Source organism: Lethenteron reissneri, unplaced genomic scaffold (assembly GCF_015708825.2).
Source record: "Lethenteron reissneri isolate LAM-NWPU_2019-01 unplaced genomic scaffold, ASM1570882v1 scaffold_117, whole genome shotgun sequence".
In the NCBI taxonomy this organism is placed as follows: Eukaryota; Metazoa; Chordata; class Hyperoartia; order Petromyzontiformes; family Petromyzontidae; genus Lethenteron; species Lethenteron reissneri.
The window spans coordinates 118,775-183,908 of NW_026890860.1; the positions used below are offsets into that span (position 1 = coordinate 118,775).

The window sequence follows — 65,134 nt, forward strand, 5'->3', positions numbered from 1 at the left end:
TGTAACGCAGCACAGGACAGAGTAGCGCACCGTGGTTGTGTGTCTCTCTCCCCCCTCCTCCGTTCCGAGCATAGATGGACTCGTCCGTCTGAACAACGCTCGCCGCTTTCCGTGGTGCTAATGTTAAAGAAAACAACCGCCACTTTTTTCGCCATAGAAGTGTAATGTATAATGACTTATTGTTAGTAGCTCAGCTTATTGGAGAGTATATTGAGTACATTGATTATATTGATGTATGTTATATTTAGTTTTTTCACATCGGTTTATTGTATGGTAGTAAGGTATGTGTATTTCTTTAGAAACTCCTTTTTTGTTTTCCACATAATGCACTAGCTTGATACGCGGTGGTTTGGGCTGTTGCAGTTCTTTATTAAAATTTCCCTCCCTTTATTACTGCTAATCCTACATAATACACTAGCATAATATGACTGCGATCCCCCCACCGCCTACACATTCCACAAGGAGTGACTAATCCCATATCTGCATTTGTCATCAATATGCTAAATTCATCTGTTGATATGTAAACTCCTTTGTCAAGGCGCTCTCCTCCTCCCACCCAGCTTAAAATACGCTGCCAAGCTTACCAGCTCTGTTTCTTCACCTGAGGACGGCTGCTTGCGTTGTGGCCGAAACGTCGTGATAATTTCATTGTTTTATTTGTATTCTTTTATTATTTCCTTTCTACGTGACTTTACCGAACAAACCAATAATATGAATCCCTGCAGTAACGAAAGCTTTAAATCGAAATTTTATTTAATTTAGTAAAAATTATCGTCAATAATTAGAATGAATACTTGCCTGATTGTGTGCGTACATGTAACATTGTGTCTATAAGGGTCAAACATTGAATAAGTGATGCTAGGACAAAGTGTGTTTTGGGAGTAACCTGTACAGATAACTCGGGTGAGACACGTTGTTCTTGTGATACAGGTCAAAGGGTATTTTTGTGTTTTCAGGAAGCGTCTGCCTCTGGAGCAACTCATTGTCTTTGAAATAGGGAGCACACTCGGATCATTCATCAGTTACAAGGCATACCACTCAAAGTTACACGTATAGGAGGTACATTTTCTACAACATTAATTCTAATTTTATATTACGTGTTGACATAAATTTTGTCGATCTAGGACTAGAAATGTTCCTTGCTGATTAACGTCTGGATGTTCACGCAAGGCTGACAGCCTGCGGTGCCCCTCACAACCATTTACGGCCTTGGGCCAGGAAAGTCACGAAAAAATTGCACACGAACGACGCATCCACTCAAGCTTCCGATGTTCCGTTTTGAAGTTTGAAAATTAAACAACTGTGAATTGTATTATGTGTTGAATTAGATAATTGTATTTCTTCATATCATTTTACATCTGGAAGACTTCATTGAAAACGACATGTCGTGTGAATTTTCTCTCGTCGTGAAGTAGATGGCCTTGCCAGGGATTCGGTTCGATGCGGACTTTCACCTGGTTGGGATCGCGGAATCGAGATAAGGCGACATAGAGCTGGCCGTGCCAGAAGACCGCCATCTGCAGATCGATTCCAACGTGATCGAACATCTGTCCCTGCGCCTCCATCGTTCATGCAGGGGGCACGTAGGTTTACAGCGCCCCCTGCATAAAAACGACGGAAAGTTCAGCGTTCATCACAGATAGATAAAGTAGTGCGTTATATATAAAGGTAATTTTTTGTCTGTCTGTGTGTTCACGCGCTTGCGAGGGATTTGTCTCTCTAACGGTGGGGTTTACGTAAAAAAAAAATTGCCAGGTACCACGCCGTAAGCCCCGCGGTTGGAAAGCACTATTCCTTTTTCACATCTATCACCTTTAAATTAGTTTAATTAGCGATTTTTTGCAATATTTCGTTATTTATTTATGTAGTTTTGCCACCCGCCACGGGACACAGCACACAACTGCGCACCTAGCAACCCACACACGATCGCTGAAAATTTTCATTCGCATTAACAATGCTTAAAGAATATACACACAACGCTGAGGTTCATTCTTCACAGTCTTATGTCCCGTCCCCCCCCCACTCCAATGCGTGCAGTTACTGCTATAAAGTTCGTAGATAGTAATATTAGAGCCCTTAGCATTATTGCAGCGCGGGTGGGGAGAGCGGCCCAGCCCACAGCCTGGCAATATGTCACCTCCGGCTGGGCAATCTAGGCGAGGCCGCGGGCTCTGCATGGGACTAGGCCTCACCACAGCAATGTGAAGTACAATTTTATTTAATCTTTCGCTAAGAACTATTATGAAACAAATAAGTTGGCAAATATTACAATAATGTTTGTGTGTAGAAAACGAATATTTCATGATTTGGTTACTAATTTTTTTTTTTAGCTTTGTTTTTATGACGCCAAGATGGTGTACTACCAGTCTGTGCTTTTGCCTGCTGCCTGCTCATTAATTAACGTCAGTGCACTGGCACTCTGTTATCTATACTGCTAATTTTGCTTTTGGGCATTGAGTGTATGCCAGTTTATAATCTGTTGCCTGCTTCTTTACATCACTCAGTGTACTGCCAGCCTTTCATGTCGACTGTATCCTGCTTTTTCAGCTGCTGACCGTATTACCAGCTTTTTATGTCGACTGTTGCAATGCTTATGTCATTGAGTCGGCGTACTGGAAATCTATAATCTAGACTGTAGCCTGCTTCTCAATTTACCTGTGCGTACTGCTGCTCTTTAATTTACACTTATTTCAGCTAATTTTTTCAATTAATTTCTATTGTTTCGATTGCGCACATCACGCTATTTACTGATACGTAGTACTGTGATGCTGATTAATATGTTATACTGCTAAATACGTTGGACTTTCTTAGCTACATCCCATTTGCATTTCGTCTATCGTTTTATTACATTCGTGGGAACATCACCCATTTAAATATTGCCGTACCGCACCTTTAATTTCCACCAAAGCGGGTGTGGCATAGTGCGTGAAGCCTACCCCGTGAGCTGGAGAGAATGTGGTCAGACCAGTGTGGGAACGGATTTTGGGAGAGAACAGGCCAACCAGTTCTAAGGCAACATAGGCTATTTATCGACGGACCCCTCTCACGAGATTGGCCCAGGGACCGAACAATGGGCTGCGCAGCCCTATAAAAGGAGAGCCGAATCGGCAGTGTGGGGGCGCGCAACTCGGAAGCAGCAGCAGCGGTAGCGGCGGCAGCAGGAGTGGCTGGGCGAGCTCCCACCCTGAAGGCGCAACACGAGTGAGGACCAGGGGATCGTCTCTGTAAGTAGGAGCTGAGTGCTGTCCCCAACTCGATAGAATAGATATCGGAAACATTAGTTGGCAGTATGATTATTGTTATGTTTCCAGCGGCCGACCTGGGGAGTGAACCAGGGCCGGTGGGACGTCTGAGACCCCCAAGAGGCATGCCAGGAGCGTCAGGCGCAGGGAAGCAAGTGAGTTGCAGCCTGGCACTGGCCGAGAGCGAAGTCGGGTGCCATCGGGTTACCAGGGTGGCCGCTTGGGCTGCCCGTGGACATCTCTCACTGTCCAAGGACGGGAACTCTGTGAAGCAGAGTTGCATAGGGGAGGTGGAAACCCTGGAAGAGGAGTACTCTGCGAAGCAGAGTTGCATAGGGGAGAGGAAAACCCCTGAGGGGGGAACGTGGGAACTCTGAAGCAGAGTTGCGTAGGGGAGGTGGACGACCCCCCCTTTTTCTCCCCACCCCCCCAAAAGCTTCTGTGTGTGTCTCGGGAAAGAGGTAGGGACCGTGGGTGTGTGGGTGATCCTGTGTTGATTCTTATTTGGTTGATTTTCTTTGTGGTAGTCTGCTCCATGGCTGTAACTCCTCTGCCTGGGGTGGTCGGTGTCAGCTTGGGGAGTAATAAAAAGCTGACATCCCTAACAGCCAGGGCTCTGAGTGGTCGAACACCAGCACAGCGCGATACACCCCAACCATCAGTCCTCCTAATTAGGCAACGTGACAGTGGCAGCTGCCGCTGTGTGCCACAGGGTGGCCCTGCACCGGCCTGCACATGGACAGGAGTCTGTCAGTAGGGGGCGATCATTGACGCGCCATCTCCGTTGTGTAGTTTCTGGATAATGTTTGGAATTACCCTAATTTTGACCGTAACAACAACATGCAATGACCTGTGCGTTGTGAATGACAATGCGTGGCGGTGTTCACTGTAGACGCGTGGCGGTGTTCATTCTAGATGCATGGCGATGTTCACTCTGATGCCAGAGCTCAGCGTTGGAGAGGTTTTGCTGCTTTACACAAACAAACAGATGTAATTTCTGCTTCATATTTAAGATAGCAGTTGTACCCGTTCTTCGCACAGATACGTATTGAAACTCAGAGAAGCCCATGGCTTCATTGGCCAGTAGCGAAGCGCCACCTAAAATCTCCCGGCACGCTGTTAACAGCTCTTAAGTATTGCAGAGCGCTTAACTAAGGTGTTGCGGGTTAATGGCACACACTTCATGGTCATTCCCCCCACCCCCGCCCAAATACAGAAGTCTATTTTTATACTTTTTACATTGTGTACAGTATGGAACCTACATGCCAAATTTCAAGTGTGTAGCATGTGGGGAAGTATGCTAAACATTTCGAACAGACACACGTATCCACACATTTCCCTTTTATATGTAGGACTCGTACTGACGCGACGGCTTCTTGTCTTTCTCGGTTCTTTATTAACTCATATAGTTTCACATCTCTGTCAGCATCACTCAATGTCCCTCCGTACACTTCAACTCACAACTCCCCATCAACATCACTCAATCTCCCTCCGCTCGCTCGCTCGCTCCGCTCCGTTGGCTTCGCTCGCTCTTCTTCTGCTCCTCCAGCGACCCTCCTCTCTGCTCTCTCTCTCTCCAGCTCGGTCGCTCTTTGTTAACTCTGTCATCCCACTCTGCCGTAGCTCTCTCCACCAAGGTCCGTTACTCCGCTGCTATCCTACGCTGTACTCGCTCCTTCCATTGCTACTCTATCTGTATTCTCTCTATCCACTGCTATCGTACACTGTATTCTCTTTGTCCACTGCTACCGTACACTGTATTATCTTTTTCCACTGCTACCTTATACTATACCCCCTCTATCCGCTGCTCCGTCTCTCCATCCGTTTGTCACTCGTCCCAGGCACCATCTCCTATTTCTCTCCACGCTCTCCACCTTTATCCCTGAACAAATTCCTCTTAATTAATTGGATCATCCCCCGCTTCGCCACTGGCCCCCAGCCCCCAGTGCCACGTGGCGTTGTTGTAGAAACCGCGGCACCAATTCCAGACACCCATACCTCTCGTCCAATCACCGGCCTGCGTCCTCAATTACCCCCGGCCACCTGCAGCCCCCCTTAACTATCATGCCACCTTAATTGGTACAATAACAACAGTAAGTCGCTCATCGCCCTGTGTCCCCGTTTGCCCTCACTGTTCGCCACGTGTACGCATCTCACCTCAGCGCGTGACGCGTGTTTCTCAAGCCCTACATATATATTAGAGGTAAATACCCGGCATTGCCCGGGCGAAAAAGGCAGACACACATGGACTTACACACAGACATCGACCCACACACATTAAAACACATCGACTTACACACACACATATGGACTCACACAGACATCGACTTTAGACACACACATGTAGTTACACACACATATCGACTCCCATACATACAACAACAACCGCCATTCGCCACTAAGTGACAGTGACGTCACCACAACGCTTGTGGCAGGCTTTGTGCACCTTGAGGCCACGTGAAGTGTCGAACGCCCGCTGGCAGGAGGTCACGGGGCAGAGCGAGATGCCACAGGTCGACTGACTGAGATGACTGGTTAATGCACCACCTGTGCCAACTTGCTGTGCTTTAGCCACCCGGCGCTCTGCTCATTGTGAGCGTCGCTCCTCTGCCCTCCGTTGTTGTTGGAGGGCGACTGCCTCCAACTGCCCAGTAGCGTCCTTCACGAGCCTCCTCCACAGAGGCCGATCTTGACACTGTTGGTACCAGTCATCGGCAAGTCCACTCAGCTCCACGTCCTCCTGTATCACATCACTCCATCTCTTCTCTATCCCATGCTGTGCCTCTTTAGCCCCCTGGATCTGGCCTAACAAAAGCTGTTTAGGCAGTGGCGGCTCCTGCAAAATCTCTCAGGGGGGGCAAATGTCTGGATGATTGATAAGGATAAGGTCCACCCATGCAATGGATAAATTAACAGCTTAAGCATATAAAGGCAACTTCACTTTAATATTAATGAAAAATAAAGTGACTCTTACAATACATCTTGTTTGTTTCTATCTCACTATTATTACAATCCACTTAGTTTATTTTATTAAAGATTCCACTAGGTGGCGACAAATAACATTGTTGACTGAAACGTGCTTACGTATGATGACGTAAGCACGTTAGTGCGAGCCCTCCCGGAAGCCATAGAGAATGCATTGTAGCGCCCGCCTTTCGAAAAAAACCATCTTTGAATAAGTCTATGGGACCACACGGGGCGATTCTCAGCCAGAGTGAAATCGCCCAAAAAGAGGCGGTACTCCACAGAACGTGACATGACGCTGATTGGACTATATCCAGAGGCACAGTAACGGCTGAGATTGGTGGTGCGTCGCCCAATCACCCTAATGAAGAAACCGCCCCTGTGTTTAGGCATGCGGTGGCTGGGCATGCGGGCTACATGACCCAGCCAACGCAGACTTGCCTGCTGGAGGAGCTCACCGATGGGACTTTGTCCACATCTTTCAAGGATTTGTGAGCTCCTCACACAATCCAGCCTGGTTAAACTCGGGATGGATCGTAGGCAGGCCAGCCTAAATGTTTCTAACCGGCGAAGATGTTCCATTAAGAGGGTCCAAGTTTTGCGAGCGTAGTGAAGGGAGGGAATGACCGTGGCCGAGAAGACCTGAAGCTTTGTGCGGAGTGATGGACCAGGTAGCTTCCACACAGCGTTACACGACCGATGAAAAGATAATGGTCCGCTCGACTTATTCGGAGTGAGACCTCTGCTGTTAAACCGGAGCTGGTCATTAGCACACTGGCAATGTATGGGAAACTTTCCACTCTCTCCACAACTGCTCCTTCACCAATTGGGAGTTGTGGGGGTGGAGTGTCCGATGGTACATAGACTGACGCACACATGAACCTACACACACACATATGGACTTACAAAGACACATATCGACTAAGACACACAGGGACTTAAAACAACAACCGCCATTTGCCACTAAGTGGCGCTCCTTCACCAATTGGGAGTTGTGGGGGTGGAGTGTCCGATGGTACATAGACTGACGCACACATGAACCTACACACACACATATGGACTTACAAAGACACATATCGACTAAGACACACAGGGACTTAAAACAACAACCGCCATTTGCCACTAAGTGGCGGTGACGTCACCACGATGCTTGTGCCAAGCCATGTGCACCTTTAGGCCACGTCAAGTGTCGAATGCCCGCTGGCAGGTCACGGGGCAGACCCAGGTGCCACGGGTCGACTGACAGAGATGACTGAGATGACTGGCTGATGCACCACCTGTGCCCCCTACTGTGCCAACTTTCTGTGCTTTAGCCACCCGGTGCTCCGCTTGTTGTTGTGTGCGTCGCTCCTCTGCCCTCTGTTGTTGTTGGAAGGCGACTGCCTCCAACTGCCCAGTAGCGTCCTTCATGAGCTTCCTTCACAGAGGCCGATCTTGACACCGCTGGTACTAGTCATCGGCAAGTCCTCTCAAGTTTCATTTACTTGGTATAGCCCTGTGAGTCATGCGGCTCTTAATTCGGGTGCAACCGCAATAAACAAAATATGAACGGAGAACATCTTCAAGCAACGACGCGCAACAGAAACATCCTGGATAAACCAGCAAATCTAAAAAAAAAGCTGCGTGTAAAAATCCCAGTGTGATGCAAGTCAAACAATAACAACCAACTATTGGACCATAAAAGCACCAAAGTGGGCGGATGGGGGGGGGGGTGTAATCATGGAATAAGATTATTAAAATGTTATTAAAATTTATAATTACATACATTAGCATAATTACATATACTTGCATAACGTAATACAAGTACACCTTCCTAATTAACATGAGTTATTTGCATAATCACACACAGCATAATTTGGGATAATTACACATTTTACAATTTTCATTTAATTATTATTTTGTATACATTTTTCAAGACCCAATATATACACCAGTGGGTATGCTGGTGACTCGGTGGGGTTTTGAGTTATTGGATGAGTATATGGATGAGTGGGAGGTGGGGTGTGGCTGAATGTGTGGGTGTGTGAGTGAGTGAGTGAATGTGTGGGTGGTTGGGTCGGTGGGGGAGTGAGGTAGTGGTTGCGCGGGTGAGTGGGTTGTTGAGCGAGTGGATGGGTTGTTCAGTGTGGCTGAGTTAGTGGGTGGGTGAGTGGATGTGTGGTAGGTTGAGTGTGTGAGTGAGGGATTGTGTGAGTGAACGGGTGAGTTAGGGTGTGGGTGTGTGCGTGAGTGAGTGGGTGTGTCCGTTAGCGATTGGGTGGGTCGATGAGTGGGTGATTAATTGCGTGGGTCGTCGATGATTGGGTGGGAAGTGGGTTCAATGAGAGATCGAGAGGTTGCGTAGATCGTCTGAGTGGATGGTGATTGGGTGGAGAGAGGGTGGGTTCGAGAGTGAGTGAGTGGGTGGGTTGAGTGCGTGGATGGATTTTAAGTGAGTAAGTGAATTGTTGAGTACATGGGGTGAGCAAGTGGGTGAATGGGTGCGTGACTGAGTGGATGGTTGGGTGAGTGAGTTAGTGGGTGTGTGTCATTGAGTTCTTTCGTGTGTGGGTGAGTAGATGAGTGTAGGAGTTTGAGGAGGTGAGTGGATGACTGGGTGGGTTGGTGATTGAGGGAGTGAGTGCGTAGGTGGATGGGTGGGCAGGTTAGAGATTGAGTGGGTGGTTGTGTGATTGAGTGGGTGAGCGTAGGGGTGAGAGATGTTGAGTGGGTGTTTGGATGGGTTATTGAATGGTTGGATGAAAGGGTGGGTTGGTGAGTGGGTGGGTAAGTGTGCTAGTTTAAGTGGGTGAGTGTGTGGATGAGTAAGCGGGTTGGTGAGACTGTGGGTGGGTTGGGTGTGAATTATCGGGGTGAGAGAGTGGGTGGGTGAGTAGGTGGGTTAATGAGTGGGATTTGATTGAGCTGAGTGAGTGGGTGAGTGGTTGCATGTTTTGAGTGAGTGGGTGAGTGATTTAGTCGATGAGTGGGTCGGTGACTGGTGAGTGGGCGGTGATTTGGTGGGTGGGTTGTTAAGTTAGTGGATAGGTTTTTGAGTGAGTGGGCAAGTGTGAGTAGGTGAATGGGTATGTGGCTGAGTGGATGGTTGGGGGAGTGAGTGTTTAACTACCTCAATGTTTAACTGCCTCATTGTAAAACAATAGTTGTGGCTGTCTGCCTGCATCAGCCATACGAGGAAGAAGTATTTTCCCAACCCACTGCTGAATGAAAGCTTCCTCGTGCCATTTGGGTCATAGGGAGGGTTATTGACCACTGGTTCGTGCGAGTTGTTGAGCTGTAATTATTTCCGCTTCGTAAAGAGAGTTATATAACTGAGTGGGCCTTGCCTGGTAAGAGTAAAAAAAGTTGATTAGTTAGAATTGTTTATATCTAGGATCAATGCACCCATGGCATCATTCAGAAGGTGGCTTTAATTATGTGGGGGTCTGTGCCTGGCATTTTCATGTGGGATCCAGAGCAGCGAATGAGCCCTGACAAGGCAATGGCCCAGCCGTGATTCGCTCCATGAAGAACTTTTAGAGGCCTGGGACCATGGCGCCAAGAAGACCAACTACTGGACCATGGAGGCACCAAAGTGGGCGGATGGGGGGGGGTGTAATCATGGAATAAGATTATTAAAATGTTAAAATTTATAATAATGTGATCTTGTAATGGGAATGGGCTGCAAGCAACCATAGACAGGGAGGGGAATACAGTGTGGCAAGAAAATGTGGACTTCACTTGTTCCACGTGCATGGCGTAGAGTGTTGCCTACTGGCACTTGTGGGGTTACTCCGGGAGCTCCGGTTTCCCCCCAACGTAACGCTCGCTATCTGGTCAATAACAACTTAACAATAGGGCCACAGAGCTTGGGCAATCGATGGTGCCAGCTCACATGGCTTCCATCCTGATTATTCGTGGTTCCTCGCACCTCGAGGCCTGCTTGTTCACGTTATAAGTATCAATACTTATTATTGTAGTTATGTTATAAGTAGACATAATGATTGTTGTTATCAAGTTCTTCGTGGAAGTAATTATTGTTATCATTCGCCTATAATAGTTTTTAAATCCTTTATATTAAGTTCGCTTGCTTGCGCGCTTACGACCGTGCAAATCTTTCGGTCGTCTTTTAACCCACTTCCCGTGATCCAATCGAGCTGACATTTTGCACACATACTCGTTGTGCGTGACAATATATTTTCGTGAATTTTTTTTCTCCAAAAATTTACACTTTTTAGGAAAAAAATAAATTAGATTTAATTACCAATTGCTTAATGGTGGCAGGCAATCATCTGACCCATAGGTGGCAGCCATCTCAAGCCAGAGGACGAGAGGACTCTAGCCGCCACGCATATAAAGGATTTATAGTGAAAAACTTTTTTTTACGGGTTACATTTTTTTTGGGTTAGATCGTGTAAATATATAAATGTGTCATTGAAACCTGCTACCACCCGACACAGCCAACTAGTAAGGGTTGTCCCGTAAACAGAACGTGACCAATTCGTCACTAGTACAGCACACTGGTGTGTTGGAGAGCCAAGCCACAACATTTACAAACCGAGTACGACGTTTCGCCAGTAATTACAACTAGCTTCATCAGGCGACTGTCAGATTTGTGGAGAAGTTCACCTATTGGTATTGGCTCACCACGTGGCTTCCTTCCTGCACGTCTGTGGTTCCTCACAACGCCGAGTCGTTCTTGTGCGCGCTATAAAACTTTAAATAATTACTATTATTCGCCAGGCGCTGGTGTTGCAAGCCTGTAATCCAGCAGTGGAAGGCAGCAAGGGTTAGTGGATCACACAGTGAATGTTGTGAAACCTCGTTTAGGGATAATCGCCATCTTTGCCTGTGTAGTAAGTTGATGAGGAGACGATGAGGAAGTTGAGACACACTGTTTATTAACTCCGGGACAGATACAATAGTTGAAGGGGTATCGGCCCCTTCACCCGTACTATGGGAAACCCACCCTAGTACTAAGCCCTCTGTCCTGTCCCCCAGTCCTCATCTACTGGGCTACGGGAGGCTGACTGATCTGGCCCTGGCAAGCACAGATCTCGGCACCAGCTAACCAGCCTTGCCCTGATAAGGGCAGCGGTCTGGAAGCTCTTGGGCCGCGCCACTGGCTTACCCGGCTCGGCCCTTATAAGGACGGCGAGACCGGGGAGTCCCAGGGCCTAATCTCCGAGTCTTGGATCTTCACTGGTCAGCTTCGTGTCGAACTGCCTCGAGCTCTTTGGGTTCCACCTTTTATAGGGATCGCCTCCGAGGGCTGGGGGCGTGGGCAATAACTGATGCGGACGTCGGTGTGACCCCCCGTGTATGTGAGTGCCGACAGCCCTGTGTTTGTTGTCCGCCGTTTCTCCCGTAATAACCCCTACATCACCCCCCCCTGTACAGCTCGCAGCCGTCCCGGCTGCAACAATCCCTCAACCCCCAAGAATAAAGATTAACACCGTCAATACACGTGTGCCTCGTAACAGTAACAATAACAAGAACAAGCGTAACATCAACCGATGGTTCCTTAAAAAAAAAAAAAACCCCCACCCGGAACCGCAACACATATACAGAACGGTATAACAGCACATGCAATCAGCATATCGCGATCACACGCGTACATTGAAGCACAATAGCAAGCAAATCTGCAGGCGACCAACACACCATCAATCCCGTCGTAACTTTTCAACCACAACACAGTTATTCCCTCTCATGCAACGACCGCATCGCACACAGCACCTCGCAGCATAATACAGCCCAAAAAAAACATTTTTTTTTTTCAATTAAGCCCATCGCGCACGGTGACCCACGAGATGGTACAGCACAGGATACCCGACGCTCCCACGTTAATAATTAACTTTACCATCAAGATAACAACTCCACGCAGCAGCGCACACACTCCCTTTGAAACTCAGCAACCACAGCAGACTCTCCGTCCATTCCCAACACACGCACACACTTACATGGACAGCAAGCAACAAGCAGATAGCGTGGTCATCGTTATTACACACACATACAACCATTAAAAAAGCATATATACAATGAGCGGGTTCCGCAGCAACGGAACACGCGCGGAAAGCTAATCATAACAACCGGCGCGTTTTGGCGCGAGTCCGTGCAGCGGGCCCGTCACAAGGGGCCGGCTTGGTAGAGTCGGTGGCAGGTGTCGCATCAGCAGGTGCCTGGTCGTCCGGTTTCCCGGACGTGCCAGCGCCGCCCCCCACGGGGGAGGCTGGCAGCCCAGAGGGCTTCAGTCCTGGGGCTCCTGAAGACGGGACAGTCATTAGTGGATCAGAGGCTGGCATCGATCCCGCCCCCCCGGAGTCAGAGGACTCCCCACATGTTCGGCCATTTACGTGGGAGGAAGCGTGCGGAGCAAAAAATGGCTTTAACCGTGAAGGGTGCACAAACCACCGACGCTTCCCCCACTTAATGCGCACACATTGAGGCCGCACAACCTGCACAATTTCAACGGGGCCCCTCCATGGTCGCAACAACTTAGCCGAGGTGGCCAATGGCACCTGGGGGCAGTGCAACCATGCTCGGTCGCCCGGGTGCCATTCGTGCGTGTGAGTCCGGCGCGACCGCAATCTCTCGTTTTGTTTCTGGCGAGAGTCAGAGTTTTGCATGGCCGCCTGCCGTGCCTCCGCCAAGCGAAGGATGTTAAATTTAACATGGTCGGCGATTTTCGACTTAGCATGAGGCGCGGCAATCGTCAGCTGAGTCGCGACAGGCGGGTCAACCTCGCGACCATACATCAAAAAAAATGGCGAGAACCCGGTCGCCGCGTGAGGAGCCATCCTGTATGCCGCCAGGACTCCCCCGATCCGTAGATCCCAATCGTTTTGGGACTCAGATACCTGGTGGGATAGCATGGACGTAAGAGTCCTATGCAAGCGTTCCACCATCCCATCCGTTTGTGGATGGTAAGGCGAGGTACGAACTTTCTTTGTACCCAGAAGGCCACATACCTCGTGTAAAAGGGTACTAGTGAAATTCTTTCCCTGATCGGTCAACAACCGTTCCGGAGCGCCTTTGTCGAGGACGTAGCCCTGAACAAAAGCCTCCGCAACGGCCGCTGCGGACTGGTTGGCGAGGGGCCAAGCCATAGGCCATCGCGTGAAATATTCCACGCCAACCAGCAGGTACTTATTACCCCTCGGCGTGGAAGGAAACGGTCCCAAAATATCAAGGGCGACCAGCTCGTTAACCCGGGTGACCGAAATGGACTGGAGCGGTGGACTGGCTCCCTTCGCCGGCGGCTTCCGTTGTGCACACTGGGTACAGGACCGCAGCAGATCGTCCACGTCTCTTGCCATGCCCGGCCAAAAGTAATTAAGCTGGAGCATGGCAAGTGTTTTGAGGGTACCCAGGTGCAGGAGCCGTTCATGAGCAGCCCATACAGCCCTACCCCTCAACGTGGAAGGCACCACCAGCCTGTGACGGCGGATCGTCCCGTCCCAATGCATGAGTAAGCCCTGGCACCACCCCCATGAGTCAACGCCCGACTTCCCTTGACCTGATCCTTCCGCGCGACGTCGTAGCGCCAGGGGGGTCGCATCCTCCATTTGGAGGCGACCCCACTCAGTACTTGACAAGCCAAGTAGGGAATCACTCCCACCCTCCGAAATAGGACCAGCGTCCGAAGGAGTATCAACTGCGGCCGCAAGAACCCGATCCCGGCCGTCACTTGCCGATTTGCAACGGCCCGAACCCAAGAAACAAGTGCAATCCGGGGCGATCGGCAGGCGTGATAGGGCATCGGCGTTGGTGTGGCGAATCCCCTTCCGGTAAGTTGTCTCAAAATCGAAATCCTGCATGATCTCGAGCCATCGGGACAACTGCCCCGATGGCTGGTTAATTCGTAGGGCATACTGCAACGCTGCATGATCTGTACGGACGGTGAAATGCCGGCCGTACAGATATGGCCGGTACTGTTGGATAAAGAACACGATAGCCAACAGTTCGCGGCGGGTGACGCAGTACCGCTGCTCGGCCGGGGACAGTACTCTACTACCATAAGCCACAACGCGCTCCACGCCACCCACAATTTGTGACAGCACGCCTCCAATCCCGGTATTGCTTGCGTCCGTGTCGAGCACGAACGGCATGGAAAAATCGGGGTAGCTTAACGGCGGGGCCCCCACCAGGGCATCCCGAAGAGAGACAAAAGCGGTGTTCTCCACCGGCCCCCAATGAAATTTGACCCCTTTTGACGTCAAGGCATGTAGTGGCTTAGCGATGGAAGCAAAGTCCGCAACAAACCGGCGGTAATATGAAGCAAAGCCGATGAAGCTTCTAACCTCCCCCACCGAGGTGGGAATAGGCCAGGAGCTGACACAACGCGTTTTGGCGGGATCGGTTGAGATACCTGACCGGCCGACGATGTGACCCAAATATTTAACAGATTCGCGCAGCAAATGGCACTTTTGTGGCTTGAATTTCAAATTAGCAGCGCGCATTTTGAGGAAGACGGCCCGAAGCCTATCAAGGTGTTCCTCGAACGTCTTACTGAATACGATAACGTCATCCAGGTAAATCAAACACACCTCCCATTGCAAGCCAGCGAGGACCAATTCCATCAGGCGCTGGAACGTCGCGGGAGCAGAGTGTAATCCCATGGGTAAGCGATTGAATTGGAAGAGGCCGTGCGGCGTTCGGAAAGCTGTTTTGGGCCTAGATTCGTCGTCCAAGGGAAGTTGCCAAAATCCTGAGAGCAAATCCAAAGTGGAAAAGAATCGCGATCCCGCGAGGGCATCCAGCGATTCGTCCATTCGAGGAAGCGGATAAGCATCGGCCACCGAGATCTTATTTAATCGCCGGAAATCAACGCAGAACCTTAGGGACCCGTCGTGCTTTTTGACCAACACTATGGGTGCACCCCAAGGGCTGGTCGAGGGAGAAATGATGTCCGATTTCAACATGTCATCTACAGCCGATTTGACATGATCCTTTTCGGCGGGACTTAACCGAAAAGGATTTTGGCGGATAGGAGCGTTGTCACCGGTGTCAATATGGTGGCGTAGCAATTTGGTACATCCGATATCGTATTTGTGTTTACTGAAGACGTCGGAAAATTCTCGCAATAAGGCGCGTAATCTAGCACGTTGTGCGTCAGACAGGTCAGGTGACTCAGCACACAACGCATCCAGCCAACCCTCGTCAGCGTCTGAGGCTAATCGCGTTTGAGAATCGGTGGCCACCTGGCCAATGATCGGCGTTTCCGCAGGTACCGGAACCGCATGTGCGAACACGGTACCTTGCGAAACCACTGCCGTCCGTGTCCCGACATTGAGGACCGCGATAAACGGGTCCCCATCCCCTTTAACAATAGTCTGGGCCGTCACCAGATCTGGCCCACTCACCCCGGCTCTAGATGGTCCCAAAATAACGCCCCGGTCAGAGACTCCTTTATCGAACGGTCGACGCAAGCGCAGGGGTACCAACATCTGTGCCCCCGGGGGTACACGCACCGTCCGAGCAACAAGCGCCTGTACCGTAGCACAGGCAACACGCACGGCAGGGGTGGCAGGTAGGAACGTCATACGTCGGCCCGATGGAAGCTCGATGCATTGCTGGTCAATCAGAATTTTGATGGGCAATTTGGCCAAAAAGTCTGTCCCCAACAGGCACGGAATAGCCAGCGAGGAGGAGACGAACACCGGGCCAGATAGTTTAATGTCCCCTATCGAAATTTGCGCTCGAATTTGACCGATAATACCCAACGAGCCCCCATTCGCAGCGTAAAACGGTATATCGACAGGGAGCAACGGGCGACTCTGAACGGGCAGGATATTATAAATCAAATCTGAAATGATAGTTGCCGAAGCTCCCGTATCGACCAATAGCCGTACCTCCACCCCGTCAATATGCCCCGCGACAACGGACGACCCCGCTGATGCAGCCACAACTCGGTGAGCCAACTCGGACCATTGGCCCGGTTGGAGCGCCCTCCCCGACATGCCGCGACCCGACGCACCAGCACCCAACCCCCGAGAATTGTGTATCGGACCATGTGATAGGAAAGTGGGTGTGTGTGCAGGCCGAACATGTGGGGTGCCATGACTTGCCCGAGGATGTTGCGAAGGCTTGTGAGGAGGGCCGTCCGCAGCTCCAGGTCTCGCACCGCGCTGTCGAGGAGCCCGGCATCCGGACGCCACGTGGCCCCGGAGGCCACAATTATAGCAGACGACGAGCGTTCCAGAGGACTTGGGCTGGTCTCGGTGGCTTGGAACGTCCCGAGCCGGTCGCTCGGCAGATCGCCATCCTGCAGAACGATCCGCAGCGAAGGCTCCCTCCATTCCAGAAGAGGTTGCCGCCACGGTGTGTCGTGCAGCAGCTTTGTTCGCCTTCCTCCGCTGGGAGATGAGATTGGCGTGAATGTGCCTTGCAGCCCGCAGTGATGACATATCCGCATCGTCCTGCGCTAAGATGGTGAAGTCCAGATCGTCAGCCAGCAGCAAAATTTTCTCGGCCACCATCGCATCGATCCCCCCTTCATCCATACGCGGGAAAGCGTCTTTCGCCAATGACAGCAGGGCCGTGCGATAAGCGAGTGGCGATTCCTTATCACCCTTCTGCCGTTCATAGAAGAGCTGGCGACAATCGGAGGGCGGCCCATAAACGGTGGCCAGCAGCTGCAGCGCCGACTGAATGGTGGAGCGTGCCGACTTGGGTGCCGCAGTGAGGGTGCCCAGGGCGTCGCCGTCCAATAACGCCGGGAGAGCACACAGCGCCTCGTTGTCCGACCAGCCTGCCATCTCTTGGTGGGCCAAGAACCGGCGCTGGAACCCCCCCCAATCGCCGTCGCTTGCAACAAATACCTGCAGGGCCGGCAGGCGTTGCTGGAATGTCGGCTCCGTCTCCGATCCTCTTGCAGCGTCTCTTGCAGCATCCGTAGCGCGTCCCCGTACTGTATGGTCGGTGCTGGCGTCCGCTGGTGGTGACGTTTCAACCCCTGATAGGCTGCCACCGCGACCCGCCTCCGCCGATGACGTGGCGGCTGCTGGTTGGGCACCGTCTCCCGCGTGACGAGCTGGGACTCCTCCCTCCGCCCCTACTGTCTTCGTGGCGGGATTTTCGAGTCGCCCCGCTGTTGTAAAGGCGGGAGTTTCTGGCGGGCGTTGTCCATCTTCCCGCCGCGTCGCTCCTCCCGGCCCCAGGCGAGTTATTTGTTCCAGCATAGCGGCCGCTGCATACAAGAGCTCCGCCAGCCGCGAGTGAGCCAACGCCAACTCGTCAGTCGACGTCCCGGCCCTCTCCGACGACCCCACCGATGTCGGAGCCGGCAGCAGTTGTGCAGGTACGTCGGCGGCGATGTCTTGCACTGCCCCTCCCTCGTCGTCATCCTCTCCTGGGTCTTGGGCACGAGTCTTCCGTCTCGTATCCATGCTTGGACCACTTCCAACACCAGATGTAGTAAGTTGATGAGGAGACGATGAGGAAGTTGAGACACACTGTTTATTAACTCCGGGACAGATACAATAGTTGAAGGGGTATCGGCCCCTTCACCCGTACTATGGGAAACCCACCCTAGTACTAAGCCCTCTGTCCTGTCCCCCAGTCCTCCTCTACTGGGCTACGGGAGGCTGACTGATCTGGCCCTGGCAAGCACAGATCTCGGCACCAGCTAACCAGCCTTGCCCTGATAAGGGCAGCGGTCTGGAAGCTCTTGGGCCGCGCCACTGGCTTACCCGGCTCGGCCCTTATAAGGACGGCGAGACCGGGGAGTCCCAGGGCCTAATCTCCGAGTCTTGGATCTTCACTGGTCAGCTTCGTGTCGAACTGCCTCGAGCTCTTTGGGTTCCACCTTTTATAGGGATCGCCTCCGAGGGCTGGGGGCGTGGGCAATAACTGATGCGGACGTCGGTGTGACCCCCCGTGTATGTGAGTGCCGACAGCCCTGTGTTTGTTGTCCGCCGTTTCTCCCGTAATAACCCCTACACCTGTACGGTTTAAAGTGCTGCCCCTCGTATGCGTGGGTTTTCCTCCAGGTGCTCCGGTTTCCACCACTTGTGTAAGCATTCATCATTCATTAGTCCAAAACATAAAATATAACCTCGATTCAGGACCCTACTGTGACTCAGTGTGGATTTCCTGGAGTAAGTCTATTTTATTATCATAAAGAATTACAGGGGCTGTTTGATGATACGACTAGAGAGCTGGCTTGCACTGCAGGGAACTTAATATTCAACTTGAATTCAGCAACCCTCAATGGCCTTTTAAAGTTCAATTTGTGCATGTAAGACTCGCACAAACAACCATACATTCCTACAGACACTCAGACTCACACAGTGGACCCCATAGACTCACACAGAGACCCATAGACATGCACAGAGAGCCATAGCCTCACACAGAGATCCATACACTCAAGAGGCCCAAAAACTCACACAGAAATTCATAGTTGCGCACAGAGGTCGATATAATTTTAATATGAATATTTATTTATACTGGATGAATCTGATGAGCTATAACCATCTGTTTTCACAGACGTCCAATCGGGCGGGTCAGAACATAACAACAGAAATACAATACAAAAACACCATCTAAACCACTAACCCTCTCAACCCCTTTGTAATGGGTTCCGGAGACACTTTTAGAGGTAACTTCTTTATTACAATACAACACTCCAACAGTCCTGATACTCTGTTACAGCCTAGGTACTGTTGTATATGCCGGATTATGAATTTTTGATAAAATTAATAAAAATAAAAAATACGTTATTCGCATGAATTATGTTAATGTATGTAATTATATGTATAAATTATGATAATCACGGAGATAATCGTATTCGTTTATGCGAATGCTTGAGATTATGTTAATGTGTGCAGTTATGATAACTAGGCTTAGTTTCGTTATCCAGAGTTGTATCAATCGGGATAAACGATTATCTTTGATTATACATTTATTGATTATCTTAGTGTGTTTATGTTATGTTAGGTCTCCAAATTCATATCTCAACGCAGGTTACAGTTATTATGAATAAGACAGTTTTGCATGGACTGGGAAAGAAGCACTCGAACACTTGGTGTTAAGCAATTTTAATTCTAAACAAACATATGACACTCTAATATGCAAAGGCAAAAGTATAGGTCAATAGATTCATCGGCAAGATTATGCAATTAACGAAAATAAATAACTAAAACATTTCTTATTCGTGTAACTCGACGGCAGCAACTGTTTTGCACGATCAGTTGATATTGAACGTACCAACTTGAAATTGCAACCCTTTTCAAAACACAATGGAACGTAATGGCGGCACATAATGTTTCCGAGGCGGTTTCCTCTTCGCACAATCATGGCATGACCGGACAAAGTCGTTGACGTCTGCCGTCATGCCGGGCCAAAATAAATCTTTCTGCATTGCGGCCAAAGTCTTCTGCACGCCGAGGTGCATTAATTTGTCAGTGTGCAGAGCGCGAAGCAGGTCATGGCGAAGGGATGTAGGCACGACCAGGCGTGGTCGGTCAGACAATCCATCGGTACACATTAATAGTCCCGCCTGGCCCCGGAACATCCGCCACTTCCATCCCGCCAAATGAGCTCTCGGTTTCCCAATTAATTGCCGCAGCGGAGCCAGAGAGGCATCGGCCTCCTGCTCGCGTAGCCAAACCGAGTGCGGCAGCTGCAGGGTATCATCGGTATCCACTGGCACATCCTGGCCGTCCTCGTTCAACATCGCCCCCATAACCGGACAGGGCGAGGTAAGTGGCGCCCCGCAGCGGTGCATACCCATCAGACAAGTGCACGTGGAAATGGGTGGTAGCCTGGAGAGCGCGTCCGCGTTGGCGTGGCGAGCACCCTTGCGGTACGTTATATCGAAGGAAAATTCCTGTAACGATTACAACCACCGAGTCAATTGGCCTGATGGTTGGTCCAATTTCAACGAGTATTACAAAGCCGCGTGATCAGTGCGAACGAGGAATTTCCTTCCATACAGGTACGGCCGGTACAGGCAAACAAAATGCACGATCGCCAAAAGTTCCCACCTTGTCACGCAATATCGTGTTTCTGCCGGGGACAGAACCCTGCTGCCGTATGCAACCACTCGTTCAACTCCGTCTTTACGTTGCGATAAAACGGCCCCGATGCCGATATCGCTAGCATCCGTGTCAAGGATGAATGGCTGAGAAAAGTATGGGTAGTCGAGCGTAGGCGCCGTGGCGAGGTGATCCCGGAGCGAGTAAAAAGAGCGTTCCTCCTCCGGACCCCATTTAAACCTTTGATTTTTGCCTGTCAGAATATGCAGTGGTTTAGCCAGTGTGGCAAAGTTCTTAACAAACCGGCGATAGTAGGATGCAAACCCAATAAAGCGCCGAACGTCGGCCACCGAAGTGGGTGTAGGCCACTCTCGGACACATCGCGTTTTCTGAGGGTCAGTGGACACGCCGTCCGAACTGACGATATGACCCAAGTAATGGACGGAGTGTTGCAAAAGGTGGAATTTCTTGGGTTTAAACTTTAGGTCAGCCGACCGCATCCTCTGAAAGACAGTCTCCAGGCGTTGGAGGTGTTCTTCGAACGTGCGGCTAAAAACGATAATATCGTCTAAATATATGAGGCATGTCTCCCACTGTAGTCCCGCCAGTACCAGTTCCATCAGGCGCTGGAATGTCGCCGGAGCCGCATTCAAGCCCATGGGTAAGCGGTTAAACTCAAAGAGGCCTTGTGGCGTGCGGAATGCCATCTTGGGTTTCGACGCGTCATCGAGGGGGAGCTGCCAAAAGCCCGAGGACAGATCGAGGGTGGAGAAGAATTTTGCCCCTGACAAAGCGTCCAATGAGTCATCCATCCGTGGTAAAGGGTATGCGTCCGCCACGGATATCTTATTCAACCGGCGGAAATCTACGCAAAATCTCGTCCCACCATCCTTTTTCTTAACCAGAACCACCGGCGCGCCCCACGGACTGTTGGACGGCGAAATAATATCCGCCTCCAACATCTCGTCTACCGTGCCGCGCACGTGTTCTCTTTCTGCAGGGCTCATGCGATGCGGATGCATACAAATCGGAGGTGTCGCACCAGTGTCAATATGGTGCGACAAAAGCGACGTGCGGCCGAGATCCAAATTATTTTTACTGAAAACGTCAGCATACTGTAATAACAACGAATGCAAAGCAGTCCTCTGCGCGTTTGATAAAGATGAATTTTCCCCGCACAAGTCCGCAATCCACCGTTCCTGTGAACGATCGCGTGGCGGTCCATCGGTGGGTGTTTTAATATGTGGCTTTCCGTCAAAAGTGGCGAAATCGGTAGTGGCGTGAGCCAATATTGATCCAGCCGGGACAACGACCCGGTCTGGCCCCCCATTCAACACCTGTATGAACGGGGCCTGACCCGGCCGTACGATCGGTTGGGCCGCCACCAAGGAAAAAGATTTAGACACCGAATTCGACGGGGATAATAACACACCCATCGTACCATCCTTAACCTGAAGGGGTTTACGGTAACGCAGCGGGATAAGCATTTGTGAGCCTGATGGAACTTCTACTGTGGCAGCGACCATGGCGTTGACAGCATTACCTGGTGGCGAACGGGCCAGCAGGGAAGGCAGGAACGACATCCTACGACCCCCCGGCATTTCTAAACAATCCTGGTCGACCAGTATCTTAAGTGGCATGCGGCGCAAGAAATCGGTGCCTAATAGGCATGGGACGGCCAGTGAGCGCGAGATCAACACCGATCCTTTGGCGGTAATATTACCGATAGCAATACGCACATCGATTTGACTGAAAATACCAATGCTACCCCCATTTGCGGCTATACACGCATCATTAACCCGGCAGATTCGCGACGTGGAAATAGACAAAAGATGAAAAATAACCTCAGAAATTATGGTGGCAGACGCACCAGTGTCCACCAAAATACAGACGTCGATGCCCTCGATGGTACCCCGTACCGTCGACGAACCCGACGCCGCAGCCACAACCCTACGAGCCAATTTTTTCCATTGTGTAGTAGAGCGTGGTAATGACCCCGAAGAATCACAATTATCATTGGAAGTGCAACTATGTGTGCGAGTGGATGAATGATGTGACACGACCTGCCGGGTGTCCGATTTGCGCCGACCCGCCCGAGGGTGTCACGGCTCCGCGTCCGGTGGAGGAGATGGAGGCCCACTCGGCGGAAGCGGCGAAGGCAGAGGCCGGCAGCGGCAGTCGCGGGCAAAATGGCCTCGTCGGCCACACTTGAAGCACGTGGCCGTCGTCGGCCGGCGGTCGGTCGACCCGGTCCTCGCACGTGGTCGGCTTGCGTAGTCACCACTCCGGTCGTGCAACCGCCGTCTCGGGATCCAGTGCGGAACAGCAGCCACCACCTCGTCGTCGCCGGAGTCGTCGGAGCAGTGGACGACCCGTCGTGGAGACCACCCTAAAGGTGGGGCGTCGATTTCAGGTTTCCCCGTCCATGCCGCCATCTGATCCCAGCGCTTGATGTTAAATTTAGCGTCCAAGCAGCGCGCCACCCATCGCGATGTAAGCGGTTCGTGGCCGCATAGCGGCAGCGAGATGTTGAGTTCCTGGGACAGCTCCAGCATACGGGAAAGGATGAGAGGATCGAGGTGATCAGCCGTCGCGTCGGGGTAAGCGGCCATGGCCAACGCCACCAGCGCCCCCCGATAAGCCAAAGGCGACTCCTCTGATCCTCGACGACGTGACGTAAATTTTCTCGTGGCTGCCATTGGCGGGTCGTAAAACTCCGCCATTTCTGCGAAAGCATCACGAAGTGTCTTCTTCTTCGACGCCGGGATGGATCGGAAGACCGCCAGGGAAACATCGTCCAGCAGCGTGGGCAGTGCTTCCAGCGCCTCCGTCTCCGTCCATCTTACGGATCTGAAGGCCGACTCAAAGCGCCACGTAAAAGCACTCCAATCGCCCCCGGCGATAAATTCCTTAATCTGTGGAAGCCGATGTCCGCGGTGGCAGGCAGACGCCTCGAGCGTCTCCACTTGCGCTTCCCGCGTTCTGCGCATCTCCAACAAAATGGCGTCCGGCGGCCGCGTGGTGGCAGCCTCGCGCAAGATGGCGTCGAAAGGCTCCGTCGCCGCCACCCCGCCCAAGATGGAGGCCTCCCCCCGCGTGGCAGGAGCAATGGCGGACGTCGTTTCCCACCGAAGATCCTGGTCCTCGGCATTGAGCTGAACCGCAGGCGGCCGACCCAGGCCCGTAGAGGACGTGACCGCCGTCACCAGATTGAGCAGCATCGACTCGATCTGCTCCGCCATCAGCCGCCATCCTTCGTCCGCCCTTGAGGTGGTTGCCTCTTCCTCCCGTGGGCGATGAGCGGCATCGAGGAGAGCGGCAGTCGGAGGCAGAGGAGCCGTAGCTCCTAGCAGATCGTCGTCGTCCATCTCCACAACTTCCTCCGATGGAGGGTCGGGTGGGTTCTTCTTTCTGAGGTGCTTGGACATCTTGAAGATCGTCCAAACGGTCCCAGAAGAACTTCTGACATCAATGTAATAACACGCTGGAGACGGCTTGTGGAATCGGTCCTTTTATTTCACTTCTTGCAGTTCACAAACACTCCCCGTTGCTGGCAGGCAACGGGAAGCGGGCAGACAGCCACCAGAGACACACCGCCACGTGGCACCCGGAGCCCCACTCGCGCGTGGACCCTCTCTCTCTTCTTTCTGTGTCTGACCCCGTGTCTCTCCTCTCTCCCCTTATTTAACGCCTGGGTCACGTGGTACACTCCCGCCCATCCTCAATAGCCTGCGCCGAATGTTCCAGATTCCCCATCAACTCCCGGGACCACGCCCCTGACTTGTCTTCCCATTGGCTGAGGCCAAGACCAGCAAAACCAATCACCTAGCTGACATCCCGTGATCACGCCGAGGCCATGCTCCCAGGCTCTCCCCCCATTGGCTGTAAAGCGGGACCGGCAAAGCCGATCACCACGTGAATCCGACATAGGCTCTTATTACACAAGGAATCATGTCTGCATTAACCACAATACTTGTGGTCAGAATGCAAACAAAAAACATACTCTGATAATATATGCATTGTCTTTGAAACTGATTGGTCCACACCAGACACAGCTTTCTTTTGAGCCTGGTCTCAAAACGGTGTTAGACCAGAGGACGCCAAATGGCGTACAGCACAAAGACAAGGGCTATCAGAATAATGATAGCTCGGGGTGAGCAGCTACATCATGGGACCTCTTTGCTAGTATAGTTTTGGTACTGGCAAAGGAGGCCCCATGATGTAGCTGCTATAACGCAGAATGCACATGTTATAACACGAAAATGCGCCTGTTATGACATGGGACAACCCCATTACAGCGTGGAACGCGCCAGCTATAGCGTGGAACGTGCCCGTTATAACATGTAAGGCTCCCGTTATAACGCGGACCGCACCCAATATAACTCGGAACACGCCCGTTATAATGCAATACGCATCCGTTATAACTCTGAATGCGCCCGTTATAACACGCCACACGTCCTTTATAACATGAAACGTGCCCGTTATAACACGGAATGACCCCGTTATAACGCGGAACACTCCCATATTATAACAGAGCGTTTCCGTTATAACATGGAACATGGCCATATTATAACGCGGAGTGGGCCCGTTATAACACATAATGCACCCATATAACGCGGAGCGCTCCAGTTATAGCACAGAATACGCCTGTTATAACGTGGAATGTGCTCGTTATAACGCAAAACGTGTCCGCTATATCACGGAACATGCCCGTTATAACATGGGACAACCCCGTTAGAATGCATAAAGCACATGTTATAACATGGAACGTGTCTATTGTGACATAGGACAACCCCATTACAACGTGGAACGCACCTTTTATAGTGTGGAACGTGCCCATTATAACGTGGAAGGCTCCCGTTATAACGCGAACCGCACCCAATATAATCCCAAATGCTTCTGTTCTAATGCAGTTGTAGTAGGTTCAATGAGACGTGGACGACGTAGTCGGAGGCACACTTATTTATTATAACGTTTCACTCAGCACAGGCCAATGTATACAACACTCAAAGGGGTAACGGCCCCTTCACCCGTCTAACAGGGAGACCCCACTGTCTCTAGCCCGGCTAGCCTACTCCCAGGTCCTCCACTCGAGAGCTAGGGGAGGCTAGCTGATCCAGCTCTGGCCAAGCTAGGATCACGACACCCTTAGTTACCAGACCGGCTCTTACAAGAGCATCGGCTCTGGGCTCTCCGGGCTTGCCCTGGTCGGTCCTTAGAAGGACAGCGATCCAGGGGAGTCCCAGGGCCTATCTAGCCGGTCTTCACTCTTCACTGGTTTAAGCTGAACACTGAACCCCGAGCCCACCGGCTCACCGCCTTATATAGCAACTCCCCCCTGAGGGGTGGGGCCGTGGGGGATCACAGCGCCGTTACAGCCCCCCAGGGCTAACCGATGCGGACGTGGATGTGAGCATCCTTCCGCGTGCGGGCATAACCACCCCTGGTGTGTTTGTTCGCCCTCCCATAACACCCCTACACAGGAAAGCGCCCATTATAACGTGGAATGTGCCTGCTATAAAACTGCACGGCTGAGCGGTATGATACACGAGGCGGAATGCGGAATGATAACGTGACATGACAGCATACCCTACGTTATTAGACTCTTCATATCACTGTGTGCGTGTATTATATCTTGCAAAACTTTATCGTTACATTATATACGGGGATATTATGTTTGCTTAATGTGCTTTCCCTTAACGCGGCACTTTTCAGGAATGCATCTACCAGGTGAAATGAAGACTTAATGTAATGTAAGAGTGAACTGATCCAGAATAGGGGGAGAACATATAAACTCCACACAGGAGGGCACCCGAGTCAGGAGTCCCCCTTATAGCCTTAACAGACTGTTGGAGCAAATGCTGTTCACGAGCCCCTATGAAGGCCGGCACGGCACACGAAAGGGTGGGTGGCCAACACCACGCCCGGCCGCCTTTGTTTCCCCAGTGGCTATGTTTACACTTCACACCAGGTACTAATTTGAGGCTAAGTCGATGTAGGCTGTGAGCGGGAATCGAACCCGGGTCGCCAGGTTCGTAGTGCAGCGTGCTAACCGCAACACTACCCCTCACTACCACTAACACTACTACTAAGACCACCACTAACACCATCACTAACACCACTAACAGCACCACTAACACCACCACCAATAATACCACCACCACTAACACCACTACTAACACCATCACTAACACCACCAACACCACTAACACCACCAACACCTCGATTTAAAGCTTTCGTGACTGCAGGGATTAATCTTCTTGGTTCTTTTGGTAAAGTCACGTAGAAGGGAAATAATGAAATAATAAAAATAAAACAATAAAATTCTCACGACGTTTCGGCCACAACGCAAGCAGCCGTCCTTAGGTGAAGAACAGGTCTGCCGGGAAGACAGCGTCTGAATGAAACACCACCAGGCTTGGAGCGTATATTTAAGCTGGGTTGGAGGGGGAATTTGCATATCAAGAGGAATTTAGCATATTTATGGGAAATTCAGATATGGGATTAGCACTACTTGTGAAATGCTTAGGAGGTGGGGGTTTCAAAGTCATTATGCCCGTGCATTATGCAGGATTAGCAGCATCAAAGGGAGGGGATGGGGGTAGCATTAACAAAGGGAAGGAATGTTAATAGTATGTAGCTGCAGTTACTAAACAACCACGTAAAAACTAAAGTATGAACTACATAGTATAATCAGCATACTAAATATACTTTCCAATAAGCTGAGCTACTAACAGTAAGTAATACATTACAATTCTATGTCACAAAAAATATAATATGCTTCCAGCTAAACTTTTTTCTGTTGCATCACACGGGTCTACCCCGTACTATATACTACCATAGACAAACCCAACATTAAATTATATACTGTATTACTATACACCACTCTATACTTTCGTCTATAATATTACCCTAAGTATTATTCTACCCACCCTACTATATACCACACTGCTGTATATTCACTATACAATTACGATACTGTATATTATCTTATACATTGTATTAAACATTGTATTAAACATTACAATTTTATACTATTTTATACTATTTATACTATTTTATACTATTTATACAATCTGCTATGTACTATACGGTCAATGGTATAGTGTATAACAGATTGTATAAATAGAATAAAATTGCAATGTTTAATACAATGTATAAGGTAATATACAGTATCGTAATTGTATAGTGAATATACAGCAGTGTGGTATACAGTAGGGTGGGTAGAATAATACTTAGGATAATATTATAGACGAAGGTCTATATAGTAATACAGTATATAATTTAATGTTGGGTGGCATCTGTGCAGGACCGCCCTTTCCTGCAACCGCATTGGGGCTCCGCAAGCCTCTCCTCAGCGTGCCTAGCAAGGCGATGTTGAATAATCCTTGCCAGGACCTTTCCCGGCACACTGAGGAGTGAGATGCCCCTGTAGTTGTTACAGTCTGTGCGGTCTCCCTTCTTAAAGATGGGGACCACCAGGGCTTCCGGCCACTTTACTAACACCATACCACCAACACCACCATCACTAACACCAGTAACACCACCACTATCACCACTACTAACAACCATAATCACTAACACCACCATCACTAAAACAACTAACACCACCACTAACACTACCATTATTAACACCACCACCATCACTAGCACCACCACCACTAATACCACCAACATTAACACCACCACTTTCTCCCCCTGCCAGTATGGGACTCCAAAGACAATATCCCCGTAGAGACTTAACAGGCTGTAGGGGAAAGTGCTGTTAGCCAGCAGTACGAATGAAGGCTGGCACGGCACACGAGGGGGTTGGATTGCCAGCACCACACCCGGTCGCCTTTGTCTCCCTCGTGGCGATCTTTACACACCGCACCAGGTACTCATTCGAGGTTGAGTCGACCTAGGGGAGGCCCAGCACCGGTTCAGATAATCGTCACTGCTGTTGGCCTTGAAAGGGAATCCACCTCGGGGTCGCCGGGTTCATATCGTGGCGCGCTGTCAGCTACACGACCGTTCCACACACACAGAGTCACACAGAGAGTCCCACACACACACACAGACTCATACAGAGAGACTCACACACACAGTCACACAGAGAGTCCCACACACACACACAGACTCACACAGATAGTCTCACACACACAGACTCACACAGAGACTCACACACACTCACTCACAGAGAGATCTAACACAGAGAGACTCACACACAGACACACACAGTCACACAGAGAGAGTCACACACACAGACTCACACAGAGAGACTCACACACAGACTCATACAGAGAGAGTCTCACACACACACACACACAGACTCACTCACAGAGAGACTCACACACAGAGAGTCTCACACACAGACTCACACAGAGAGACTCACGCACAAAGAGACTCACACACAGACTCACACAGAGAGTCTCACACACACAAACTCATACAGAAAGACTCACACACAGAGAGACTCGCACACAGAGAGACTCACACACAGATAATCTCACACACAGACACACACAGACTCACACAGAGAGACTCACGCACAGAGAGACTCACACACAGACTCACACAGAGAGTCTCACACACACACAGACTCATACAGAGATACTCACACACAGACAGACTCACACAGAAAGTCGCACACACACAGACTCACGCAGAGAGACTCACACACACAGACTCACACAGAGAGACTCGCACACAGACTCACACAGACTCACACAGAGGGACTCACGCACAGAGAGACTCACACAGAGAGACTCACACACACACAGACTCACACAGAGAGACTCACACACACAGACTCACACAGAGAGACTCACACACACACAGACTCACACAGAGAGTATCACACACACAAACTCACACAGAGAGACTCACACACAGAATCATACAGAGAAGCTCACACACACACAGACTCACGCACAGAGAGACTCACACACAGACTCACACAGAGAGTCTCACACACACACAGACTCATACAGAGATACTCACACACAGACAGACTCACACAAAGTCGCACACACACAGACTCACACAGAGAGACTCACACACACACAGACTCACACAGAGAGACTCACACACACAGACTCACACAGAGAGACTCACACACACACAGACTCACACAGAGAGTATCACACACACAAACTCACACAGAGAGACTCACACACAGAATCATACAGAGAAGCTCACACACACACAGACTCACGCACAGAGAGACTCACACACAGACTCACACAGAGAGTCTCACACACACACAGACTCAAAGAGAGGCTCTCACACACACACAGTCTGATACAGAGAGACTCACACACACACAGACTCACACAGAGAGACACACACACACACAGACTCACACAGAGAGACTCACGCACAGAGAGGCTCACACAGAGAGACTCACACACACACAGACTCACACAGAGAGACTCACACACACACACAGACTCACACAGAGAGACTCACACACACACAGACTCACACAGAGAGACTCACGCACAGAGAGGCTCACACAGAGAGACTCACACACACAAACTCACACAGAGAGACTCACACACAGAATCATACAGAGAAGCTCACACACACACAGACTCACGCACAGAGAGACTCACACACAGAGAGGCTCACACACAGACACACACAAACTCGCACAGAGAGACTCACACACAGACTCACACAGAGAGTCTCACACACACACAGACTCATACAGAGAGACTAACACACAGAGAGACTCACACACAGACAGCCTCACATACAGACACACAGACTCACACAGACAGACTCATACAGAGAGACTCACACACACACACAGACTCACTCACAGAGAGACTCACACACAGAGAGACTCACACAGACACACACAGACTCACACAGATAGACACACACACAGACTCATACAGAGAGTATCACACACACAGATTCACTCACAGAGAGACTCACACACAGACATACATAGAGAAACTCACACACAGAGAATCTCACACACACACAGACTCACTCACAGAGAGACTCACACACAGAGAAACTCACACACAGAGAGACTCACACACACACAGACTCACTCACAGAGAGATCTAACACAGAGAGCCTCACACACTAAGAGACTCACACACACTCATACAGAGAGTTTCACACACAGACACACACAGAGAGACTCACACCACCACCGCCACCACTCACCCACAGCTCGGTTCCACTCCTCACCTGCTCTGGGGTCTGTCGGCGCCTCTAACGGCCAAACTGCCAGTGGGAAGCACTCGCGACCACCTTCCATGTCCCCCCCCTCACCCCCATGCCCCTCCCCCTCACCCCCCATGCCCCTCCCCCCATGCCCGACCCCCTCACCCCCCATGCCCCTCCCCCTCACCCCCATGCCCCTCCCCTCACCCCCCATGCCCCTCCCCTCACCCCCCATGCCCCTCCCCCCGCTGCTACTTCCGCCGGGGCCGAGTGGAGGCGGCGCGCGCAGTGCATTGTGGGTGGCGAGCGGCAGATTTGGATTCCCGCTCACGGCCACCGTCAGTGGCGAGCGAGCGCTTCTGAAGCGGCGGCTCGCTGGGCCTCCTCTAGGTCGACTCAGCCTGAAGGTGAGAACCTCGCGCGGTGTGTCCCATCAGCAGCGGCGGCGGCGGTGGGAGGAGACAGAGGAGGCGCCTGGCCCACAGCCGTCACGTTCTGCGGAGCTCACGGCGCAGCTTCAAGCAGAGCGCGGCCCTGCTGCTGCTGCTGTTGTGGTTACATTATAGTTGTGGTTACATTATAGTTGTGGTTACATTATAGTTGTGCTTACATTATAGTTGTGGTTACATTATAGTTGTGGTTACATTATAGTTGTGGTTACATTATAGTTGTGGTTACATTATAGTTGTGGTTACGTTTTAGTTGTGGTTACGTTATAGTTGTGCTTACGTTATAGTTGTGGTTACGTTATAGTTGTGGTTACGTTATAGTTGTGGTTACGTTATAGTTGTGGTTACGTTATAGTTGTGGTTACGTTATAGTTGTGGTTACGTTATAGTTGTGGTTATGTTATAGTTGTGGTTACGTTATAGTTGTGGTTACGTTATAGTTGTGGTTACGTTATAGTTGTGGTCGTGGTTACTGTTGTGATTATAATTGTGTGGTTACTGTGGTGGTTGTTGCAGGTGGTGGCACACGAGTCAACCCATAGCACCAGGGTCTAGCCCTCCTCTTGTACCGAGCCAGGCAGAGCAGTCAACCCATGGTACCTGAGTCTGGCCCGTGACCTCCTCCTGCACTTAGCCTGGCACAGCCGTCAAACCATGGCACCTGAGTTATTGTGGGGACGTGACCGCCATGTAGTAGTAAATGGCGACTGTTGATGTGTGTGGTCTTGTGTGTGGGCTTGTGTGTATGATGGTGAGTGTGATGGTGAGTGTATCATGGTTAGTGAGTAATACGGAGTGTGAGTTTGACTAATTCTCCCCCCTCTCCCTTTCGCTGTCTCTGCTTTCCCCCCCAACTACCTCGCCTGGTATACAGGAGTTTGTGGGTTCGATCCCGACCCTGATGCCTGCTGTATATTTGGAGTTTGCGTGTTTCTGTCTCTCTCCGTGATCGCGTGGATTTTTCTCTGGGTCCCCAGGTTTTCCCCTCCACATTAAGAAACTTTCGTTTAAAGTTTTGACGACTGAAGGAATTCATATTCTTGGTTCTTTCGATAAAGTCACTTCTATAGAAAACAAAAAAATAGATATATTTTTGATAAAATAAAAATAAGATCAATTGAAAATAATAAAAGCAATTTATTGGATTTATTATATTTTTATTAATATTATTTGTTTTGTTTTCTATTTATGTGACTTTACCGAAAGAACCAAGAATATGAATATTCATTTAAAGTATTTGGCTGCTATAATTTACACGTTATGATGAGCCACTTCGTTGAGCTATCATTGGTGCCAAGTCGCTTCTGAAAAAGAGATGTTTAGCTCGGTGGATCTTACCTGGTAAAATGAAAATCGTTGAGATTTTTGTCGAGTTTTCTCTGTCCTTCCCGAGCACAACAAACAGGAGCAGGGGGAGGAGCATTCTCCACTAAGTGGTGGTGACGACACCACGGCGCTTGTGGCAGGATATGTACACCACAGATATCCATCACATAGAGACCCATAGAGTCATCACACATAGACCTATACAGTCACCACGCACAGACCCTCAGACTTGCACAGAGAACCATAGACTCACCACAGAGAACCATAGACTCACCACAGAGACCCATAGACTCATCAAACAGAGAACCACAGACTCAAACAGATCCACAGAGTCCTGTAGACTCACCAAACAGAGACATAGACTCACCACAGGGAGACACAGACTCGCCACACAGAGACCCATATAATCACCACAGAGACCCATAGACTTACACAAAGGCACATAGACTCATCACACAGAACCACAGACTTAAACATACCCACAGACTCGCACAGAGGTCTATAGACTCACCACACAAACACATAGACTCACCACGGAGACGCATAGACTCACCCCACAGACCCATAGACTCGCAGAGAGATCCATGCACTCGCATAGATACGTATAGACTCACAGAGATACCCATAGACATACAAAACGCATCGACCTAATCACACAGAGAACCACCGACTCAAACAGACTCGCACAGAGCCCTATAAACTCACCTCACAGAGACACAGACTCCCCTCACAGAGACCCACGGACTCTCACAGAGACCCATAGACTCACCACAGAGATTAATCGACTCACAGAGAGACCCAAGGGCTCGCATGTGAATGTGTGATGATTTAGTTGAAGGTGGAGGGGGGGTTACCAGGCCCTGGCACCCATCCAGAACTCCTTGTGGCCACTGTGGTGGCTGCGAGGCGACGTGAGGTTCACAGCTGGTCAGGGTTGGCACCCCCCCCCCCCCCCCAAATGGTTCTCACAACCACCGCTGCAATATCAACCGTCACCATTCGCCAATAAGTCAGTGACATCACCACGGCGCCTGTGCCAGGCCAGGTGCACTTTGAAGCCACGTGAAGTGTCGAAGGCTCGCTGACCGGAGGTCCTGGAACAGACCCAGGTGCCATGGGTTGGCTGACTGAGATGGCTGGCAGATGCACCACCTGTACCCCGTACTGTGCCAAATTGTTGCATATTTATCATCCGGTGTTCCGCTCGTTGTTGTGAGCGTCACTCTTCCGTTGTTGTTGGAGGGCGACTGTCTCCAACTGCCCAGTAGAAGCGTCCTACACGAGCCTCCCCCGCAGAGGCTGATCCCAACACCGCTGGTACCAGTCGTGGGCAAAGCCCACTCGGCTCCATATCCTCCCGTACCGCATCAGTCCACCTCCACTCCAGCCCATGCCGTGCCCGCCCAGCCCCCTCCATCCACCCACATACTCACCTATCGGCTTACTGACGCACTCACCCACTGATATCTGCTCACGCACCCACGCATTAAATTTTAAATGCAGGCTACGCAAAGCATCGTGATCAAATTTCGATTTAAAGCTTTCGTGACTGCAGGGATTCATCTTCTTGGTTCTTTCGGTAAAATCACGTAGAATGGAAATAATAAAATAATAAAAATAAAACATAATAAAATATTTCTCACGACGTTTCGGCCACAACGCAAGCAGCCGTCCTCAGGTGAAGAACAGGTCTGTCAGAAAGACAGCGTCTGAATGAACACCACCAGGCTTGGCAGCGTATATTTAAGAGAGACTCGATTAGCTGAGCCTTCTTATCCCGGAGCTTGTTGAAAGATCTTAAATTTTTGTGGAATCCCACCCCGTAGTGGTGGTTAAATTTCGATTTAAAGCTTTCGTGACTGCAGGGATTCATCTTCTTGGTTCTTTCGGTAAAGTCACGTAGAATGGAAATAATAAAATAATAAAAATAGAACATAATAAAATACAATTCTCACGACGTTTCGGCCACAATTTACACCAAAATCTACTCTCAACCACTTAAACCACATTGGTGAACGATGCGCACCCTAATCAGCCACTACGGTTGTGTGCAGGGTGTTGTGATGTCACGTAGTACGACGTTTCTCCTACTCCCCACCCCCCCCCCCCCCCCCGTTATAACGCGGCGTCTATTTTTGGCCTCGTCGCATTGGCCTTAATGGACCGCGTGGTGATGGTGAAAGATGATTCAGCGGTGGACACGAATTACCGGGGCCCCATTTAACATTCAGGTGACACGGGGCACAGTCCATGAAGAACCTCTTATCTGTCCTGTAAGCAGACTCCTCTGCATGGGATATTTAACACCTCTTAATGCACAGACAACAGCCAACGCAGCCTCGCCTGCCGGAGGAGCTCGCTGGTGATCGGATAGTTTCCAGATCTCTCCAGGATCTGTGAGCTGCTCGCACACAAAGATCCCCCATGTAGCCTTTAACAGACTGTTGGGGTAAGTGCTTTATAAAATAATCAAAGGGGCTCCGCAATACGATGCAATCAAAATCACTGATCAGAGATTTTCCCATATACTGTATGGTCTCTGTTTATCGTGAATGGAGACTAATTGTATTGATTCCACTCAGTCGATCCAACAGCAAGCTCAAAATGACCGATATCTGAAATATTCTGCGTTTCACAGATCATACAAAGCAACGGTATTGATGCCCGATTCGTATGTATTTTTATCTAAAAATTTACGTAGTCTATCAGACTTTTTTTTATTAAATCGCTCTGCAAAAAGTCATTTTGTATAATTATAAATCAATGTTATGCTAATGCAAAAATTCATCTTGGCCGCAATTCAGTTTACTCCGATGTGTTATGTCACCTTTAACTCGATCCTTTGAATATACAATTTTATATTAAACTTAATTTATACTCTTTGGTTTTTTTCGGTAAAGTCACGTAGGTGAAAACAACTAAATTAAATAACGACGTTTCGGAAGCAACACAAGCCTCCGGCATCGGGTGTAACTGCTCCAGCAAAATTACTGTAGCGTATAGAGCAAGCTATTTAGAGACACGTTATATAGGGTACTCGGGGTGGAGGAGCCAAGGAGTCGTGGGGGGGGGGGGAGCATGCGGCAGGCCGTGTGGCGTCGCGGGCGGTTATGCAGGGGATTAGCTGAGTTAAGCCGATAGATAAACATCTTTTTCTTTTCGATTTAAAGCTTTCGTGACTGCAGGGATTCATCTTCTTGGTTCTTTCGGTAAAGTCACATAGAAGGGAAGTAATAAAATAATAAAAATTCAACATAATAAAATAATTCTCACGACGTTTCGGCCACAACACAAGCAGCCGTCCTCAGGTGAAGACCAGGTCTGTCGAGGCGACAGCGTCTAAATGAAACACCACCACGTGCTTGGAGCGTCTATTTAAGCTGGGTCGGAAGGGGGGAAAAAATGCGCCTTGACAAAAGAATCTGCATATCAAGAGGAATTTAGCATATTTATGAAAAATGCAAGAATGCGACCAGTGCTACTTGTGAAATGCGCAGGAGGTGGGCGGGGGGTTTTCAAAGTCATATTATGCCCATGCATTGGTGGACAGCGAGTCGACTCTGGTTTTCGCCTCCCTCCACTCAGAGCCTACATGGACGACATTACAACATTGACCACCACTGTCCCATGCACCAGGAGACTGCTCAGAAAACTCGAGGAGAACATCAGCTGGGCCCGTATGAAGATTAAACCATCCAAGTCACGCAGCATCTCGATTGTGAAGGGAGTACTCTGTGACCTGAAATTCTTCATCGGAGATGACCAAATCCCAACAGTGTCTGAGCAGCCGGTAAAAAGCCTTGGAAGGTGGTATGATGCAAGCCTGAAGGACAAAGACCAGGTGCAACAGCTGCGCAAAGACATCAGTAGTAGCCTACAGTCCATCGACAACACCCAGCTACCTGGAAAGTTAAAGGCCTGGTGTCTGCAGTTTGGTCTCCTACCCTGGGTGTTGTGGCCCCTAGCAGTGTATGAGGTTCCAATCTCAACAGTGGAGAAGATGGAAAGAGGAGCCACGAGCTACTTAAAGAAGTGGCTCGGAGTTCCACGATGCCTTACCACCATAGGCCTCTATGGAGATGGTGTCCTCAAGCTGCCCCTCACCAGGGATTCATCTTCTTGGTTCTTTCGGTAAAGTCACGTAGAAGGGAAGTAATAAAATAATACAAATTCAACATAATAAAATAATTCTCACGACGTTTCGGCCACAACACAAACAGCCGTCCTCAGGTGAAGACCAGGTCTGTCGAGGCGACAGCGTCTAAATGAAACACCACCACGTGCTTGGAGCGTCTATTTAAGCTGGGTCGGAAGGGGGGAAAAAATGCGCCTTGACAAAAGAATCTGCATATCAAGAGGAATTTAGCATATTTATGAAAAATGCAAGAATGCGACCAGTGCTACTTGTGAAATGCGCAGGAGGTGGGCGGGGGGTTTTCAAAGTCATATTATGCCCATGCATTATGCAGGACCAGCAGCATCAAAGGGAGGAGTAGCATTAACAAAGGGAAGGAATGTTAATAGTATGTAGCTGCAGTAACTAAACAACCACGTAAAAAGCTAAAGTATAAACTACATAGTATCATCAGTATGCTAAATATACTCTCAATAAGCTGAGCTACTAACCGTAAGTAATACATTACAATTCTAGGTCGCAAAAAGTATAATATGCTTCCAGCTAAACTTTTTAAACTTTTTCCTTACATCACACGGGTCTATCTCGTACTATATGTTGCCATAGACAAACCCAACATTAAATTGTATACTGTATTACTATACACTACCCTATGTCTTAGAATAATACATAGTGTAATATTACACTATGTATTATTCTACCCACCCAACTGTATATCACACTGCTGTATATTTAATATACAATTACGATACTATTTATTACCTTATACACTGCATTAAACATTACACTTTAATACTATTTATTATTATTATACAATATGCCATACACTACACTGGGGGAGGGTGAGTAGAGTGCCCATACAACGGATGGGGGGGGGGGGAGATTGGCATGGGGGGGACAATTTTTGCGCTATTGAATCACTGTTGTACATCAACATTTCTTAGTGATGGTGGTGTATAAAGCTGGGAGTAAAAGACTGGGAAGCAGAGTATCTGATAGAAAACGGGCTAGTTTGTAGGTAGGCGAGTTGATCGTGGACACGATGGGCCGTAGTGGGGTACCTTCTTTATGGCTCTTTGGGACATTCTGTCTGCAGGAAGGCCACCCACACAGATTCTTATCTGAAGCCACTCACTCAGCTACTTACTTGCTCACTCATCCATTCACTCAGTCAACCACTCATTCAAGCACTCAACCCCTCACCCAACCCCTCACCCAACCACTCGCTCAACGACTCGCTCAACCACTCACTTAACCACTCACTCAACCACTCACTCACTTAATTAATTACTCAACCACTCAACCAATTACTCTCTCGCTCACTCTTTCACTCAGCCACTCATTCAGCCACACCCACTCAATTACTCACTCACTCAACCACTCAGCAGCACACTCACTGCGCTACTCACTCAACCACTCACTTACTCAACCACTCGCTCAACCATTCAACCACTCAGTCACTCCCTTCACTGCTCACTGAACGACTAACTTACTCAGCCACTCGCTCAACCACTCAATTATTGACTCAACCACTCACTCACTCAACCATTTACACACTCAGCCATTAACTCAACTAATCACTCACTCAATTATTAGCACAACCACTAACTCACTCAACGACCTACCCACTCGCTCACCTACCCACTCGCTGACCTTTCCATTAACCTACCCACTCGCTGACCTACCCATTCACCTACCCACTGACTAATCTACCCCCTTGCCTATCCACTTACCTACTCACTCGACTTTTTTAATTTGACCACGTAAGGCCCACGGAGCTCTATAGCTCGTTTTCAGAAGTGACCTGGCCACAAATGATAGCCCAATGAAGTCTCTTATCATGTGGAAATGTAAAGCAGCCAAATACTCTCAATGCATATTTCTAAATATGGAGGGAAAAACCGAAGGATCCGAAAAAAATGCACACGACTAAGAGGAGAGAGCGAGACATACAAACTCCAAATATGCAGGCATCAGAGTCAGGAGTGAACCCACAACCTCCTGTATACTGGGTGAGGTGGTTAACATCTCGCCACCTGGGTTTCCGTATCCATCCCCGTGTCTCTTCTTCAGCGTGTGTGCTACAGGTGGGTGTCTCGGATTGCCAGCGCCATGTGACGGAGCTCCAGGGCGTGCTGCGTGCCCGCCAGGAGGGGCTTGGTGAGATGCTCTCACCCTGACTGAGCGCGGGAACACAGTGGGGCGGCACCAGCGGGACTCCCTGGACAACGCAGCCAAGGTGCACGCCAGCCACTCGCTCACTAATTCAGCCACTCACTCACTCACTCAACCACTAACTTAAACCATTTGCTCAGCTACTCACTGACTCAACCACTCGCTCAACCACTCGCTTAACCACTCGCTCGCTCATTGAACCAATCGCTCGCTCACTGAACCAATCGCTCCATCAACCACTTCCTCACTCAACCACTCATTCAGCCACTCACTCACTCACTCAACCATTCACTCACTCACTCAACCAATCAGTCACTCAATCATTAATTCAACCACTCACTCACTCAACCACTCACACACAGGCTCTTTTTTTAGAAGTGACCTGGCCACAAATTATAGGTCAACAACGTGCCTTATGAGGAAATGTATAGCAGCAAACTACTCTAAATGCCTGTTTTTAAATGTATAGGGAAAATCCAGGGGACCAGAAGAAAAATACACTTGACCATGGAGAGAACATGCAAACTCCAAATATACAGGTGTCAGGGTTGGAATCTTACCGACAACCTCCTGTATACCAGACGAGGTAGTTAACGTCTGTACCCAGGCAAGCTGTACATCGAGCTGGAGTGGACCGTGCGGCCCATTCCTATCATGCGAGTGGCTCCTGTTGTTATTGTGTTCATATCAGTTCAATTCAGATCATTTATTAGGTATAGCCCTGTGCGCCATTCGACTCTTGACTCGGGTGCAACCGCAACAAACAAAAACATGAGCAAGAAACATCTTAAAGTGACTACGCGCAACAGAAAAATCCAGGTAAAAACAGCAAAGTCTTCCAGAAAAAGCACCGTATATCAATGCTGTGTGCAAAAATCCCAGTGGGATGCAAGTCAAACAATAACAACCATAAGACAATTTAGATTAAAGTTATCAGTCCTACTCTGTACAACAACAAACAAATATGGCTAATTCAAAACGTTTTCGAAATCACCAAAACAAGGCTATAAAAATAACGTAACAGTGATCATAAGAACTGTGATTCAAATTTAACAATAAACGATATACATAACATGTACGACCAAACTTTGCAGCCATAGCTGGCAGCATGAGTTGCTCCATAACAGAATGAGTAGCAGTAGGAGCATCAAAAATTTTCAATGCACCTTTTAAAGATCAGTACACTATAAACAAAACTCAAGATCATACTTTGCAGTGATCATCCGGAGCAATACATTTGATTTCAGGCCACTGAATAGCAGTGGTAGCTCGGTGTACAACTCCTCTAGAGCAGTTGAGTGGAGACCTCAAAGATAGTGATCCAAGTTGCAGTTTATTGGCGATAGCATTCCAGACCCTGGGGGCATCAATAGAAAAGGCCCTTCCACCAGTATTTGTACGGCAATAAGGAATGTGAAGCTGGTAAATGAGCAAAGACCTTGGGTCACATTTGTTCTTCGAAACAGTAAGGAGATCCAGCAGGTAGTCTGCTGATTTTTTGTAAGTACATCGTGAATAAATAAGATTTGATGTACAAGCCGTCGATCATGAAGAGAAGTTACGTTTGACCCAATGTAAGATCGCAGAGGTGCATCCGATATGGGCAGTTCAATGCAAATCTTAAGGCTAAGTATTGTATATGCCGGGTCTTGAAACATTTATACAAATAATAATTTAATGGAAATGAAAAAATAAATAAATATCTGAAATCATGCTAACGTATGTAATTATGCTAATGTATGCAGTTATTATAATTAGGCTTAGCTTCATTGTCTAGGGTCGTGTTATCAATCTGGATAATACAATGAATTGTATGAAGTTATGCAAGTGTGATGTAATTATGCTGAATTAAGCTTGGCTTCGTTGTCTAGGGTTGTATTATCAATCGGAATAATGCAATTATTCTTGCTTTAATATTTACTGATTATGTCTTAGTGTGTATGTCAGGTCTCCAAATTCAAATCTCACCGCAGGATACAGTTCTTATAATTAAGATTATTATGCATGAACTTAGGAAGGCACCACTCATACACTTCTGTGTTAAGCAACTTTAATCTCCTAAACAAAAACATAACACTCTAATATGCGAACTCTTATGCTTGGAATTGTCAACACAGTACTCCTGGAGATGTTCTCCTCATTGATCCGTACAATTAACCCTCAATGATTACGTTGTTAAACTGGGTAACAGAACAATTGCTTAATTCCTCAGAGTAACACGAGCATATACGGCGATAGGAAAAAGTCCTTAAACATGCATGCGACGATATTCATACGAACGGAAATAAAGAAACATATCCCAAAGGCAAAAGTATACGTCAATGAATTCATCGGTCAGATTATGCATTTAACGAAACCTCTTGGAACAATGGTGTGCGGCAGTGTGCCTGCTTCAGCAGATGCTTATCAATTGGCTAATGCTTTAATTAATTCGCTGGCAAGATTCTGTGATCAAAAGAAAGATTTTAACACAATAGTCTCCCTGTGAGCGTGTAGGTTCATAACGTAGGTTTCAAACGTTTAGTTTACATCAATGAATTCATTGGTAATATTTATGCAATTAAAAAGAAAAATAACGACTAATATAATTCTTAACGACCGTATCTACGTAACTCAATGGGCAGCAATTTTCTTCGTTATCAGCTAATAGTTGACGCACTCTTATCATTAGTCTTCTTAATTTAGTCGGGGTATGTGTTTTATGTGTGTGGTGGTTTTAATTCCTTGATCAATTCTTTGCGTCAAGCAGACGCCGGGCGATGTGTTGTAGTGTGGGCGTGTCATACGAACAGCTTCCTCGCTCTCTCTCTTGAGGCAGCAGCAGTTTTTGTCCACTGCTGGATGAAGGGAGTCTGCACAATGCTCGTCGTCGGTGGTGCGCGATGATTCCGTCAGATGGCGCCCGCAGCTCGTTCCCTGCTTGCCGTTCCTCACTTTTGTCTTGGTTCCCAGCTGGTGCTGGTCGGTGTGTGTGGGTGGAACCCACGTCGCTCTCCTCCTCACGGGCGGCTGGTCATGCTCTTTCCCTTGCTGGATAAGCGGAGTCGGCACAACGCTTGTCGCTTGTCCGCTGGCAGCTGACACCCTTGCTCGGTGACACTCTGTGGCGCTGCTGCGTGCTCTCTCTCCTGCTCCGTGCTGTCTGGCGGTGCACGATTGCGCGTGCAGCTGGTTCTCAGCGATGCTGGCTTGGACGATGCTTGGCGCTTTCCGTCCTTTCTCGAGGTTGATTGCTTGTCGTTGCTCTCCTTGATCGTGCAGCTGTTGGGTGGGAGCTGACACTCAGTGTAGAGTAACTTTGAGCGACACTTCTTCTGTCAGCGCTGAACTCTGACTCCGTGACCCGTCGCTACTCGACAAGCCTCGCCATCCTTGGTTGATTGCAGAACCTACCCCTGAGCTTGCCGCTTGCCCAACTCTTCTGTATTGTGTAGTCTTCTGTCCCTTGCAGTAGTCTCGTGGCTTCTGCTGATGCAGCTCGTTGACGGTGTGCCAGTCACGGGGGCAGGTTTCCGGAGCCTGCTGATCGCAGCACTATATTGTGTGTGTCGTGTCTCTGTTTTTACGTGAAATTTTCTCCCCTCGGCTCACCTTCTCACAAAACTTCCTTTGATTTCGCTCTCAGCCTGTGGGAACAGCTGTTTGTCCGGCCTGTGTGTGTTCTAATTTTATTGAAGTAATATAAGTTTCATCAAGGCCTGGTTCCTGTCGTCTTCCTCAAGCCATCCCGCCATCAATGGAAACAGCTGCTCCAGATTGCCCCCAAGTGCGTCCTTCCAGTCCTCCAACCCTCTGCAATAATTCATCTGGAAGGAGGGGGGAGATTCCCCCTGTCCGGTTGCATTCTCTGCTCTTCCCTCTCCCCTCTCCCTTATTGATTTTATTGCTTCCACATGCTTCTAGAAGACAAAGGCGGCTGGGAGGCTTTCTCTATTAAATACATTTTATCTTGGTCACGCGTGATTGACCGATTTAGCCTTTTTTATTCTTCTTGATGACCCTTGGTCTGATACTTCATAATTATTATTTGGTTTATGTCTATCTTAGATTTTTTATTTAGCTTTGTTATTACCACGTATTTCCTAGGGTTTTATTAACCTTCCTTTGTTGTCTGTCTGTATCCAGGGATTTGTGCTGTTTTAATCGAGTCCTATTTTGATGTCCTGAGGTTAGAGATCTAACTAAGTTTTTACTTAAGCTTTCTTGACTGCTGGAATTCATATTCCTTGTTTTTTTTGGTAAAGTCACGTATATAGCAAGATACAACAAGAAACAATGTGAGGTGAATGTGTAAAATAAGGTAATTCATAACTCGAGGCCACCAATGTGACTGCAGCCTGGGTGAATGTGTTGACAGTCTATGATGCCCACTTATTCTGGTCGCTAATTTTTGGACTTCGTTAACTAAAATAACCTACAAAAAAAACTTGTCTGTTCGGTTTTCGCCGCCCGGGAAGCTGGCGACGCCTGTTTTTTTTGTACGTGCTTTGTGGCGGTCTTTGAAGCCGTGTAGACATTTCTCCAGAATCTCATTAGCAATCTCCCCCCCCCCTCTTTTTTTAAATTACCTTTTATGGCTTATCTCTGGCTGCCTGGTCGGTGTGAAGGGCAGCTGCTGTGTGGGAGCGGGGTGTGCCTCACCCTTTCATGTCCCATGCTCGCCCCGATCAATTATTAAAAAAAATTGGCAGAACTATTCTTAATATTATTTTTTGGATAAAGACCTATATATACAACACGAATGATAAATTAAGTCACGCTTCTTCAGTAAAGTACTGGGGGCTGATTTATATACGATGTCACAGTAATCAAGTAGAGGCAGTATGGTAGCTTTTATCAATTCCAAGCGGAACATAGGGGGGACGCAGTGCTTGTGTCGATACAGAAAACCTATTTTTAAATCCTTTATATTAAGTTCGCTTGCTTGCTTGCTTACGTCCGTGCAAATCTTTCGGTCGTTTTTTAACCCACTTCCCGTGATCCAATCGAGCTGACATTTTCCACACAGACTCGTTGTGACAGACAATTAATGTTCGTGAAAAAAAATTCCCAAAATTTTACACTTTTTAGGCAAAAAAAAAATATTTTACATATATTCAAAAGAACTCATTCTTGGCTTTGGCTGAACGTCACAGTATAAGAGCCCAGAGCGTAACCCCTCCACAGGCCGTGGCGGAGTAGCGCAGTTGGTAGCGCCCTCGCTTCCCATGCCAATGGTCGCGGGATCGATCCCCGCATCCTCCACAGGCGAATATATTTTTAAATCCTTTATATTAAGTTCGCTGCCACGCATATAAAGGATTTATAGTGAAAAACTTTGTTTTTACGGGTTATACTTATTAAATCCTTTATATTAAGTTCACTCGCTTGCTTACGACCGTGCAAATCTTTCGGTCGTTTTTTAACCCACTTCCCGTGATCCAATCGAGCTGACGTTTTCCACACAGACTCGTTGTGCGTGACAATGTATTTTCGTGAAAAAAAATTCCAAAATTTTACACTTTAGGAAAAAAAAAATTGTATGACTGTGTGTGTGGGGGGGGGGGTCTGTTTTGTATGTATGTGCGTGCAAGTCTTCATCCTGGTTCTGGTTGTATGTGCTTGCGTGTGTGAGTGCGTGAGACGAGGTGGCCGAGTGGTTAAGGCGATGGACTGCTAATCCATTGTGCTCTGCACGCGTGGGTTCGAATCCCACCTTCGTCGGGATTTTTTAAAAATCCTTTATATTAAGTTCGCTTGATTGCGCGCTTACGACCGTGCAAATCTTTCGGTCGTTTTTTAATCCCTTCCGTGATCCAATCAAGCTGACATTTTCCACACAGACTCGTTGTGCGTGACAATTAATTTTCGTGAAAATTTTTTTCCAAAATTTTACACTCTTTAGGAATTTTGTTTATTTAATTACCAATTGCTTAATGGTGGCAGGCAATCATCTGACCCATAGGTGGCCACACATATAAAGGATTTATAGTGAAAAACTTTGTTTATACGGGTACATTTTTTATTTTTGTCTTTTTACCAATATAATCAATGTGATCTTGAAAATTCAGTTTTGAATCAAAGATGACCCCAATATACTTATAGATCTTGACTTGCTCTATTTTATTATTTAAGGAATATAATTGGAAAATAACTTCCTGCTTTAGTCCTGGTGAGAAGCATAGCATCTTGGTTTTGGAGGTATTCAGGACCAGTTTAAGAGCAACTAGCTGATGTTGTAGTTTGTTGAAATCACCCTGGAGCTTGGCAATCACTTCATCCGGAGAGCGGCCAGCACTAATCGGTATCGTGTCATCTTAACACTGTTTGACCTTCAACCGTCTGTGAATACAGTTTGGATGCGAGAAGAAAGGTAATTTTTTAACCATTCTACTGCGTGTTTGGAGAAATGGAGGCAACTTAGTTTACTAAGCAGGGTGTTGTGGTCCACTGTGTCAAAGGCTTTGGACAAGTCAAGAAAAAGACTGGCGCAGAACTGCTTATTATCAAGGCTACTGTAAATGTGATTCAGAGAGTCTAATGCAGCAGATGTGATGCTGTATTTTTTTCGGAACCCAGATTATTTTTTTATGTAATAAATTGTTGTCGGACAGGAAACTGCTAAATTGGTAGTTCAATAATTTTTCAAAAAATTGCATCAACGGGGACAAAATTGAGATAGGTCGGTAGTTATTTGGATCATCTTTAGTGCTCCCTTTTGTGAAGTGGACAAACATAGGAATGTTTCCATTCTATAGGTACTGATGCTTCTTTGATGGACAGGTTGAAAATATGGACTAAAGGTTTGTACAGTGAGGGGAAGAAAGTTTTTGATCCCCTGCTGATTTTGTACGTTTGCCCACTGACAAAGAAATAAGCAGTCTATAATTTTAATGGTAGGTTTATTTGAACAATGAGAGACAGAATAACAACAACAAAATCCAGAAAAACGCATGTCAAAAATGTTATAAATTGATTTGCATTTTAATGAGGGAAATAAGTATTTGACCCCTCTGCAAAACATGACTTAGTATTTGGTGGCAAACCCCTTGTTGGCAATCACAGAGGTCAGACGTTTCTTGTAGTTGGTCACCAGGTTTGCACACATCTCAGGAGGGATTTTGTCCCACTCTTCTTTGCAGATCTTCTCCAAGTCATTAAGGTTTCGAGGCTGAAGTTTGGCAACTCGAACCTTCAGCTCCCTCCACAGATATTCTATGGGATTAAGGTCTGGAGACTGGCGAGGCCACTCTAGGACGTTAATGTACTTCTTCTTGAGCCACTCCTTTGTTGCCTTGGCCGTGTGTTTTGGGTCATTGTCATGCTGGAATACCCATCCACGACCCATTTTCAATGCCCTGGCTGATGGAAGGAGGTTCTCACCCAAGATTTGATGGAACATGGCCCCGTCCATCGTCCCTTTTGATGCGGCGAAGTTGTCCTGTCCCCTTAGCAGAAAAACACCCCCAAAACATAATGTTTCCACCTCCATGTTTGGTGGTGGGGATGGTGTTCTTGGGGTCATAGGCAGCATTCCTCCTCCTCCTCCAAACACGGCGAGTTGAGTTGATGCCATAGAGCTCCATTTTGTTCTCATCTGACCACAACACTTTCACCCTGTTGTCCTCTGAATCATTCAGATGTTCATTGGCAAACTTCAGACGGGCATGCTTTCTTGAGCAGGGGGACCTTGCGGGTGCTGCAGGATATCAGTCCTTCACGGCGTAGTGTGTTACCAACTGTTTTCTTGGTGACTATGGTCCCAGCTGCCTTGAGATCATTGACAATATCCTCCCGTGTAGTTCTGGGCTGATTCCTCACCGTTCTCATGATCATTGCAACTCCACGAGGTGAGATCTTGCATGGAGCCCCAGGCCGAGGGAGATTGGCAGTTCTTTTGTGTTTCTTCCATTTGCGAATAATCGCACCAACTGTTGTCACCTTCTCACCAAGCTGCTTGGCGATGGTCCTTGTAGCCCTTTCCAGCCTTGTGTAGGTCTACAATCTTGTCCCTGACATCCTTTGAGAGCTCTTTGGTCTTGGCCATGGTGGAGAGTTTGGAATCTGATTGATTGATTCTGTGAACAGGTGTCTTGTATACAGGTGTAGTATTCTTGAATGAGACCGAGACTTCGTAGAGGCCACACGCTTTTATTCCAATAACACTAGTCCTCCGGACTCACTGGGGGAACAGTCCAACCACACAACCTAGGGAGGTACAGCCTCCGGCTCTATTCTCATTACTCTCCTTCCCTAGCCTACAGCTACTCTGTTACTCTCCTTCCCTAGCCTACAGCTACTCAGTTACTCTCTTTCCCTAGCCTACAGCTACTCAGTTACTCTCCTTCCCTAGCCTACAGCTACTCAGTTACTCTCCTTCCCTAGCCTACAGCTACTCAGCCCACTCAGTCCCAGCGGGGCGGCATCCTCGAGGCTTGGGGGTCCAAGATCTCCGGCTGCACCTCCTTCAGCTTCTCGTGAGATCGCCCCTCCGCTCTCCGGGAGCCGTCTTATATCCCCTCTCTCTGAGGGGCGGGGGTGTCTCGGGGCCCTGGCTCTCGCCAGCCCCCTCCCCTCAGAGCGGTTCCAACCACCTCTCGTCCCTGCCGGTCCGGACCGGTCCAGACCGGTACGTACCTCTCCCCTAGCTTGTGTGACCTGTGTGACCTGTGTCAACCTTGGTGTCAACCTTGACCACCACATCACCCCCCCCCCTATACAGCACGCAGCCGTCCCGGCTGCATCACTATCCACATCCCAACCCTAACTCGCGAACCAGGAATTCTGAACACGACAAGAACAATGCGTGAGCCTCAACACAACAATAACAACAACAGAACAACAACAAACACAACTATCCCCGATAATTTACCCCAACCCCCCTGTACACAAGAACACCGCGGACACACCACACCAACGAACAAGGTGACTCGAACACCCAGGCCCCGCGAGGAGGCAGTGTATCTGCGACAGGTCTCAGGAGAACCTGAGACCCTTCGAACGAGTCCGTGTGGCGGGTCCATCGCCAGAAGCCAGCGTTCCTTGCGGAGGGTCAGGAGGGGCCAGATGACGGGCGTCCGGCACGTTTCGAGGCCCCGGGGATAAAGCCCGCGAGCCGTCTTCCTGCTGGACAGGCGGCCGGCTCGCTTCCCGCTCCTCTGGGGAGACCACCCTAGGTGGACTCACACCTGCAGCATCCGAAAGAGTGGCAGGGGGTTTTGGAACAACAAGGGGGTCACGAGGCCCCTCCCCCAACCTGCCGGACACGTCACGCGGCCGGCCCCTGCGAGATGAAGGTGTGTGAGTGCGTGGTGCGACATAGGGCTTCAGGCGCGAGGGGTGCACGTACCAAGAACGCCGTCCGCACGCGACCCTAACACACTGGTCCCGAACGACCCGAACAATGTCGACCGGCCCCCGCCAGGGCCGCAGCAATTTCGATGACGTTGACAGCGGCACCTGCGGGCAGTGCAGCCACGCCTTATCCCCTACCGCCCATTTATACACCGTAACCCGGCGATCATACAGACGCTCATTGGCCCGTTGCCTTGCCCTGGAATTTTCCTGCGCGGCCACCCTCGCCTCGACCAACTTCCGAATATTGAACTGAGCGTGTTCGGACAGTTTCGAGCGAGAAGCCGCAGACTGGACCCGCATGTGCACCTCCATGGGGGGGTCGACATCCCTGCCGTACATTAAGTAGAAGGGCGAATAGCCCGTGGCCGCGTGAGGCGCCAACCTATATGCGGCCAGAACTCCGGGAATCTTCAAGTCCCAATCCAACTGTGTGTCGTCTACCTGATGACACAACATAGAGGTAATGGTCCGGTGTAGACGTTCGACCATACCATCGGTCTGCGGGTGGTAGGGGGAAGTCCGGACCTTCTGTGTGCACAAAAGGTCACAAACCTCCCGCAGAAGATTGGACGAAAAGTTCTTTCCCTGGTCGGTTAGCAGCCGTTCCGGGGCGCCCTTATCCAGGACGTAGCCCTGGAGAAACGCCTCCGCAATGGCTGCCGCCGACTGGTTGGGGAGGGGCCAGGCCATAGGCCAACGGGTGAAATATTCAACCCCAACCAGCAGGTACTTATTTCCCCGAGCGGTGACAGGGAAGGGACCCAGAATGTCAAGAGCCACCAACTCATTAACCCGGGATACCTGAATGGACTGAAGGGGTGGGCAAGCCGCCCTAGCTGGGTGTTTCCGCCGCGCACACTGCGTGCAACTATTCAAAAGGTCGGCGACATCGCGCGCCATTCCCGGCCAAAAAAAATCCAATTGCAGTGTAGCGAGCGTTTTGTGAATACCCAAATGCAGGATGCGTTCGTGCGCCGCCCACACGGCCCTGCCCCGCAGAACGGTGGGGACGACGATTCTGTAACGCCCCGAGCTGGCGTCCCATGACATGAGGAGACCCTCCCGCAACCTGACAGTACCTACCCTTTCCTGACAATCTCCCCCTCTCTCCGCACGACGGCGTAACCTGAGGAGGGAATTGTCTTCCATCTGGAACCGTCCCCATTCGTCCAGAGGCAGATCGAGGAGCGAGTCGCGAGCGACCAACACCTGCGAGTCCCCCTCGGCGACAGGTTCCCTATCGACCACCCCTGCTGCCGCTGCCAAGGGAGAAGCCGGAGCGGTACTCGTGGCCGATTTGCATCTCCCCGAGCCCATAAAACACGCGCACCCATCACCCGGAGGAAGGCGTGACAAGCCATCCGCGTTTAAATGTTGTGTCCCCTTCCGGTACACCACCGTGAACGTGTAGTCCTGTAGGACCTCAAGCCAACGTGACAGCTGGCCGGACGGCTGGTCTATTTTCAACGCATACTGTAGCGCGGCGTGATCGGAACGAACCGGTACGGTCGATATTGTTGAACAAACACGACAATAGCGAGCAGTTCACGGCGGGTGACGCAATAACGTTGTTCTGCCGGAGACAGGACTCTATTGCCGTAGGCAACGACCCGTTCGACCCCGTTGACAACCTGCGAAAGCACCGCGCCGATGCCGGTATTGCTGGCATTGGTGTCCAGGATGAAGGGCAACGTGAAATCGGGATAGCATAAGGGAGGAGCTCGGACAAGGGCATCGCGAAGCGCCCTGAACGCCCTGTCTTCCTCTTCCCCCCAATGGAATTTAGCCCCCTTAGCCGTCAGAGCATGAAGGAGTTTGGCGATCGTCGCAAACCCCTCAACAAACCGGCGGTAATAGGACGCAAAGCCTATAAAGCTGCGGACTTCCCCCACAGACGTGGGCGTGGGCCACGTTCTTACACAGTCAGTTTTAGCAGGATCAGTGGCTATACTCGTAGAACTGACAACGTGGCCGAGGTACCGCACTGATTCACGCAACAGGAAACATTTCTGAGGCTTAAATTTAATGTTAGCTGATCGCACTCTGAGAAATACAGCCCGCAGTCTGTCCAGATGTTCCTCAAACGTACGGCTGAAAATAATCACGTCGTCCAGATATATAAGACAAGAGTCCCACTGCAGGCCAGCGAGGACCAGTTCCATCAATCTCTGGAACGTCGCTGGAGCTGAGTGCAATCCCATGGGCAACCGGTTGAACTGATAAAGGCCCTGTGGTGTACGGAACGCGGTCTTAGGTTTGGAAGCGTCATCCAAGGGCAGTTGCCAAAACCCCGACAAAAGGTCCAAGGTTGAAAAATACCGTGCCCCCGCCAAGGCATCGAGCGACTCGTCCATGCGAGGGAGTGGATACGCGTCCGCCAGCGAAACCTTGTTAAGCTTCCGAAAATCCACACAAAACCTCAAACTGCCATCATGTTTTTTAACAAGCACAATGGGCGCACCCCATGGGCTGTTGGAGGGAGCCACAATGTCTGCGGCAAGCATGTCATTCACTGCCAACCGGACATGTTCCTTCTCTGCCGGACTCAATCGGAACGGATTTTGCCGAATAGGAGCGGAATCCCCCGTATCAATGTGGTGTTTCAATAGATTAGTGCACCCAACATCGAATTTGTGTTTGCTAAAAACATCGGGAAAATCACGAAGCAACATGCGCAGCTTTAATCTTTGTGACTCTGAAAGATTTTCAGCCCCTGAACAGAGATAATCCATCCATGCCTCATCGACACCCACCTGCGTCCCGAACGCCGGCGCCTCACCGACATGAGCTGCGACGGAGTCAGTGTGCAGCGGCAGCGACGCATGTGCAATGACAGCCCCTCGGTGCACGACCTTCGTCCGCAACCCCGCATTCAGCACCTGAATGAAGGGCTGTCCATCTCTAGGCACAAGCGTTTGTGCACCCACCAGGTCCAACCCTCGCTCGGTCGTATTTGAAGGAGACAACAAAACCCCCGACGTAGCGTCTGCCTCCAGTGGTTTGCGTAACTGAAGTGGTATTAGCATCTGCGCACCCGGCGGAATCCGCACGGTTTCAGACGCCATAGCCGGAACAGTCGTGCAAGCTGTGCGCAGCCAGTTTGGTGAGGGCAGAAACGCCATCCGGCGGCCCGAAGGAAGCTCGATGCAGCCTTTGTCAATTAAAATTTTGATGGGCATCCTCCCCAAGAAATCCGTACCCAACAAACAGGGAACGGCCAAGGCATCGGAAACCAAAACGGGACCAGATAATTTAATGTCGCCAATACAAATTTGTGCAGTTATTTGGCCAATAATCCCCAGGGAACCCCCATTTGCCGCAAAGCAAGGGACGGAGAACGGGGTGAGTGCCTGACATCTCTTTGGTAACACGTTGTATATGAGGTCGGAAATTATAGTAGCCGAAGCCCCCGTATCGACCAACAATCTAAATTGAATTCCCTCAATATCCCCGAGAATAACCGACGAGCCCGTCGCCGCGGCCACGACCCTGTGGGCCAACTCGGACCACTGAGCCGTGCGAAGTGGCCTCCGAACATCAGCCCCATTCCGCTCCCCACCCTTCAACGCAACGCGATTTAGTGGCGCGCCGATTCGCGGTGTATGCGGTGTATGAGATGCGGGCAGGGACCGTGTGCGTGAGGTGTCGCGACATGCCTGGGGTTCTTGTGGAGCGGCCGGCGGACGGGCGGACGATGGTGGATGACCCGGAGCCCGGCGCCGGGGTGCTGGGCAACCCGATGCCAGGTGACCCAGCTGGCCACAGTTGTAGCACGTGACGCGAGCCCACGCTCGCGGGGATCCGTGTCTCCCCCGGGTTTCCCCTTGGCGAGGCCGGTCGGCCCCCCTCCAACTGGCGGCCCGCTGCGACGCGAAGGCCTGGGTATCCGGGACCTCGTCAACTCTTGCAGCGGCGCACGCAGCCACCTGCCCATCCCGCTGGAGGAGCAACTCTGTGTGCAGGTAATGTGCCGCCCCCAGCGAGGAAAGGTTAGCTTCATCTTTGACGTGGATGGCAATCCTCAGTTCCCGAGCCAGCAGCAGCAACTTCTCAAGCACAATGGAGTCCAGGCCCACATCGTCCTTCGAGGATAGGCTGCTTGAGCCAACGCCATCAGTGCACTCTGATAGGCAAGAGGTGTCTCGTCCGCCTCCCTCCTCCGACTGGTGAACCGATGTCTTGTTTCGGATGGAGGTCCATACACTAAGGCCATCCGATCGAGGGCCTCCTACAAAGTGGAGCGTGGAATAAGGAGGAACGTGGCCAAGGCCACGTCGTCCAAGGCGGAAGGCAGGGCTCGGAGAGCGATGTCGGCAGACCACCCAGCCGTCTCGGCATTTGCCACGAAACGGCGTGAAAAATCAGCCCAGTCCCCCCCCTTTGCTGTGAAAACCTGCAGCGAAGGCAAGCGCTGTTGCAGTGCCGGGATGAAGTCCCCCCTTGAAGACAGCAGCGTCCCAAGTGCAGTATTTGAAGCATCTTCCGGCGGCAGAATATCAGACCGAATCGGCGGGCACCTACCCGAAAACTCTGCTTCTCCCGATGTAAGGCCGCAGATGGCGGATGTGACGCGGGCCACCTCTGCCCCCTGACCTCCTGGACGGTTGACGTCATTTCCCCCGGAAGCGGTGACCCCCCCCGGCGGAAGTGACGTCATCTCCGGCGGCCGCATTCCCGGCGGAAGTGACGTCTCCCCCTCCGGAGGTGACGTCAAAGTTTTGCGCGGGAATGGCACGTTTCTCGGCGGGAACCCGTCCCATCCTCTGGCCTGGTACTCCACCCGGCGCTCCCGCTCCCCCCAGCGTGAGCTCGTCGAGGATGGAGGCAGCGGCATGGAGGAGATCGGCAAGCCGGGCATGGGCCGACTGGATCGCCCATCCCGACGTCGGCGGACTCCTGGAGGGCCCCGGAGAACCCGAGCCCGCCCCCGCAGACCCGTCCCCCGGAAATGGCGCTCCCGCCTCCGGCTCAGCGTCTCCCTCGACGTCCTTCTCCTGGCCCCTGGTGACCGCTTTCTGTCTTGTCTCCATGTCGGCGAGGTTCTTTGGCCGCTTCTAACACCAGTTGTAGTATTCTTGAATGAGACCGAGACTTCGTAGAGGCCACACGCTTTTATTCCAATAACACTAGTCCTCCGGACTCACTGGGGGAACAGTCCAACCACACAACCTAGGGAGGTACAGCCTCCGGCTCTATTCTCATTACTCTCCTTCCCTAGCCTACAGCTACTCTGTTACTCTCCTTCCCTAGCCTACAGCTACTCAGTTACTCTCTTTCCCTAGCCTACAGCTACTCAGTTACTCTCCTTCCCTAGCCTACAGCTACTCAGTTACTCTCCTTCCCTAGCCTACAGCTACTCAGCCCACTCAGTCCCAGCGGGGCGGCATCCTCGAGGCTTGGGGGTCCAGGATCTCGTGAGATCGCCCCTCCGCTCTCCGGGAGCCGTCTTATATCCCCTCTCTCTGAGGGGCGGGGGTGTCTCGGGGCCCTGGCTCTCGCCAGCCCCCTCCCCTCAGAGCGGTTCCAACCACCTCTCGTCCCTGCCGGTCCAGACCGGTCCAGACCGGTACGTACCTCTCCCCTAGCTTGTGTGACCTGTGTGACCTGTGTCAACCTTGGTGTCAACCTTGACCACCACACAGGTAACAAGCTGAGATTAGGAGCACCCCCTTTAAGAGTGTGCTCCTAATCTCAGCTCATTACCTGTATAAAAGACACCTGGGAGCCAGAAATCTTTCTGATTTGAGAGGGGGTCAAATACTTATTTCCCTCATTAAAATGCAAATCAATTTATAACATTTTTGACATGCGTTTTTCTGGATTTTGTTGTTATTCTGTCTCTCACTGTTCAAATAAACCTACCGTTAAAATTATAGACTGATAATTTCTTTGTCAGTGGGCAATAGTACAAAATCAGTAGGGGATCAAATACTTTTTTCCCTCCCTGTATATTCGGTGACCAACAGTTAGCAGAGCAAAGACAGGAATACTATCTGCTCCGGTAGAGGAGGACCCTTTGAGGTAGGACAGTTGTTTCAGAACATTACTTTCGTGGATTGGCTGGAAACTAAATTTGTTTAATGTTTGGACAGGGGTGTCGGAAATTGCATGAACAGGTGTGACTCCCAATACATTATTAAAAAGGTCACCAGCTTCAGAAAAATGAAGGTTAAAATTGTCGACTATTTCTTGGGGCTCTGAAAAATTGTCCCCATTTTGTTTAAGCGCAATTGGCAGATTATCTGTGTTCAATGCCTTTTCGATACATTTGCTTGTTTTCCAGAAGATGCTTGCATTTCCATGTGATTCCAGGAGAGTGGAGGAAAAGTAAGCATTTTGATTTGAAGCTTTCGTGACATTCCGCTATACACTATACCATTGCCAGTGAGTGGACTGTGGTCTGAAAGTCAACGTAAACGTGAACACAATCAGTTAAGATCCGAAATAGTTTATTACGTCCTTCCAATGATTGCTGAGCCAGAATCTATCTTCTCGGTTGAAATTGTCTCTGTGTTTGTATATGTGGATCGCCTCATGAACGAATCTCTCATGGTAGCCAGATGGCTTGCAGAGAACCTCTGTTTTGGAAAAGTCAATATCATGTGAGCCCACTTAATTGTAACAGTGATCTGCCACAGCTGAGGTGTTTGTCCTACCGTGTTTCAAGTCTGCTTTATGTTCACGGATGCGGTCCGAGACATAGTATAAGATTGTAATGTTTAATACAATGTACAAAGTAATATATAGTATCGTAATTGTATAGTGAATATACAGCAGTGTGATATACAGTAGGGTGGGTAGAATTATACATAGTGTAATATTACAATGTAATACAGTATATAATCTAATGTTGGATTTGTCTATGGCAGTATAAAGTTTAGCTGGAAGCATATTATATTTTTGCGACGTAGAATTGTAATGTATTACTTACTGTTAGTAGCTCAGCTTATTGGAGAGTATATTTAGTATACTGATGATACTATGTAGTTTATACTTTAGTTGTTTACGTGGTGGTTTAGTTACTGCAACGACATACTATTAACATTCCTTCCCTTTATTAATGCTTCCCCCTATCCCCTCCATTTGATGCTGCTAATCCTGCATAATGCACGGGCATACTATGATTTTAACCCCCCCCCCGCCAAACCTCCTACGCATTTCACAATTAGTACTAATCGCATATCTGCATTTCCCATAAATATGCTAAAATTCCTCTTGATATGCAAATTATTTTGTCAAGGCGCCCTTCCCCCTCCATCCCAGCTTAAATAGTCGCTCCAAGCCTGGGTTGTGTCATTCAGACTGTCTTCTCGACAGACCTGTTCTTCACCTGAGGATGGCTGCTTGCGTTGTGGCTGAAACGTCGTGGGAATTATTTTATTATTTTTTTTATTTTTATTTCCCTTCTACGTGACTTTACCGAAAATACCAAGAAGATGAAAAGTAAGCATTTTTTGCATGCCGTATTTTTTGATAAATATATTCCTTAGAATCTTGTATTCTAGCCATTGACCAAATTACTTTTCTGAGCACATGCCCAAGCCTTGTCCCTAGATTTCATGAGCTTAGTAATCAAAGGATCAAATTATGGTGGGCGGTTGCCTTTACTTTTAAATCTAAACAACGGAGCATGTTAAGAATTTGGAGAAACGTGTAACTTAAGGTCTCCCAAGCCGTAGTCAGGTTGGGGATATCACAGACCCTGTCAATATCCGAGTGAAGCACATCATTAGTAAATGCCTGAATGCTGAAGTGTCTCATGGAGTGCTTCTCAACCAATTTAGGGGGGGCTTTGGGTCTGGCTGATGATCTCGCCCCAAATATGAAAGGGTGATCACTAAGGTTATTACCCAGAACACCAGTCAGTGCGAAATTGTGAGGCGCATTTGTCAATAGGACGTCAAGCAGAGAGGACTGTCCCGGATTTTTTAGGTTGGGTCTTGTGGGGACATTTATTAATTGAAACAGGTTAAATTCATCTGCAAAATTTGTGGCCACGGCCGGCGGGTTAAGCCAATTCCAATTTAGATCACCCACAAACTATTTCACCTTTAGGGAGGCCCTCAAGAAGCTCTCAGTGCAGACGCAGCTTCAACATCCTTACCACAAGGCGGTCTATAGCAGCACACTACCAATAACTGTCGATTATTTGGGAGTTATTCTGAGAGCCAGACCTTCAAAGCACCATTTTTTTAACAAGAAGTGAGTTGGTGAACATGCAATAGTATTACGAACATAGATTTTAATTCCACCTCCTTTTAGACCTATAGCCCATATTTTCAACCTGTCCATCAAAGAAGCATCTGTACCTCTAGAATGGAAACATTCCTATGTTCATCCACTTCACAAAGGGGGCCCTAAAGATGATGCAAATAACTACTGACCTATCTCAATTTTGTCCCCGTTGATGCAAATTTTTGAAAAATTATTGAACTACCTAATTAGCAGTTTCCTGTCCGATAACAATCTATTACATCGAAAACAATCTGGGTTCCAGAAAAAATACAGCACCCCACATCTTTTGCATTAGACTCTCTGAATCACATTTACAGTAGCCTTGATAATAAGCAGTACTACGCCAGTCTTTTTCTTGACTTGTCCAAAGCCTTTGCAGTGGACCACAACACCCTGCTTAGTAAATTAAGTTGCCTCTGTTTCTCCAAACACGCAGTAGAATGGTTAAAAAGTTACGTCTCTTCTCGCACCCAAAACTGTATTCACAGATGGTTGGAGGTCAAACAGTGTTAATATAACAAAAGGGGTTCCACATGTTCTTAGGTTTTTTCGGTAAAGTCACGTAGGTAAAACATTAAAATTAATAAAAGTAAAATAAATAAAAATCACGACGTTTCGGAGGCAACACAAGTCTCTGTCATCAGGTGGGACCGTCAGAGCCAGATTTGCTGCATCAAGTGAGGCAAGGATTCAAGATGTAATCCCTTAAATGCAAGTTGAGGGGGGAGGAGAGGGGGGGGAGCTCATCAGAATGTGGTAGCCAATGAATGGAATGTATCGGGAGGGAGGGGGGCGGGGCTCAAAGAAGGCACGAAGTGCTAAGTAGAACGTATCGGGAGGGGGAGGGGGGCGGGGCCAAAAGGATGGACGACGCGGTACACGAGGGCGGCGGCGTGGACGTGGTTGTGCGCAAGCAACTATTGTTGCACACGCCAACATATTGGACAGAGGGGGAGGGGAGGCCAAAAGAGAGTGTGGGGTGCAAGTGTACGTGGACATGTGTGTGTACAAGCACCTGTTGATACACATGAGATAAAAGAACGAAAATGCCCATGTTTATACCAGTGCTGGCTGAACAATAAAGAGAGTACTGTTAAACACGGGGGATGTTAACACTCGGTAAAGTAAAATAGTGCCTGTCAGATAAGATGGTCCAAAAATGTGTAATTAAGTCTTTTTTGCGTGGTTGATAACATCTTTCCAATGATTACTAAGTTTGTACCCATCATCACGGTTGAAATTATGTCTGTGTTTGTATATTTGTATGGCTTCGTGTACAAACCTTTGATGGTAGCCAGGAGGTTTGCAGAGAACCTTGGTCTCGGAAAAGACAATTTAATGAGAGCCCACCGAGTTGTAGCAATGATCGGCAACGGCCGAAGAATCAGTTCTGCCGTGTTTCAGATCTGACTTGTGCTCGCGGACACGATCAGAAACATGACGTTTCGTTTCTCCAATGTAGCAATCACCACGAATGCAACTCAATTTGTAGACTCCAGGATACTGTAAGTCAGGAACGACATCCTTCACAGATGGAATCAGATCACGGATTTTATGCATTGTACTGAATCGGACTTGGATCTTATGTTTGTTTAGAATTTTGTAGATCTTTTTGGTCACGCCTGCTATGTATGGTAACGTGATAGTTTTGGTCGGAGTTTCATGTGGCTGTTTCTGTGTGGTGGGAGAAACAGCTTGGCGGATAGTGCGGTCAGAGTATCCGTTCATCCTGAGGGCCCGATGTACATGTCTTAATTCACCGGTCAGGTGGTGTTGGTCAGAAATGACATGGGCTCTGTGGTATAGCGTTTTGATGAGATAATTCTTTTGAGATGGGTGGTGGTGGGAATCCGGTTTCAAGTAGGAATCTGTGTGGGTGGCTTTCCTGTAGACAGAATGTCCCAAGGATCCGTCAGGCCTCCTCTCAAACAGAATATCCACATGGTTCCATCCTCGGCCCCCTTTTGTTCTCTCTTTATGTCAATGACTTGACCACTGACCTGGATCATTCCAGGGTAAATCTGTTTGCAGATGACACGATACTGATTACTGCTGGTCGCTCTCCGGATGACATGATTGCTAAGCTCCAGGGTGATTTCAACAAACTACAACATCAGCTAGTTGCTCTTAAACTGGTCCTGAATACCTCCAAAACCAAGGTGCTATGCTTCTCACCAGGACTAAAGCAGGAAGTTATTTTTCCCCAATTATATTCCTTAAATAATCATCAAATAGAGCAAGTCAAGATCTATAAGAATCTTTGATTCAAAACTGAACTGATCACATTGATTATATTGGTAAAAAACAAAATACAAATTGGTTTTCTGTATCGACACAAGCGCTGCTTGCTCCCTAGGTTCCGCTTAGAGTTGATAAACGCTGCCATACTGCCTCTACTTGATTACTTTGACATCGTATATAAATCAGCCCCCAGTACTTTACTGAAGAAGCTTGACTCAATGTATCACTCGGCCTTAAGATTTTCATTTGAACTGCCCGTATAGGACCCACCACTGCAATCTCTATTGGGTCAAACTTAACTTCTCTTTATGATGTGCATCAGATCTTATTTATTCACGATGTACTTACAAAAAAATCAGCAGACTTACCTGCTGGATCTCTTCACTGTTTCGAAGAACAAATGTGGCCTAAGGTCTTTGCTCATTTACCAGCTTCAAATTCCTTATTGCTGTGAAAATACTGGAGGAAGGGCCCTTTCTATTGATGTCCCCAGGGTCTGGAATGCTATCACCAATACACTGCAACTTGGATCACTACCTGTGAGATCTTCACTCACCTAGCTGCCACTACTATTCAGAATGGCCTGAAATCAAATGTATCATTCCGGATGACCACTGCAAAGTATGCTCTTTAAAGGATTGTGGTGTGCTGATCTTTAAAGGTGTATTGAGAAATTTTTATTCTACTACTGATGCTCCTGCTGTTATGGAGTGACTCATGCAGCCAGCTATGGCTGCGGGGTTTGGTCGTACCAGTTATTTATACCGTTTGCTGTTGAATTTGAATCCTATGATCACTATTACATTGTTTTTATGGCTTTATTTTGGTGATTTTGAGGACTGTTTGGTCTGGCCATGTTTGTTCGTTGTAGTAGAGTTGGCCTGATAACTTTAATCTACATTGTCTTATGTTGTTATTGTGTGACTTGCATTCCCACTGGGATTTTTGCACACTTTTGAAATGCGGTGTTTTCTCTGGAAGACTTTGCTGTTTTTTCCAGGATTTTTCCGTTGCATGTAGTCACTTTAAGATGTTTCTTGTTCAGAGTTTTTGTTGCGGTTGCACCCGAGTCAAGATCTGCATGGCTCACAGGGTTATACCTAATAAATGAAACTGAACTGAAAGCAACGGAAACCCAACCCTCACTCTTGCGCAGTTCCTTGGCACAAGACCGAACAGCGCAGCGACTCGTGCAGCAGCAACGACCCAAGGGACAGCCTTCGCCACACACTCTGGAGGAGAAGAGGCTCCTCGGGCAGAGTAAACACAGCTCAAGACGCGCGCTCATTCGCGGAAACCGTGTGGGAACAACCTGCTGAGGCACAACCAGCCAACGACACCACTTATGCATCACATGAAGATGCAGCCTGTCCATACATTTGTGCAGGTGTGATGGAAGGTGTTTTCCCCGTTTTGGTGCATGCTAGATTTTTATCGATAAACTACCGACAAACGGTAGAAATTGGCGGGCATTACCCTGAGCAACGCAAGACGAATGGGCATTTTAAAGCAGAACTATGCCACTTACTGACATTTGTCGTTAGTTGAATGCCTGGCGGGGGGTGACTTGTGTCCGTTTTCGAGAGGGGAAGCCGACCCATGTATATGTAACGGGCGATTTTTGCGACCGTTAAGGCCCAAAGGCTGCTTTTCCTCCTTAACTTGTATCTAGAGAGGGAAACGTCGGACATGTATCGTAGTAGGTTGTTTTACGAATTTTCAAGACGAATCCAACGCCATGATTTGTGAAGGTGGTAAAAACGTTTTTTTAGGCAATTTTATTCCTTTCTGTTTTCTCACGGGGATATTCTGCATGCCCTTGAAGGTTGAAAAAGCCACTTGCGAAACAACCCACAAACCAAATCCAGCTTAATTTATGAATGACTGAGCGCCCTGCTTCCTCAAGAACATGCTATTTATCGGCAGATGAAATTTACTCGGGCTATTCCAGCAGATGCATGTACACTCAAGAAAGTAAATATTTGAGCGATAGGCTCCATGGAACGACAAACTTGGTGGGGATTACTCTCATGTGTGTCACGGGCATCCTTTATCTTACACCACCTTCCTTCTGCCTGAGAAAATGGTCATTTTTGAGTTACCTCCGACAGAGGCGTCCATTAAAAGTGCATTGGAATGGCAAGTTTCAAAAATGTGACGACGTTCTGCGTCACCGACCTCTGGAGCAGCTCCAGCTGGGCAGCGATGCCGCGCCACACGTCTGATGGTGGCGCCACAGCTTCCCCGGCCGCCGCCTCCTCCGGCTCCAGCCGGGCCACCTCCACGGGGCACATTTCCGGGGCCCCGATCTCCGGGATCTTCGTCGTCCTCTTCGTTCGTCTATACACCAGGCTCAGTCTTCCGTCTCGCGCCGGACTTCGACATGGTCGTGAGCACGGAAGCCACTTCCGACACCAGTGGTTGAGGTGGTGAAGAATGACACGAAGGCCGACGTTGTAGGGGCTAACGCAGGGGTGGGCAAACTTTTTGACTCGCGGGCCACAATGGGTTCTAAAATTTGACAGAGGGGCCGGGCCAGGAACAGGTGGCTGGAGTGTTTGTGTGAACTAATATAAATGACATGTAAAAATCATTACATGAAAGGATGTGGCCTTTAACAGGTAGCAAAGCATTTATTTGCAAGGCAATTTAACAAATTGCACGAACATGAACAATACAAAACATGTTGTAACGTGACTGATCAAACATCATGAAAACATCTGAGCCCTGTGCCAAACCAATTACCTCACTTGAACTTCTTTATTATCTACATTAACAGGTTAGAGCAGCCACGCAGACTGTGTTGCGGAGATTTGGCTCCAACCTCGCTGCAGCAACACATAATCACTTTCAGTTTCAATGAGAACAGTGTTGTGATCTCCCATTTTTGCCAGTGCATCCAAGTCTGGAGTTATTTTGGTTGTGGCAATTCTCAGGATAGATCTGAGGTGCTGATCCGTTAACTTTGATCTGTGACGGGCTTTGTTGCGTTCATGACACTGAATGTCTGCTCGCACACATAAGTCGAGCCAAACAAAGTCGGTATCTTTCTGTGCAGTCCTCCGGAGGTTTGGAAACGTGGCCCTGTTAAGTGAAGCATAAAAAGTCATTCAGTTTAACAGAGTTGAACTTCTCCTTTAAGACGGAGCCAGACTGAAGATCTTTCAGTTCCAACTGCAGCTCCTGTGGTGCTGTTTCAGGGTCTTGTGACAGGGGACAGGACACCAGCTGAAGTGACTGTTCAATGTTTTCGAAATCAGAGAACCTACGGCAGAATTCTCCATGCAGGTCCTCAAGTGATTTGATGTATTTTTTTGCATTTCGCGGTGCCTCTTCCTGCATGGCAAGTGTGGGGAAATGAGCAAAAGATTTGTTCGCAATTTGTCCGGAGAACAAAGTGCGCTGGATTTGAAGGCTTTCACATGTTTGTACATGTCGTGAACAAACTGATCTTTCCCCTGCAGTTTCACTTTCAGCTCATTCATGTGTGAAAATATGTCCACAGCAAACGCAAAGTCACTAAGCCAGTTCTTGTCGCTTAGCTCAAGGAATTCGTCAGATTTCCCCATCAACTCCAAAAATGCGATGATATCTTCTTTCAGCTCCCACACTCGTTGTAACACTTTCCCCAAACTTAACCAGCGGACACGAGAGTGGTACAGCAAGTCCTGATGATCCGCATCAGTTTCCTCCAGGAAGGTAATAAACTGACGGTGCTGAAGTCCCCTTGCTCGTATACAGTTCACAAGTTTTACGACTGGATTCACGACATGATTAAGCTGCAATACAGACTTACACAGGGATTCCTGTTGGATGATGCAGCTGAAGGAAAATAAGATCCTGAACAGGGTTTTCTCTTCACTTTATCCCTGGATTCTTTTCAGCAGCCCAACATTTTTTCCAGTTAAATTTGTCGATCCATCCGTTATAGCGTCATTCTTTCGATGACAGCAGATACCTGGTTATACAAGTCCTCTCCCCGCGTTGTTCCTTTCAGGGACTCTATGGGTCAACCTCCTCTGTTATCGCAAAATGAGGAGCTGAGCAGTGTATTTTACGTCCGTACTTTCAATCCAGTGCTAGTGAATATATTCAAAGGAATCAGACTTTGTTTAATTGACTGGCTATATTTTTTTATCAATCAGTTCCACACGGCGAGTCAGTCCTGCGTGATAAGCTGATATTTCAAATTTGCTTTTGATCTTAAGTCTTAAGTCTTAAAGTCTAAAGTCACTTTAATTGTCAAGTGTGTTACTGCATGACATACAACACAGATGAAATTACAGTCCTCTCTCTTGGTCCCACGGTGCAACCAAGCATTAAAAAATTAAATCACAATTACAGACATAAATAAACAATAACAATCGGCGATCAACACAAGATAAATAATCAAAATGTAATAACTTAAAATAAACAACAGTCAAGAATTTTTAAAATGTAAAATATTATTTAAATAAAGTATTTAAAGAAATAAGATATTTAAACCAGTGTGGTAGTGCGATGTAGTGCAATGTGCAGTCCAGAGATCAGGATGTACGAGTGACTGTGTGTGTGGGGGATGGGGTCAGGGGGCAAAGGGGGGTGGGTGGGCAAAGGGGGGTGGGTCGGCAGAGGGGGGGGAATGATGGTAGAGCAGGGAGGGAGTTGAGTCTCCTGACAGCCTGGTGAAAGAAACTGTCTTTGAGCCTGCTGGTCCTGGCTGGAAGACTCCGCAGTCTCCTCCCTGACGGCAGCAGACTGAAGAGGCTGTGAGATGGGTGGGTGGGATCACCTGCAATCTTGATTGCTTTGCTGGTGATGCGGGTGTTATAAATGTCCAGAAGAGGGGGGAGAGAGACACCAATGATCCTCTCAGCTGCTCTCACTATGCGCTGCAGAGTCTTGCGGCAGGACACGGTGCAGGTGCCGTACCACACGGTGATGTAGCTCGTAAGATGCTCTCAACGGTGCCTCTGTAGAGGTGTGCATGATGGGGGGCGGGGCTCCTGCTCTTCTCAGTTTGCGGAGAAAATACAGGCACTGTTGGGCTTTTTGGCCAGTGATGCAGTGTTGTGACTCCACGACAGGTCTTCAGAGATGTGCACACCCAGGAACTTGGTGCATCTCACCCTCTCCACTGCAGCACCGTTGATGGTTGCGGAGTATGCTGGGTGTGCACTCTCCTGAAGTCCACGACAATCTCCTTCGTCTTCTCAACATTCAGGTGGAGATTGTTGTCCTTGCACCACGTGGCCAGCCTGCTCACCTCACTCCTGTAGTTTGTCTCATCACCGTTTTGATGGCACCCACCACAGTTGTGTCATCCGCAAACTTAATGAAGAGGTTGGAGCTGAATGATGGTGTGCAGTCGTGGGGTCAGCAAAGTGAAGAGGAGGGGACTCGGCACACATCCTTGGGGGGACCCCTGTGTTCAGTGTGATGGTGCTGGAGGTGTTGCTGCCAACTCGAACTGCCTGTGGTCTCCCTATCAGGAAGTCCATAGCCAGTTGCACAGGGAGGTGTTGAGCCCCAGGTGGTCTAGTTTTGTGGATGAGCTGCTGGGGAATGATTGTGTTGAATGCTGAGCTAAAGTCGATGAACAGCATTCTGACGTAGGAGTCTTTAGTCTCAAGATGGGTGAGAGCTGAGAGGAGGGTAGCGGAGATGGCGTCATCGGTTGAGCGGTTAGACCGATACGCAAAACTGGAAAGGGTCCCAGGGCGGGGGGAAGGACAGACTTGATGTGTTGTAGGACTAGCCGCTCGAAGCACTTCATAAGGATGGGAGTGAGTGGCGACCGGGCCGGTAGTCATTGTGGCAGGAGGGAGATGACTTCTTCGGGACCGGGATGATGGTGGTAGCTTTGAGGCACGTGGGTACAACAGCCTGTCTCAGCGAGGTGTTAAAGATGTCGGTGAAGACATCTGTGAGCTCCTCCGCACAGTCTCTCAGGACACGACCCGGAATGTTGTCAGGGCCCTGGGCTTTCCTTGGGTTCGTCCTTCTGAGGGATCTCCTCACGCTATCTGGGGAAGCGTCAGCACCTGATCACCGGGAGGTGGTGGAGTCTTCTGTGCTGGGGTGCTGTTGTCTGCCTCAAAGCGAGCGAAGAAGTCCTTCAGCTGGTTCAGCAGAGAGGTGGAGCTGTCACAGGTCTGCGGAGAGGGTTTATAGTCCGTGATGGTCTGCATCCCTCGCCACAGGTTCCTGGTGTCTCTGCTGTCATTGAAGCGGTCGGCGATCCTCCTGGAGTACTGCCTCTTGGCCAATCTGATGCCTCGCGACAGGTTGGCCCTGGCTGTCTTCGCCAGCTTTGAAGGCGGCCTTCCGAGCCCTCAGGAGCCTGTGGACTTCACCTGTCAGCCATGGCTTCTGGTTGGCCTGAATGGAGATGGTTCTGGTGACCGTGACATCCTCCATGCACTTCCTCATGTAGGAAGTGACGGTCTCCGTGTACTCCTGGAGGTCTACGGTGTTGTTGTAGGTGGCTGCCTTTCTGAACATGTTCCAGTCGGTGGTGGAGAAGCAGTCCTGGAGTGCCTCTGAAGACCCTCAGGCCACACCATATCCGCTTTATAACTGGTTTGGTGACTTTAACCAGCGGCCTGTACGCTGACGTTAGCAGAACAGTGGTGTGATCTGAGGCCCCAAGGTGGGGGAGGGGACGGGCTTTGTAGGCACCTTTGTGTGTAGTGTAGACATTGTCCAGGATATTGTTTCCTCGTGTGGGAAAGTTGATGTGTCCCTGGAGTTGTGGAAACACGATCTTGGGGTTGGCATGGTTGAAATCCCCAGCCAGAATGAGGAAGGCATCTGGGTGGGCTGTCTGCTGGTCACCGATGTGCTGATGGAGTTCATACAGTGCCTCGTTCCTGTTGTTTTCGGAGCCAGGGGGGATGTATAGTGCCACCAGCAATATGGCACTAAATTCCC

The 65,134-nt window shown here is 49.1% G+C and overlaps 1 long non-coding RNA gene and 1 other non-coding gene across 2 annotated transcripts; both read left to right on the forward strand.

Annotated features, from left to right (window-relative positions):
- The first annotated feature begins 30,619 nt into the window (after positions 1 to 30,619).
- On the forward strand, positions 30,620 to 59,476 carry LOC133361649 (uncharacterized). The gene is made up of 3 exons (XR_009757402.1): positions 30,620 to 30,732; positions 38,309 to 38,474; positions 59,379 to 59,476. It is a non-coding gene; the product is annotated as an uncharacterized LOC133361649 (long non-coding RNA).
- TRNAS-GCU (transfer RNA serine (anticodon GCU)) lies at positions 44,032 to 44,113 on the forward strand. The gene has a single exon. It is a non-coding gene; the product is annotated as a tRNA-Ser (tRNA).
- Positions 59,477 to 65,134: the final 5,658 nt, after the last annotated feature.